Genomic DNA, 68,430 nt, shown 5'->3' on the forward strand with positions numbered 1-68,430 from the left:
ATCCAAAACAAACAGAAACAAGAACTTATGGGTGTGTTTTACTCTCCGTGTACGCCTCTGCGTGCGATTGCCCAACGACGACAGGAAAGAGAGGCGACTGCAAAGAAATATGAGTGCACGCGCGTCAATAATTGAAAAAAGGACGCGCTTGTCTGTTCCAATCAAATAAGGGCACCTCTTCACGAAAAAAAAGATTTCTCCGTCCTGTTCCGTTCTTCTTCGCCCTTGGAGAGCGCGCGGAGCTCTTCGTTCAACACGCACACGCTGTCGCTGCCGCCCACTTCTAAAATAGAAAAAATGCGGCCGTAAAAAAAGACGAGCAAGAGCAGCGCGATGACCTTTCTGTGCCTGTCAGTCTGTCGTTTGGCGTGCGCCGACCGTGCGACTCAAGGCAAGCAGTTTGGTGCGCTTCTCTAAAGCAACGGCCCTCTGCAATGAGAAACGAGCAAGACAAAAGTGTCAAGGAGAAAGATACGATACCTGTCTGCTCAGTCAGTCAAGCTCCCGCCCAGGCTCGTTGTCATGCGCTCGCAGGCTGAATGGGGCACTCGACGGAGATGGAAGAGGCACGCCCTAGAGTTATGCTCGTTTGTACTCGTTGCTGTTCTCTGGTGGACCAAGTCAGCTGCACTTCCTCTTCTCTTTCCATGTACGTGTGTGTGTGTGTGTGTGTGCTTACTTCCCTGCAATGAAACGCACGCACCCATACGTACAGTCACACCGAAACAGAGTACGCACGCGGAAGGGGGCAGGTCGCAAAGATCAAAATAGGAGTGTAGCGTTGGCTTCGTTTTTTTTTTTGATCTCTGCATACGCATTATTTAGGGCTTGTGTCGTCTGTTCGTGGATGGGGAGGCCTGCCTCCACGCTCTTGACTCAGTGATCGACCTCCACGTGTACGCAGAGAGCACAACGGAGGTGGAGGGCAAACTTGTATGCGCGGCTGCGGCGCCGCCTCGGGGAGCGTGGAATGCCGTGCAAGTATCCGTGGGGACTTCAAGGCGCGGAGTCCACAGTTCGGGAGGGGAAGGGAGGAAAAAGAAAGCGTAACGACAGCGGAAGGGGAGAAAGAGAGGCCCGGAAACTTCGCCTGCGCTGTTCCAGCTTTCGTGCGCTCGCTTTAATGCAGCGCGCAGGCGCAGACGCATATGCGCGCACACGCCCTCCACTCTCGGCCTTTCTCCCGCGTCCGCTTCGATTCCTTCTCACGTTCAGACGGTACCCAGGTCCACCTCAACTCCAGCGCAAGTTTGTAAATAGGGAAGGGAGGAAAAAAAACGCGAAGCGATGGCACAGAGAGGGGGGAGGCGATGACCGCTGAGCGGGGCGTTCGCGCAGAGGAGCGAACGTATATACAAATAAATGAATATGTATATATATATGTATGTGTGTGTGTGTGTGTGCGCCAGCAAAATGAGTCGGTGGAGTGGAGTGGAGTAGGGGGGAGTGGGGGTGAATGGCACGTACGAATAGCTGCCCAAAAGCACGACAGGCACAGAGAAGGAAAACCAAAACAAAGCAAACGAATACGACAAGGTGAGTGCGGCAATCAGCACGCTTGGGCCGTTTTTTTTCCTTTATATCGTTACACTGCGCCTCTCTTGCTCGGACTTGATGAGCGGGTTCGGCGAGCGGTGTGTAAGGTGGCAGTGATGGGGGAGGGGCGGACGGGCGGACGGACCCAGCGAGCGGTGTGCGTTCCCCGCAAAAAAAGGCGGCGTGGGAATAGCGGTAGAAGAGGTGAAGGCTCGTATGGACCGGTCGGACGACTCCCGCTTGAGGAAGCCCTGCGGAGGGAAGCGGGCACGTGCCTCGACCTGCCAAATGGCAGCGCTTGCTGACTATGCACTCTTATCGTTCCTTCTCTCCTCCCCTCTCCTGCAGGAGCGGCCACAGCTCTCAGCGTATACGGCTGTGCTCCGGTGTGACTGCCGGCCTACGCTCTCGTCTCTCTCCAGTGCTGCCGCGGTCCCTCCCCCTCTCTCGCTCTCTTTCCCTCTTGTCGTAAGCAGAGGAAGCCGTTCACCCCTCTTGCGTGCCTTGGTCCTCTGTGCTTGTCAGCGGAGGCGGCTACCGCAATGATCAAGAAGCCAAGGCACCAGACGGGAAGAGGGGCGAGGAGTCACTACAGTGAGCCGACCAAGCCTTTCCAAGCCGATGCAGGAAGGGCGAGGCAGAGAGAAGAAGCACTGTGTTTCACGCAAGAAAAAAAGCAGCAACAATACGCTCACGCAAGTAAAACAGACGGCTCCACTGTTGAGCCACTCTCCACAAGAAGGACCGCAGAGATGATGTGCATGTGGGTGCGTCCGTGTGCCCGGAAGTATGCCCCGGTGAGTGCCGTACCAAAAAAAAAAACAAGCGGTATAGATGGGGAAATAAGAGAAAACATTCAGGAGCAGCTGGCTGGGGCCAACGTCTCCCTAGCGACCGCCACAGGCACGCAGAGCCCTGTCTCGAGGAAGTCTGCTCGTGGTCCGAAGAGTAAGAAGAGTGCAGAGATCTGCGAACAAGGATCCCTCCAGCGCTTTGCCTCCCCCTCCTCCCCCCCCCGCGACCAGCAGATCCACGAAGATACGCATATAGCTGTCACTGCTCATCTGCCTCCGCGGGGGCGTGTGTGCGCGCGCGTGTGCGTGTGTGTGTCTTTGTGTGTGTGTGCGTAAATCCTTACCCCCTCTGGACGAGCTGTCCGCCATCGAACCAGGCCATGCCTCGAGCGGGCGCTTCCCCCGCCCCTCCACCTCCTCCATCACACGCGTACATGCAGCGCGAGCTCGGCTAGCCTGCACCCCTCGATCCAAGCGATCCGCGCCCAGAATCCTGCTCGCGGGCGGAGGCAGTGGTATCTCTCTCTTGGAAGTGAAAATGAAAAAGGGGATGCTCGTGCAGTGGCGTAAGTCCGTGACCAAGACCGCGACTCATGCAGTCGGCGTCGGTGCCTCCCACTTTGCCCACGTCGAAAGGGCACCATGCCTGTCGATGCCATTCTGTTCGCCGTGGCCGTAGACAAAGTGAAATGAGCGGTTAGCCCGCGAGGGTCCAGTTGCAGCGGCTTATCGGGCCAAAGAAGTTGTAAGGTGCCCGTCTTCCGCCTTTGGAGGGCCGGCGCTGGGCGCCATAGGGTGGGGCGGGAGGGAAAGCCCGCGACAGCAGACACACATTATTTTCTGCGCCGTATTTCACAGAACTGCCTTTGCGGCAGGCCGGGCCCCCGCCTCGACTGCTTTGGACCCCCCCCTCCGCAGTGAGATCGGCAAGAAAGGGCGCTTCAGCGCCTTGTCCCTTCGCCTGTAAGCATATCCTCATTGAAGAGCATGGTGGCCGCCCCTGATGTGATGCCTCTCTCTACTGAACTGCCTCTTCACAGCAAGTAATGAAGCTGCGCGAAACGGCAAAGGCGCTGCCTTCCTGCCGCGTTTGTTTTTTGTCTTCGCCTGTTGAGGTCGCCCGCGGACTGCCGGGGAGCAATGCATTTCAGCACACTCCGCCGCGGCACACAAGAAGGAAGTGTGCAAGCAGAGCTGCAAAGGAGCCACTGTCAGCATACTCGCAGGAGAGCTGCACAAGCTTTGTGCCCCGACCGTGGCCCGGCGTGTTCTCCTTCCGTGCCAAGAAGCGCAAGGTAGCTTCCTCGCGCGATCGCGTAGGGGCGCACGCAAGTGCAGCGCAGCAGCACTATCGTGTCGAAGGGCTACCGTTCGGTCTCACTCGAGTAAGCCCCCGTTGCCAACGTATCTTGGCATACCCACGACGGCTGCGGTTGCGGTAGCGCGAAAAGCGTTCAGGGGGCTCCTGCAATTTTCGCGCCGGCGCTGCCCCACGACCCGGCGCCATCGTAAAGCCGCACTGGCTCCGTCACTGCCGTCCAGAAAGGGGCAGCGCAGATCCTTTGACGGGCCTCCTGTGTGTGCAGCCTGGGAACAACAGCAAAGAAAAAGAGAGGATGTGCAACAGCAGCAGTAGCGGCTTCCGCCCCACAGCAAAGCTGGCAAGAGCCCTGAGCACCTCTTCTTCTCTGCAGCAGAAAGAAGTCGCAGGCGGACCGGAGCTCTGCCGACGCATTAGGGGCCCTGCCAGCGCCGCAAGCTCTACACTTGTCTTGCAAAAGCCTGGCCCCAATGCCTTTCTTTGTTGTTCCCCCGCTCGGGTTAGGTCCGAGAAAAGGGTCGGGAGCCTAGGCGCAAGGGGGTACACTTTCAGTCTCCCCTCGTCGCTTCCTGATGAGCGGCATTGTCCGAGCCGGCCCTTTCGTGCGGCAGCGTTCCGTGATCGGCAAGATCGCGCACGTACAGGGCAGAAGTGCGAGGAGGGTACTGCGAAAATTTAAAAGAAAGGAAAGAGGGCAATACACAGCCCCTCTTGACGGCTGCACAAGGAGTGTCACGCACGCCTCAAGTGAGACTTCTTTTGAAACGTGGGCGGCTACTCGTTCGACTTGCTGTTCCCTTCCGGCGCTCCTCCTTACTGCGTGATAATCTTCAAGGCGGAACGCACATCTTGGCGGATGCGCAGGTAGCGCAGCTTCTCCTCTGCGGGCATGAGCTTCAGATAGCCGAACTCCTTCACCTCGCGAATGTGATCTAAAGGCATGATGAGCAGACTACTTGTTTCCTTGAGCATCTGGAAGAGTACCTCCACCACGGCACCACCAAGCCCAGGTGTACTCGTTAGTGGGGTCATCGCCTCCTTGTAGGCGGTCACATCCTGCTTGTACACAAGCGCACCACGGTCGTTCGCGATGAAGCTCTTTAGGTGGGCCGCAATGCCGCGATACAGGCAGACACCCAACGTACGCACAAAGGATGACGGCCCGCCATCGCCGTACAAGAGCTGCTGGAGGTTCATTGTGCGTGCGCGCGCCCGCACAGCGCTGATGTTTGACACGGACAAGGCGGCGAGGGTCCCATTCAGGGTGGGTGGCATGACGGCTTCCTGAGTGAAAGCATTGCCGCCGCTGCTCTTGAGTGCCTCTGTGGCCGCTGCTCGGGCAGCTTGCTGCTGCTGCACCGCTGCGCCGAGAGCGCCGCCGGCGGCCAGCTGCGTTGAGGTCTGCCGCTGGTGCACCTGCCCATTGGAAAGTCGGATGAACTCAGAAGCCATATCGAATTGGCGTGTGATGTAATAGCAGAATAGAGTGCACGCGCGCGTGCAAGGCGGCGCTACCGCGTCCGTGTCGGTTCCCCTCGGGTCAGCCTTGGGCAAGTAGTCGCTTTTCAGCTGATAGTGCTGCAGAATCGATAGGGAACGAAGCAGAATGGCCTGCACGCACATGTTCAGCACGCGCTCCGAGCGCTCGTCGACGGCCTCCATCGCAGAGCCGCGTGCCTCCTCGATGTCCTGAATCAGCCGTGGGTGCTGCTGCAGCAGCGGGACACAAATAGCGCGTATCGTGTCACTGAGACTCATAAGGGAGGACTGGGCAAAGAGCAGCAGCCGAATGGCGCAATGCTGCGACTCCAGCTTTGACGGCTGCAGCAGCTCTTCCTCGGACTTCGGCTTCACTCGCCAGTTATCGCGATCGCCCCGCAGCGAGTCCAGCACCTTGCGCAGCTCCGCATCGAGGTAGCTAGCGACATAAACGAGCGTCGTCTTGATGAGGTCGAACACGTATGGTCCCGCCTCTTTGGGAATCGCGTACGTCTTCACGCGGTCAGCCACCTCCATCAGACACGTCATCATCTCCTTCATCTTTGTCATGTGCGCCTCGCGCAGGTCGAAAAACTCGTCCGGGACGGTGTGCAGACTACGCGTGTATCGTTCCTCAATAAGCGTGAAGTACCGTTTCAAGAGTTCCAACTCTGTGCGCTGGCGGCTGTAGGAGCCTCGCTGCACGAAGATGACGTCCACAAAGCGACTAAGGAAATCGACCTGATTGGCGCTGAAGAGGTTCCTGAGCTCCCTCATGTACTCCTGGTAAAAAGAGTAGAGGCGCGCCTCCATCGTGTGATGGTAGGCAACTGCATCCGCAACGCGCAAGCCGCAGCGCCGCTTTGTGCGCGGGGTGAGGCTCCCCTCTGCCTGCGTCATCGACGCCGCCTGGGTCTCCGCCAGCTTGATTTGCTGGCTCAGGAACGGCTTGACCACCCCGTCCGTGACACGCAGCAGCAGCTGCTGGCGAGCCGTGTTCGTAGTACCGAAGATGGTCTCCACCACAACCACGTCACGGCGAATGCGGTCGAGCAGGAAGCGGAAGGTCCGCTGGAGCTCCTTGTCGGTATGCTGTCGGTAGTGGTCCATCGCTCGCACCTCGGACACCTGCGGAAGCGGTGGCAGACCTGGCAGTGGCTGTGGGCTCCATTCGCTGAACAGCACCACGCCCAAGTCGTTGATAGAGCGAGAAAAGAACAGCGACAGCAACTCATCATTCGACGGCGTCAGCGCATTGTACAAGGAAGAGATGCGTCCGAGTGTCTTGAGCAGCGCGCGACCGTACGCTTGATACACGGCCGTCTGCGGGTGCTCGTTGTAAAAGTCGTTGAAGCACGTCACGACGTGGAAAAGGTCGGACACGAGCTCCTTGCGCAGCCAATCCACGTATATGCGAACGTTCTTCACGTTGGTGGCCAAGTCACCAAGTTCGTTCGCCAGCAGCGTGAGCCGCTGGCACCACTCGACCTGTGCCTCCGTGCAGCAGCGGAGGGCGAAGAGTCGATCAAGTCCAGCAGCGACGGCCGCGGCCTCGGCGCGCAGCATGCGCACCTGCGTCAGGTCAGCGACGGCGTCCCCGTCCTCGCCGTCGCCGTTGTCCTCAATGGTCGCCACCGCCTCGTTGTCGTCCTCCACCTCTGCCCTCCGATCGCGGACCTGCTCTGCGACGATGCCGCCGCCAGCGCCACTTGGCAGACGCACGGCATCGTCATCGCCCCTGCCGGTCGCGGACTGTGGGGAATACTGAGATGACCGTTGCGGTGAAAGCGAGCGCGCTTGGGCTCGAGGAGAGACGCTCCTACTCGCAGCAACGCTTCCACGCCGCGAGCCGCTGCGAAAGACGCGAGGTCGGCGCGTGGCGCCGGTCGGCTGAGCGTCGGTGTCTGGAACCTCTGCATCTGCGGAGGCAGACCGCTTGACACTACTGTGGCCGACATCCGCCTCCGCATCCCTATCGGCCCCTGCCAAGCGCGAGGAGGCCAATGCAGAGCGTGTAGTGGCAGAGCTGATGGTGCTGCCGAGCCCAGACCTCTTTGCAGTCGAGGCAGGGGCGGCGGCGTTCACTAATGTCGTGTAGAAGCTAGGACGAAAAGCTGACACGCGGCCGGCTGCCCAGCGCATCGTCACAGCTGCCCGCTGGGTCTTGCGAGCGGCCGAGAGGGACTCGAGCAGCACACGCAGCTCTCCGCTGGCAATGCCGGTCATCATTTTGAAGTAGCGCAGCAGTTGCGACACCGACTTGCCACGCTGCACGCGTGCGTTGGACTGGGCCAGATGCTGCTCAATGCCAGCCATTGCAGCCTGTGCATTGCTGACGCGATTCTCGTACATCTGAAGTCGCGCGGAGGTACCCTCGAGCCCGAGCCTCACTGTCGCCAGCCTCCGCTTCTCCTGGATCTCGACTCGTTTGCACCGCACTTCCTCGCGGTGCAGCAGCAACTCCTCCTCCTCGAGCAGCCGGCGAACCTCCTCCGACGCCTCCTCCAGGGTTGAGGTGAGCTGGCCCGCAAGGCTTACATAGTCAGGATCGGCTGCGCCACCGCCACCGAGGCGGCCGTCAGCGTTGCCACTGCCACGCCTGTCGGGCACCACCCCTATTCGAGCTCGCATGCTCATTGGCATCCGGCTGTTGCCGAAAAGAGACGTGCCGTCGCTGCCCAGAAGCTGGGCCACCTCGCTGTCCGCAAGTCCGCCAGCAGCGGCGCTACCGCCACCCCCGTCAGTGCCACTACCCACTCCCTCCAGCCTGCCAGTGATGAGACGTTTTTGTTCTGTGCGGTGCCTCTGCAGCACTGAGTACAAGAGGCGCTGAGATATGTTGTTCACAAAAAGAGCAGAGGAGAAAGCAATGGTGCTGAAAAGGGTGCGGTCCACCATCATCCGCCGGCCGACTACGGCAGACCCCATTGCCGCCTCCGCAGCTGAAGATGTGCTAACCGGCGCTGGAGTTGGTGACGGCGAGGAAACCGCAGTGGCAGCCCTAGACGCAGCGGAGCTGTTGCTGTCATTGTGAGCCACAGAAGCTGCTGCGCCATCGCCAGAACTAGTACGAGGTGCCACAACAGAGGTGTGCAAGCCTGGCTTGCCTTCTGGAAGAGTACCAGCAGCATCAGCGCCAGCGGTGCGAGGTGAAGAAGCCGGCATGACCGACAGACCCGCCAGCGGTAGTGTTGGTGCGCGTGCGACAGGCGTGGCCTCTGGCGCGGAGGTCACGGAGGAAATCGACCGTATCGAAGGCGCAGCTGTCGTCTTTGCCTCGCTATTGCCCCTGTCGTCCTCCCTCCTCGTGCCGGCGGCAGCGGGGCGAACGACGCGGCGCGGCCTGCGCGGCCGCGCATTCGCGTCTCCGTCCATTGGGGGCAGAGCGTTGGATTTGCTGGTACTCAGGCGACAAGGAAACACTTTCAAACATACATAAGAGAAGTGCAGTCGTGGAGGAGGAAGATGAGCCCAATAGCCGCGTCCTCGTGAAAGGAGGTCAGTGTCGGAATGGTACTGACGCTATCGTGTACTGCATTGTTGATGGGTCGCCGTGCACGTTGTCGATGTGGAGCGTGCGTGTGCAGGTGTGTATGAATGTGTGTGTGTGTGTGTTGGGGGGAGGGGGAATGCGTTACCCAAGTCGAGAGCAGGAGATGGACGTCGACGCGGATGGCGCAATGGACATGCAGAGGTGCAGGAGCGCCGCGTATGACGCAGGAAGCCGCGAGCACTGGGTTGGATTGTCGGGCCGCATTTCATGATTCGCTGCCGGGGGAGGGGGGAGAGAGCGGAGCGGAGGAAGACCAGCAGGCAGCAAGAGGAACGATCCTTAAAAGTGTGTGCACGCGTGTGTGTGTGTCTTTGCGCGTTTACCCCGCATACATCAACTTTTCCTCCCCCGCGCCCATCCCCTTTGCGCCTTTGCGATCGCTAACACACACAGCGACAGGCACACACATAGAGAGATGTATATGTGTATGCCTGGAGAGCGAGAGCGAAGCCAACACACCCACGATCACGGGTAGACACCGCCTTTCTTGCTGATACTACGCTATGTGTGTGCCCGCAGACTCACACAGACACATAGGCAGCCAGGCATGCTCCAGCACTCTGTGAGGCGGCGCAACGGATCCTCACTCCGCTCGTTGCGTCGTGGCTTCAAAGGCCCCCACTAGGATTGCATACGCAAGAAGAAGCGTTCCGTGAGTGGGGAGGGAGAAGCAAGCGAAGCCGAGACAGCCACAGATCAGCAGCTTCCGCAACGTTTGCGCGCACGTTAAGAATCCCCTCTCATCTTTTTTTGTTTTTGAGGTGGGAAGAGGAGCAAATACGGAACAGGTGTGGGCGCTTCTCTGCTCTGGGGCCGCTCCCCTACTCCACCTTCCCCCTTTTTCTCGTACCTTCCCCCAGCTTCGGCGGCGGAGTAGCGCAACCGCTAGCGAGAAACGTTTCACCCGCCCACCCCCACCACACACACACACGCACGCACAGAGAGAGAGAGTGCGGGGGGAAGTCGTCCATGCTGCGAAGCGCCCAAAAAAGCGTGGGCGGGCCCCACCCGTCTGTGAGAGAGGTGAGGAGGAGTAGGTGAGCGTGTACGGGAGGGATGCGGTGGATGGGTAAAAAAAGGCTCAACCGCGCACACGAGAGGGGGGACAGAGATGCATATATTGTGCGCATGCGTCTAATGAATCACTTCAGTAACGAAAAAAAAGAAGAGAGGAAGGCTCCAACAAAGGGGAAAAAGATGCTATAACAAGATCGAAGTTTTTTGCGTCGTTGCCCATAGACAGCGAACAGCCCGCGGTACGACCGAAACAGGAAAGAAGCATTTGGGAGGAGTGCGCCGAAAACGAACGAGTGAGCGGCGATAGTCGTTCGAGTACGAGGGAGACAGAGAAAATTAACGGCATTCGTGCACGCGGGTCAGAGAGAGGGGGGAAGAGAGCACAACTCAAGGTGGCAGGGACGGAGGAAACACATTGACACCGCCTCTCCCCCCTCTCACACCATCCCCCAAACGAGCATGTAAACGCAATGTGCTATTCACCCAACACACACACACATACACACACACAGCACACACACACAAACATATTACGAAGAAAAGCATCAAGCAAGCGGCTTCCTCCATAAAAAAAACAGCGAAGGAGATAGAGGGGGGAGGAGAAGGAGGGGATAACACATCACACACAGCGCACACACACACACATATATGCGCGCGAGGAAATAGGAAAAAAAGTCATCATCATCGTCGGCCTTCTGTTCTCCTTACTCTTCTCCGCTTGACGGTGTTTGTGAGAGTGTGTATTCGTTCGTTTCACCTTGTTGCGGTCGTCGCCTCCGCGACCCCATTCCCAGCACATACACCAAGACACACCGTTCAAGCGGAGAAGGGCGCTGCAGTCCACATCTGCCGGCTCCCCTCGGGTGATGCTGGTGCGCGCACGCACCTTCGCGCAGGAAGGAGAGGCGTGGAAAAATGACGACGAATAGAAAAAAGAAAGCAATGACCATACAAACGCTGAGAGAAACAGATGGGGGAGGGGGGAAGGAAAGACAACAGCGAAGACGGACGAGATGGTGATGGAGGCAGTGAAGGGCGGGCAGGACGAGGAGTGCTTCGTCTGCCAGCTCCCGTTCCTACACACAAGGGAAGCGAACGAAGCAGGCGCCGGAAATACCCACATCACAGAAGTGCGAAGCAGCAGATAGGGAAGATGATGATGAGGGAGCGAGACAGAGAGAGAGACTATCTGGCACTCTACGGGCATGCAGGTTCGAGTGCGCAAGAGCGGAAGGCCGGGACCACGTGCCGCTCGCGTTTCGTCGAATACTTCCGCTTCAGAGGTGTGTGCTATGCGATGCAGCCTTTCCTTCAGGAGGCCAATGGCGCGGCCCACCGTTTCGAGGGGCCGACAACGTGTCAGCTTTTCTTCTTGGCCGCCGTGGTGGCCGCAGCAGCTGTGGCGGCGGCCTTCTTCTTGCTGCCGTTGCTGCTGCCGCTGGCGCTGCGCGGGGCCGATTTCAGCGGGCTCGCTTTCCTCCTGCCGCGCATACCAGGAATGCAGAGGCAGCACCAGACGCAGATGAACAACGCACACATCGCCACAATGACAACAAGCAGGAAAAGGCCAACGATGGCATTGTAGAATACAGTGTCCGCGTCGACAAGGAGATCTGAGAGAGCCTCCAGTGCACTGCTGCTGATGTACGCCCAATCGCCCCGTTGTGCTGCGGCCACGGCAGCTTTGATAGCAGAGATTATGCCGTTCGGTACTTGCATGCCGAAGATGTAATACGCAAAGAAGAGCTCTATCCAGACCTTGTACACACACTCGTAGATCATCACTGCCGCCACCATTGGGGGCAGCACGAAGACAGCGACGATGCCAGCGGCGGCGCAAAGGCCGATCGGAACGGCAGCGTAGCCCACCATGGAGAGCGCCTTCTTCGCCAGATCCATCACCGGCACATCCCGCCATTCGCCAAACGCCGGTAGCAGCTCAGCGTACTGGGCTTTCGCCCTCGCATAGTAATGCTGCGCAGCCTTCGTGTACGACAACACCGCAGGGGTGTACGAGTGGAGGATGTAGTTCATCACACCCAGCGCCGTCTGGCCGAGCAACCTGACGTGCGCGGCGATGAGACGATAGAAAATGATGTACTTCTGCACGTACTCGCTTGAAGAGAACGGCTGGGGCTGGGCATCAAGCCATGCCTGCGACTCAGCGATGCACGTTTTAGGGACGCTTCCGCCATAAAAGCGAAGCGTCTCCATGTCGTAGACGAGCAGGTCGTCAAGCCTCCTGGCCAGCTGCTCTTCAAGCTTGGAGGCCTTGTTCGGGGCGTGCACGCGAGCCTCATTCAACTCCGATCGGGCATCTCGAACGGCAGCCGCCGTCTTCTTGCGCTTCTCGTGCACACGGAAAAGGTACTCCTCGACGCTCGCCGCGCATCCCTGCGGCAGCTCCGTGGCCGTGAAGCGGATCTTGTCAACCGAGTCGATCTTCCGCTTCAATTCTTCTCTGCGTTGACGGCCCTCGGCGGCCCTGCGATAGCGCTCCTCCCCCTCCGCCACGCGGCGCCGCTCCTGCCTCTCCTGACGAGCCCTCTCTCTGGCCTCGTTGCGATGGTGCTCTTTCTCGCGACGCGCCTGCTCCACGGCCTCGCGCTCTCTTACGGCAGCTGCCTCAGCGCCAGCCTCAGTCGCACGTGCCGCAGCAACCTTTTGTGCAGCCGTGACTTGCGCCTCATCGCCGGCAGGTGCAGCTGCTGTTGCAGCAGTGGTTTTTTTCGTCGTTGAGGCACCGTCGGCAGCGGGCATGTGGGTAGCGGTGGCAGAGGGGGCCACATCTTCCTGGGCACGCACACAGGCCAGCGTAACACTCAAGAAAAGAAGCACGACGGCGACGCACCACAGCGTGCACCGACGCGACACCACACGAAAGTGTTTCATTTATGTGCGTCTGCTTCGCGTTGCCTGTGTTTCCGTCTCCCTGCCCGTAATGTGCACCTTCGAATGCCTGCGTCTCGGATTCGCCTCTACTGTCCCCTCGGCACTTCCTCGTTGGTAGTAGGGCACGCTTCAGAGAAAGAGGGTGGGAGGTGGGGGTGCGCTTGGAGACGCAGCGCCAGCTTTCTGTGGCAATGTTGCTATGACGAATCCAGACGGTGTGCCAGCGGGGCACGTGTGCGGATGGGTCTGTGTCGCTGCGGTGGGTGAGAGAGAGAACAGAAGAGGAGAAACACGCGAAACGAAGAAACAGCCGAGATGGCACGCTGAGCAACCAGATGAACGTCCGCGACAGCAATCACGAACAAAACTCACGAGTCGCCTAACCAGCCGCGTTGGCGGAGATGAACACGCACGGCAAGCTGGCCCTTACGGGGTTTTTTTGGAGCGGAGCTGTGGCAATACCAGGGTGAGTGCGCAGCACGCACAACGTAATAGCTGAAGAAAACGTAGAGTAGTCGGTAGAAAGTACCCGATCACGTAACAATCGACGAGAAGGCACTCCGCGTACAGCTGCGGTACTTGTGATGGTGATGCAGTAGCCGGAGGGTGCGTGGAGGTGAGCACAACGATATAGAAGAGTTGGAGCAGCAATAGAAATTTCAATAGACAGAGCGAGAAGAGATAGCTCAAATACACAATGAAAATAAACGGCGATGACGCTCAGACCTCCGGTCCTCCTCTCTCTCTCTCCGTGTGTGTGTGTGTGTGCGCGCGGTGGCACTGCCCCTCTTTGTCCCTGAGGCAAGGGGCTGGCTTCAATACTTTGCCGCTATGCCATCGAAATGTTGGCTTTCACTTTTTTCTTGTTGTACGTCCGTGCGCTTTCCTTCCTCTTTTTTCCTTTCTCTGCATCACGATGTGTGTGTGTGTGTGTTTCCGCAGCCGTGACATCACCAAGAGCGCCCCCCCTCCCCATGTGCAGGCGCGTTCCAGTGATTGAGCCACATACGCATCCAGCACGCAGAGGGGACGGTCGTGGGATCACCATGTGCGGAGTGGGTGCGCGTATGACCACACACACACACACAACAAAAAAAAAGAGTGAACGAAGAAGAGCGGAAGCGACGTCGAGTTTATGTGGGTCATGGGGCGCCATGTGCCCGCCGGCAATCCGGCCAAGAAAGCAAATGCCGCATGCAGGCAAAAGAAAAATTATATATATATATATATAATATATATATACGGAGGAAGAAGCGCAGGAGGTCGATGGCAGCCGGTGATTGCTGTGCTCGAGGAAAAGCCGTTGCACTTGACCGGCTCAGCTGCTCCCCTTCCCACCCACCCCCGCTGCACCCTTTCCACCTTTTCTTCCATGTCTGTTCAGCACTTCCTCACAACAGCGCCTGCAGTGTGCGTCACTCGAAAAGGGGGGAGTCCGTCCCGTAAGCAGCGTTAGAGACGCTGTGCGTGTGCTTACGTGATGAGTGCCTGCACGATACGTGCTCCGCTCTACCCCATCTCTCCCCTCCCCCTTCTTTGTTTTTCACGCTGCATTAGCGGCGTAGTGCCACGGTCGAGAACTTTCGATCACAGCTGGTGATGCTCCGGCCCTGCCGACCCGCCTTGTAGGCGGCATCGATGATGGGCAAAAAATCGTACAAGTCTTCGAAGGCGAAGAAATTTATTTTATTGTTGTTGCCCGTTCCCACGTCGACGCGGATGTGACGATTTCGGTAGAAGAAGAGAACAGCGAACGGGTCACGGTCGTGGCCCAGCTCGTAGAGGTCATTGAAGGCCGTCACTTCACGCGTGTCGACAAAGTACATGATGCAGTACTTGCGCACCTTGGGTGCCAGCTCGCTGAGCAAGGCGTCCATCTGACGCGTGCGCAGGTAGTGTTCGTCGGCGTTGGCCGACAAGAGGGCGGCTGTCGTCGCCGACGGTGCCGCACAGGGCTCGTTTCCAGCCGCATCAGTACGCTGGCGCTTGCGACTGGATAGCGTTGCCGAAGAGGACCTCAATAACCCTTCCACCGCCGTCGAGCTCGACGCTGCGGCGGCACGCCCAGCATGCCGACTGAACTCCTCCGCTTCGTCTTCGGTGGACGTGTAGCTGCTAAATCGAATCAGCACCAGCTTGTCTGCGGAGTCCAACACGATATGACGGTCAACGTCCCATGCACTATGCAGGGTGACGATATTGGCCATTCCTTCCAAAACCTCAGGATGCGCTGCGCAGACACTGGCACGACCGCTTCTTTGGCGCGAAGGAGCTTGGGGACGGCAGCGGATGCGTGCCGTTGAGTTGCGCTCGCCGGAGGGTCAGGGATATCATCCCCAAGGGAGGCGGCATAAGTGTACGTGCAGCAGAAAGAGGGAGAAGCGGAGGGGGGAGGAAAAGGTGGTGATGCTCAGCCATTCTCCATCGCCGCGAAGGCAGCCAGGACAAACGCTCGACAAGTAGGGAAGGATGTGCAGGCGTGCTCGCCATGTGAGCGCCGGGGGCCAGTAAAGCAAAGAGAGAGATCGGGAAAAAAGTGATAAAAAGGGAGACGAGGAATAGTGCGCCAGGAACAGCGCACGAGCAGCCGCATGTCCGGAAATAGCCATGCTCTTTCTGTCGAGCTGGAGGTCGAGCGCAGACGTGCGCGCCAGCATAGCTTCGAATGTGGGCCATTTGTGTTTCCCTTCATGTGCGCGTCATGAGACGCACAAGTTAACGCGAAGCGTTGCGGAAGAAAGAGGAGCGGCATCAGCAGCAATCGGCGTCCTCGTTCAAGAGAGCTTGCGCGGCGTGAGAGAGAGCGCACACACAAATGAACGCCGGCGAGGAGCGCTATGCATGCGTGTGTGCCGTCGCTCCAATGCGTTTCCCTGCAAAGTCACTCTGCGGCAGCATAAGAAGCGACACGGGATCGGTGGCGCTCATCATTCGCTGCGGTAGGACAGAGAACGGGTGCGCCAGGCTTCCAACAACTGCTAACCGTCCCCTCGGCTAGGCATGTGGAAAGGCCTGTGGCAGGATTCATGGTGTACGGCAAAGGGGATGTGGCCGAAGGCAGGGCAGCTTGGCGTTGAGCTGTGCCCCGATGGAACAGAGTGGGAAGGGGAGAGGAAAGGAGCGACGCGAATCTATTCAGCCCGTTGATCAAATACAGAGAGAGTAACAGAAAAAAAAACGCTACGCTGCAGGCCCCAGCCCCGCACCCTCTCGTAACGGAGAGGCGTCGCTCGCGCGCCTTTGGGAAGGGGGAAGGGGCAGGGGACATCCCTCTCCCACTTCGCGACCAGGCCGAGCAGGCCACGGAGGCATGGGGTGAAGCCGGGGACGCACGCCGCGCTATCTCCTTTCACGGAGCGAGTGTCATGCCGTTCTCTCAGCTTCACCATGTCACGGTACACCAGGAGGTGATCGACTGCCTCGATGCACGGAGCCTTCTGTAAGCCAAAGAGGCATCTACAGAGGAGAGAGGTTGCAACGGGCTTCGGCATCGTGCCCATAAAGCGCTCCCTCGCCGATGAACAAATGTGCGGCAGGTGAGGCACTGGAGATGCTTGACGAGGGGAGAGAGCATCCGCAAAGAGCGCCCTGTTCCCCCAGGCGCCCACCGCATGCTTGCGTGCCTAGAGGAGGGCATCACTGCGCTTGTTCAGCTCACCTGATTCGAGGGTAGTGCCGTCTTGGGTGTGCCTCACGCGCATGAAGCCACTGCACCTGGACTCTTCTTCAAGGAGAGAGACGACAAGTATCTGTGCCGCTTTGCAGTTGGCATGCGGGCATTTTTTTTTCGGAGAGAGGGGGAGGGGACGAATCTGAGGCGCAGCAAGTGTGGACACTGCTGATCGACGAGCGCTTTATTTTTTTTCGCATTCTGGCGGTGAGGGCAAGGATGCAGACCACAGCACCGCAAAAGCTCCCTCCTGCCAGTAGGAGGAGCTTGCATGTGCTGTGCCAGCCACACCCACGCCCAGTGATAGAGAGCGCAACACATAAAAACAGAGGGACATCTTTTGAATGCGTCACGTGCCACCCTGGCGCGTTTGTTGCGCCCGCCAGGGCACGCACGACCGTCTGTGAGGGAGGGTAGATGGGGGTATCGACTGACCACGGTCCAGACGTCCGTCTTGCATGCGTGGCATTCCGGGCCGGTCACCATCACCCTAGGCGCGGAAGCCGCATCGCGCGCGACGCCTTGCGCTGATGCCGTCGAGAATCAAGATCTTCGCAGCCCACATACCCTTCGACTGTAAGAGAGCCGCAGGGCGATGGGGGGCGCGCCCTCTCCGAAAAAAAAAATAAGAAAAAAACGCGGGAGGATTATAGAGTGAGACGGCTACAGCGGCAGAGGCCCCTAACAGAGTGAGAGCGCTCGGCATCCCAAAGCAAGCGGCATGGCTGCTCTTTAGCGCGGGGAGGAAGGGGGAAGGGCAAACCTCGATGTTTCGAGGATCACGAAATGTGAGGGTAACGCTCGCGGCTACGTCGATAGCGCGTCCTGACCCGCACCGGCTCACGGTAGCCACCACGAGGACGCCGTCCACTCCTGTCAGAGAAGGCGAGAATGTTTCCTGCCGAGGGCCTCGGAAGTGGTTCGTACTGGTATCGGGAGGTGGGGCGCCCTCCGGTGCACATGGCATGTACAATGAGCCAGCTGCACTGCCTACTCGGGTGAAAGCGCGGTCGAGGACGGGGTAAATAAGGACGAGGCCCCGCGGGAGCGCCAATGCGCAGCTTCTGACTCCGTGAAGGAGGGGGGGTCGGGATCGGGGTCGCAGTAGACGCGCGTGCACAGCGCGCCCCGCCGACCGGAAAGACAGAACTGAGCGAGCAGGCGCTCTACCAATGAGAGCACCAGTTGGGAAGGGCGCTGGTGATGGCACTCGATGACTTTGGGGGGGGGGGGGTCGTCAGCAGCCAAGAAGAATTCTGAGATCAGTCCCGCGGGGAAATGTAATGAGAAGGGATGAGGCTCTGAGGTGAGGGGGGATCGCGCCGGAGATGGAAACAATAGAGGCACGACCATATGTCAGCTGACTTGGTCATCCTACATGAGTGACGGCAGTCGAGCACCGGTTGCCACGCCACAGGGCCGGCAGGAGCTGTTCGCCGAATCGGTCGCGCGCCAGTGAACCCGTGTGAAACGCAGGCCCAAGATGTATCGAAAGTGGCCCTGTAGCAATGCATCTTGCCATGAAAGCACGAGCTTGTCCAGCGTCACATTGCTGCAGGTATTTCTCTCCAGCACTCCGGCACGTGAGCAAAGAAAGACCCCACTCGCTTCCTCGCCCTTGACGACTTTCCGCCATGGCCCTCCTCAGGGCGGCTGCTTTGCTGCGGAGGCCAAAATGCTCTCCACAACGATCTGCACGAGCCACGCGCGCTGCACATCCGACGCGGCCGACTCAGCATTCACAACTTCAGCCGTGATTAGCGACCCCGATACCGCGGCAGACGCGGTGCCGACGCCGCCAAGCCCAGCATGGCGTCCACGCCTGCCTGTGCCCCGATCGTAATACCCACCCCCGGTGTCGCGCCGTAGGCTACCACCACGGCTCCCGCTGCGGAGGCTGTACAGCTGATAGTTGCCCAGCCCGGCCCCGCTGCTCGATGACAGAGATGTCGCTGTCAAGTTCAGCTGCGAACGAACACGCTGCCAGATGCGAAACTCAGCGCACGGCTCATCACTGCTGATGATCACCTCCTCTTCGTGACGTTCACGCTGCCCTGAGGTGGGGCAGACGTTCTGCGTGGCCACCCGGTATTTGTGCAATACCTTCGGCGCCACCGGCATCGTGTCAGTCCCCGACGTCGCCGCTGTGGTGACGATCGGAGAGAGAGGAGATGATACCGCAGGCGTTGTGGAGACAGGGAAAAGGGAGCCGCCGCTCCCGGCGGGGCCCGCTGTTGCTGTCGGCGTCGTCGGGGGCGTTGATGACGCCACAGTGGAGCAACATGCACCCGGAAGGAGGGGATCGCAAACGGTGAGAACGGCCTTGGTGCCGATGATGCGCAGTGACTGCTGAAAGATAGACAAATCGCTGTTCTCTTCCCCGGCCCGATCGAAAGCGCCACTGCCGGACGCGGCGATGTGGAGAGAGACGCAGAGGTAAGACGGACGCGCGGTTGCGGCGCTGCCTGCTGAAGATTCTTGCCCCTCGCTGCTTTCCGGCGTGGTCCCCTCAATGCCGTAATACATCTCCGCCTGCACGCAGAGTGGACGATGCGTCTCAGAAGCGCGGCGGAGCACACGGCCAACCACCATATCGGGGCAAGTCCAGTCGAGCAGGTGTAGCAAGACCGCTACAGCATCCCAGCCAAGGCTATCCATGATGCCAAGCGACGCGGCCGCTGCCGAGTCGGCTGAGGAGGGGTTTCCGCGGCCAATCACCACCATACTGATGCGGTGCACCGCGCCAACAACACTCGCCGCTGCATTCACAGCGATAGAAGTGGGGGCAGATGACTTTGGCGCTTGCCTCGCTTCCCCTTTGGGTGTTGGCAAATTCAGTGCGCCTATCGTGGTAGCGGTCGCTGAGCTCTTCTCAGAGGTGGATAACCTCTCCCACCCCATGCCGCCGCGGCTGACCCCCTCTGCATCTTTGAGTGCGCTACCGAGACTCGAACCCATGAAGTCGAACACCGAGAAGCCCCCGTCACTGCTGACTGCCGGCGCCGCCGCTTTGGTGGACACTGTCGTGAAGACGCTCCTACCGCCCCCCGTAGACTTCGAGGGGCTCAAGGTCGAAAACGCCTGTGCAGCCGTCTTGCATGCGGCACGCTGCAAGCCTAGCGACTTACGCAGTTGTGCCACCGCTGCCTCAGACCAACCACGCCGGCAACCCCCGCCGCGGTAGAGGAAGAGTCGCCTCATTTCCGGCCTCCCACGCATCGCGGCAGCGGCAGCGGCAGCACAGGTCGCCACCGTCTCCGCCGACAATGCGCACCCCACAACAATCTGCTTATCACGCTCAAGCAGCCACAGCAGTACCGCTCGAGCACCAGCCTCATCGCAGTCCGCGCCGTAGTCGACGAGATAGATAACCTCCACGTCGTCCACGAGCGAGTTAGCAGCGGTGCCGGCTGCCGCAGCATTCGGGCTGAGGGCCGCCGCACCCGATCGCGTAGGCCAAAAACCCGGGCTCGCCACCGCTGTTGGCGAAAAGAAAGGGGCTCTGCCGTGTTCGGCAGGTCCTTGGTCCGTGCCGTCGCACTGCACACCCAGCAACGGCTTGAAGAAATAGCGCCACGCTGTGGCGATGATGCAGTTCTCCTCTTTTTTGCGTGCAGAGTACGACGAGCCACTCACGCTAGCGAGGGTAGACGAGATGACAGTGGTGCTTGTCACGCTTCTCCTTCTTGATTCATCCCTCGCGCCGCCCTCGGCGGCCGACTCAGCCGCGCCATCCGACACGCACACACGAACGTCAACAAGGGGCGTTTCCCCTCCCGCCGCGGCACACGTCTTGGCCTGTGGGAGACGATAAAACTGCACGCATCGTAACGCAACGGCACAGGCGGTCTCCGCCGACGCCCTCTCCTCCGCGTCGCTGACAGCTTTGGTGACGGTGGTGCTTCGCAAGGAGTTGCTGCTGTGACTCACCTTGGCATCCCCAGTCCCCACGACAACGCTGACACGGAGGCCGCTGGCGTGAATGGCCCACCACTGCTGAAACACACTGAGCTCTGTGCCGATGACGGCAACGCGCGGCGTTGCACAGCCTCCGTCAGCGTCACCGCTCGCCTGATACAGCAGCCCACCACCACTGAGCCCAAAACTGCCGCTGACACTTCTGTCGCCGCCGTAGCCACTGAGACCACCGCCGCCACGAGCATAGCCGGCTGAAAATAGGCCAGAGTCGCGTGTCACGTCGCCAGTACTGGAAGGCAATCTTGTCGAGGCGCCGCGCACGCTACCTCCAATCTCGCGAGCGCTAAATCCTGCCCAGTTCATGGCTGCGGTTGTCAATGAGGTGGTGAAGAAGATTTCGATTCAACAGTGTCCACGTGTGCGTGTGTGTGTGTGAGAGAGAGAGGCAGAGCAGGTGGCACACGGTACACATTGCGCCAAAGGGAAAAAAAGAAGCGTCGAGCGTCATTGGCATGCGTGAAAGGAGAGCACCATGGGAGAAGGTGAGAGAGAGAGAGCAACGCAGTCTCGAGTGCCTGCGAAGGCGGGGAACAAAGAGCCACGCGGGCCAGCAGGCGTACTCCCGTTTCTTTTGTCCCTCTACAAAGCCATCTTAGGCGCCATGATACGGAGCAGCCACTCCAAGTGCTTGTATGATTGCTGAGCGCGCACACGTGCCTGGATCCCAGCCGTAGACGCCCAAGCCCAGAGCGCGAACCGTGCAACGCTGGCATACTCGTACATGGGGGAAGTTGTTTGCCTTCATAGCTTTGCTCTTTCATCCATTCCTCCTCCGTTGTTGCGTGGTGGCAGTGCTGTCACCACCCTTGTTCGGCTGAATATATATGTTTCGCTGCTTTGGCCTTTGCGGCTTTCTTGTGTGAGGCAGGCGGCTTTCCACTTTTCTTTTCTCGTTGATGTTGCCGGGCGTGCATGAGCTAAGGCGTGGGGGGGGGGGGGTTGGATGAAGCCAAGAGCTACGCAAGCTGGCGCCTTCCAGCCCGCCCATCGGCCCCTTCTGTCACCGGCTTTTCGCCCTTCCCCCCCTCCCTCTCGTTTTCCTCCCGCATGAAGACATGCAGCGACACAAAGAAAGGCAGAGAGACGGGGGAGGGGGCCGGTTGGTTAGAGGGGCCTTCAGTTGATGTTGTGAGGAAGTCCGTTGAGCGGTGGAGGGAGGGAAGGGCGGTGAATGGGTTCGCACAACTTCTAAACGGAGCGAAAGGGGGGGTGAGTGAGTCGGGCCGTCTCACCCCGTGAAGAGCACTCGGGAGGGTGTAAAGAGAGGGAGTCGGTAGGGAAGGGGAGGGGGGGGTGAAACCGCCTCACGGGAAGGCTAACCGCAGTAGGGAAGAAAAAATCAACTCAGCAGTGACAGTCAAAGAGCTCCAATGGCGTGGACGATCACGTCCGCTCCCCCCCCCATACACACACACTCACACCAATACGCCTTTTTGAGCGGTCGACGCGCGAGTAGGACGGCAGAGGCAGCGAGACGAGAAAGCGAGTGAGATGAAAGGCGCATCAAAAAAAAGGGGCCGAAAAGGGAAGCAAATATATAAAAAAAAGCAAGCAGAACGCACACGCACACAGCAGTCATGGAAGCGACTATAGCCCTTATCTCTGTTTAGAGACGCGCTTCTTCTTGCTGCAGGCACTGCAATGTGCTGCTAACCCTGTACGCCACGCACATCTTGACCGCTGCGCAGTCACTGACCTTTCACTGTCTCTCTACGCAGGAGGTGCAGAATCGCGACCGATACGGGCAGACTCGAGCATCTTGTCCATCACGGCCTGCGTCTTCCAGGATATCATCGCCCAGTGACGCGCGCTCTCCTCTTCGGCCTTGAGCCGCCGAGCGTCGCCCTCGCCGTCCGCGTAGAGGATCCTCGCTACGTCACCCCACAGCTCTGTGAGCTGGAAGTCGGGTGTGTCGCCCTTCACCGTGTGTTTGACCTCAGAGTGGAGATTTGGCGACCCGCTGACGTTGTCGTCGCTGCTGTTGTGCACCTCACAGTACTCCGTCTCGGGGCGGTTTGTCATGGGCAGGCACATATCGTCCAGTTGCAGCGTTCCCTCCGTCGTCGTGACGTGCAGCGTCTGCTCAAAGGCGGACCCGAAGGAGACGAAGAAAGACGCCAAGGCCACCATCCCCCCCTCCACCTCAAACATCATGTCGCCTGCGAAGGAAATGATGGCGCCCCGGTCATTCTGCTGCAGAATGCGGCCTGTCACTTCGGACGGCATTCGAAAGTCCATGAGGTGCAGTGTGTAGCGGATGCAGTACCACCCAAGATCGCCGAGGGCCCCGTGCGGCTCCAGCGCCGGATCCGTGCGAATATCGTTTCGCAAGAAGGCCTCATCGCCGCTTAGCGTGAAGTTCGCGAAGATGTGCTTCACTGGCCCGCCCATCCGCTTCAGTGCCGCGCACACCTCCTTCACCCGCTTGCCGTGGGAGAGCATGGTGCCATCCATATAAAGCAGATTTCGTTGGTCTAGCGCCTCGATCCACGAGCGCAACATCTCCGCATCGACAGCTGGAGGCTTCTCGCCAACGACGTGCTTATTGTGCTTGATGCACTCTTTTACCCAGTGATCGCGGGCGGTCACCGGAATGGCAATGTACACGACATCCACGTCCGCAGCAGACACGAGCTCCTCGTAGCTGCACACCGTCGGCACGGCGGCATCATCGATGTTGAGCGCATCGCACACACGCCTCACAAAGCTGTGCCCCCTAGCGTCGTCACGGCACCCGACACGAGTAACGAGCATACCGTGCGCGTGAACGCCGGCCCAAGCTCGCCACGCAATGTTGGCCGCCCCAAGAAGGCCTACGCGAATAGCCGGTGAACTCATGCTGCCCCCTCACGGCAAGTCACGATGTGTGTGCCCCAGCTTTTATCCGCGTGTATGTGGGCAGTGGCCCAAGAGTCGCCCCGTCTGCTCATCTAAGAAGTGAGTGACTTCACGGCGCCCGCCCTTTTTCGTCACTCTTCGCCGCTCCTTCTCTTTTTCAGATGTCACTGCGGCTCGTGTGAGACAAGTCGCGCATATGCGAGCAGAGGATGCTGTAAGGGAGGAAGTGGGGGATGCGGTATGTGAGCCACATCGAATTCTACGCGTGCATGAACGCATGGCGTTGATATCGCCCGCACCTCCAGAGGATTATGGAGCACACACACACACACACGCACATTACACAGAGGCAGGAGAAGAAAAAAAAGACAGAGAGAGGGACAGGAGGGAACGTGAGAGACCGAGCAAGTCGATCATAGGCAAAACAAAGCGGAGAAAGACACCGCACCTCTACCACAGCTACCTTTCTCTCGCTGAGTCGCCAGATGGCCTTTCCGTACCGCGCGAATGCCGTGTGTACCAACGGCTGACGTGAGCTCGTACGCAGTCCGTGCATCGACTCTATTGTGCTCGCGGAGAGGGAAGTGGTGTACACGACGATCCCACTCCCATTCCTTCGCTCCACCGTCGCCATTCCTCGCACCTGGGCGCATGTGGATACACGTGAGCATCCCAGCACACGTAGACGCGGACGAGCGCACCAGTGAACGCCGCGGTCGCCGCCAGTCACCGTCACCGCTTCCCCAAGAACGGAACTAACGGATGCTGCTTCGGGTGGGGGAAAGATGAGATGCCAAAGCAAAGACGCACAGCACCGCTTTTTTTCTGAATGCACCAGAGAGGGGGAGAGAGAGGAAGGTGTACAGGTGCACGCACACACACACACACACGCACACTCACCGTTATAATATGGCAACAGCGGCGCCTTTTCGCTGCTCTTTTTCTTTTTGGGCTTTTTTTGTGTTCCACCGAAATGAAGACTGCCCGTGAAGTGCACGCCAAGTGAAAGAGACAAAAAAGGGGGCAGGAAAATGGAAATAAAAACGGTCGCGTGCGCGCCACCGGGATAACTCCCCCACCAATGACTCCCCTCATGAGCGCTTCTCCCACCCACGCATCACCGCCAGCCCCCCCAAAAAAAACCATTTTGCCTTCGCTTTGGCCCGAGGAGAGAGGGCAGCCAGGGAGCCACGAGCATAATACTTTTAAAACGGCAACAACAACGAAAAAAAATTCACCAGGACAGACCTCTAGGTAGCGCAGGCATCCGTACACACAGGCATCGCCATCCATCTGCATCTCCGCTGTCCCCGATACTGCGAAAAATGCTCCCCCCTCTCTCGGCACCAGGCGCTTCCGTTTCGCGCGCGCCGGGCGGCGCTATCGAAAAAATGGGCGAGCGTCATGGAGGGCCGGATGGAGAGACAGGAGAGCACACTCTACTTGAGTGCGCTTCTATGATATGAGTGAGACGTCTACATGCACTTCCACGCTAAGTGTGTCGCATACAGATCGTACATGAATGCTGCATCCCTTGTAAACGGAGCGGGCACTCCTCGTCCTCCTCCTCTCTTCGTGGAGAAAAAAAAGCAGTGAGGACGCGCCCCACAAGGCAACGCCGCACGCACGCATTCACATCAGCGGCACACCATCCATACACACTCCCTCTCCTTTTCCTGCCGTGCCAGCTATGCCTCACACGATCGAAACTGCAAAGAGGGGGCCGCCACCCCACGATCAAGAGGGGGAGGCGAAAACCAAAAGAGGGCGTCGGAGAGGAGGCCACAGACAATGATGGAGAGCAGGCAGGCAGGGTACCTTGAGCTATCCACTGTCAGGAGCCTCTTCGAAAGAACTTTCGCTCTCACACCGAGCAGAGCCCACTGGAAAGTAAAAAAAAGGGGTGGCATGTAACATGCAACATGAACTCGAAAGAGTAAGACTTGGGGAGCAGGGGAAGGAGAGGGGCAACACATCCGCACGTACGTCGGCACACCCTCCTCTATCCCCGACGGAGCGCCCTCTTCTGCAGCCTCACCTTCTGCGACGCCGACGTGACTATTTCGGTGGCAGAAGTAGTGGGAGCTTTAGGCGACTCTGGAGCTGGATGCACTCCAGCTGCCGGGGTAGCCGGAGAGAGCGAGGCATGCCACACCCCAGAGGCGGCCTCCCGCTCCATGGCCTCGCGCATCGGCACCTCTAAGCGACCGAGACGCTTGTACGCGGACCACCAGTCGGAGCGTTGACCAAGCTTCTCGGGGTCGAAAGCGGCCCAGCGCGACTCGCACTCGCCACTGTGAAACTTGAGTGGGCACTTGCGACTCGCCTCCGTCCACGCGTCGAGCATCTCCGCCATGGCCGGTCGAGGCAGATTCTTTGCGTTCCGGAAGTGGTAGCCTACACGGTATGCACACAGCCCCAGTCCGATCCAAGTGCGCCACTCCCCCACCTCTACCTCCGTCGCCTGTCGCAGCCACCGAGACGCGTTTTCGACAGCCTCCTTCTCCGTTAGCGGCAGCAGCACCTGCGGCAGCAGAGCGCCACCTTCGTTGTCGTTGCGCGCTATTTTGCTGCCGCCATAAGCGGGCATGTGAAGCTGCCTTGGCGCATCGAAAGTGAGCACGCGTGAAAATGTGGACGGGTCGCGCACGCAGATGGAGTGCAGCGCCGCCTGCTCGTCACTCACCTTCCCGCTCGGAAAGCCGATATTCCACTTCGGATCGTTGAAGACTGCTATGGCACTCGTGCGGTTCTCCTTCATGCAGCTGAACATGCGCAGCATGCCGTTTGGCCGATAAATCTGTAAGTCAACGTTCGGCAGTCGATCCTGAAAGCGGAAGAGGAACCCGTAGAGGGAGTAGAAGTCAGCGAAGGCGGCATCCTTCAGCCGTGTGTGTATGTGAAAGGACGCTTTCTTCAGGTTTGGCGACTGCAGCACAACCTGCGTCTCGATCTTCTCGCCAATTTTCTCGATCTCCTCCTTCAGTGGGGTCAGCACGTCGTCTAGCACCTTGCGCTGGTAGTGCCCAATCCTGGACATGCTCCAGTATTCTTGCGGTACATGGCAGTCGATATCCATGACGATGTCAATCGGCGTTCCGACGCGGCCAAAGACGGCGTGCACCGTGCGAATAGTGTCTGGCATCGAGACAATGGCGGAGCTTGCGACGGACAGCGGCGTCCCAGGCCACGCAAAGAACTGGCACCCTCCCGAGGGAAGGCGTCGGGCAAACATGGCGTCCGACGCACTGCACAGTGCGCTCACCTCATCGATTCGGTATCCTTTCACCATCGCTGTCTTCCGCGAAGGGGACGAACCGCTGTGGCAAAAGTCGTCATCGGCGCCCTCAATGGCCGTGGCGGCGCCCGACTCCGCCTCCGCCTCCGCTGAGGAAGCCTTGTGCATGCGGCCAGCAGCTTTCCCGCGCACCGCATCGTCCCTGTAGTCGCACTGGTCTGCCTCCTCAACCTCTCGACTCTCGGCAAAGTGGTCCTGAGGGTACCCGTGGTGCGGCTCCTGTGCGGCAGCCGCCTCTTCACCGAGAGCATCCACAGCGGTGTGCGGCTCCTCCTCGATGGCACCCTCCGGCTGCTTTCGAATTTCGTTGAGGATAGCCAATCCACGACGCGGTGGGTGAGCGCCGCTTACAGCGACAGAAGCTGGCCCGCTTGGAGCTGCGGGAGCGGTCCTCTGAGCGGCCGCTTCCGTCGCTGTTTCAGCATTTGCGGCGGCCGCAGTGTGCACGGCCTCACCCGCAGTGGGCCCGGACGCAGTTTTCTTGCGCTTAATGATGCGGCGGATGATCTTCTTCTTGCGAATCGGCTGCTCCCCGGCAGCAGCCACACCCGATGGTGCCGTAGCTGATGGAGGTGTGACGAGGGATGCTGGGCGGGCCATCGAGGCCCGCGATGCTGCGAGGCTTGTCGCAGCCGTCGGCGGCGGTGCGGTGGAAGCCTGGCGAGGCGGAGGCGGTGCTTGAGGCCGCGAGGCGGCCGCGGCGGCCGCCACCGCCATGCCTGCGGGGGCATTCACGGGTCGCTTCTGGCCCACGTTAAATGCCCCCTTGAAGAGCAGGAGGGACGTCGGGCGCTGCATTCTTTTTCGAGCCTGACTTTGGTTTTGTCGCTGAAAGGCGCCGCGTGCGGACTCGCTCACTCACTCACTCTCTATGGGGTGCTGGCAATGGTGCGGATGGAGTCGACTGAAAAGGACTCCCTTTTTTTATCTCGCGCACTCTCCTCTCTGTGATCCTCGGAAAGGCTGTGGCACAGAACAGAAAGGGTGGTGGTGGCAGCTACAGAAAACAGGAGAGAGTCGCGCCGCACACCGGCGATGGGCACGATGTCTGTATAGACGTATACAGAACGAGTATCTATGAGAGGGCGTTAACGCCACGTGCTTCGTTGCTTGCTAAGTGTCTTGGCGAAACCTTTTCGTGCCTATGAATCAATGTTGCTCTCCTTGTAGGCCCACCTCCTTCCTCTCTCTTTCTTGGCGCCTCCTTTTCTGCTCAAAGGGCCTCGCTCCACCGTGATGGACGTGCGTCTGGTGTGGAGGATGCGGACTGCGGACTGCGGACTGCAGACTTCGGACTCCACCGAGTACACAACGCAGTACAGGAAAGGCACCGCGCCCTAGCGACGGTGCTCGCACGGCTTTGGCGGCGTGAAGAGTCCTCACTATCAAAGCGTTGCACAGCCTGTACCTTTTATCAGAACGGCTCCTTCGATATTTATTGCAACGCACGTCCAGCGCTACACGTGCGGAAAGCCCTCCCCTTAGAGACGCAATCACACGGCTCTCGTCCGCCCCGCAGCTTCCTGTCTCTCCAGCAGATAACGCGAAGCCCCCGTTTTGCGGCGGCACAGTCCTCTCTGACAACGTGCTAGAGGACGAGAGGAAGAGCAGTGCGTGTGCCACTCCTTAGAGCGCGAAAAGACAACACGATAGTAAAAAAAAAGTGGACGCGAATGAGGAGTAGTGAGGAAGCGAAACAGCAGATACTGAGGAAGTGCGCGCGTGTATGTCTCGCCTTTCCAGCGCCGCCCAACAGAGTGAGCGTGACTGGTAGAGGCTACTGCAGCAACCTTCGAGAATAAGACACATGCGACGAATGAAGACAACACGCGACGGCACAAGCGGATCCGCTAACAGTCATCAGAGACGAAACGCGCACTCGAATGTGTCGAGCACTGTCTCCCGCCGGCAAAGCAAAACGCGTCGGCCATTCTCCTCCTTCCTGGGCGTCAACGATATTCGCGAACGGTACGCGGGATATGCTGCCCTTCACGCAGAGCAGAGAAAGTTGTGTGGCCCTGCGCATGCGCTGCCGCCTCCCAAGAACCACTTCGCACTCCGTCAGGCTTTCCCGTACACCAACTTGAGCTTTTTGGTGGCCCCATCGAGTGGCGCCCCCACAGACGACCACTCGCTGATGTGCAGCTCACACTTCCTTTGCAACCCACGAACAACTAAGCGAACACGGTATACATTAAGAGAGTGGCCGCTTTTCTCAGCATGCATATCTTCCTGCGAGGATCCTATCAGCGACGATGCGCGCAGACACACACGCGCGCACACAGCCAACGCCCCCTACAACACACACACACGCACGTCATGCCTCTGCTGCATCACAGCCCACCCCCGCTCCGCGAGAGCCAGCCGTCTGCCGTGCCATCGAGCCGCGCGCCTAGCGGGCTCTTCTCCCACCGCCCCGCCCCTTCCTCGCAGATGCGCGCGGCGCCTTCCCCCTCCCCCTCCCCCCTATTGCAGTCGCGGTGACTCGATGGCGCTGCTGCCTCGTCGCTGCATGTCTGCACCTACCACGTCCGTCGCCGCCGCTGCAGGGATCGTGTCTAGGTGGCGTGCCCGCATGCGCCGCGACAGGCGGTGCGTCGCCATGAGCCTGTGGCAGCAGAGGGGCACGCCACCTCCCCTCCACGACCCGCACGCCTCTGCCAGGTCGGGGCGCGTCGGGCGGAAGGGTGCCCGTGCACAGACGTGCGCTGGCAAGCACAGGCGGCTCGCGGCTCGCCCCCATGGGTGGGGACCACACGGGGCTGGGCAGGGGGGCAGAGGCAGGCACCCAGCAGGAAGTCCGTGCCCCCCGTGCCCCCTGCGGCGCGGGTGAGATGTCCGCTAGCAGACCGCGGTGTGCTGGGTCGTTGCGCCAGCCGAACCATGCTTGGAGCCTCGAGCGGTCCGCGAATCGGGCGGGGCACATCCAGCACAACGCCGCGTCGGGTGCCCGTACGGCAAGCACAGGCGGGGGTGGCGCAGGCGCAGGTGGGGTAGGGATGGGTACCCCCCACAAGCCCGGAGGTGCAGAAGGCAGGGCACGATCTGTTCGTTCGTTGCCATCCACCCGCCCCTGTGGCAGTCTAACGCGCATGCAGGTGCACGTGCAGAGATCCGCGAGAGATGCCAAAGGATCAAATAGATAAAAAAAGAAAAAATAAAGGCATGAAAATGCGGTCGGCAATTTTTTTTCCATTCCTTATTTGCGGCAACGGCGCTCAATCTTTTGTTTGAGACTGTCGCCCTCCTCCGATATCCGAACCCAAAAATTGTTGCTCTCCTTAACGGGCGTCGTGCGCGCCTTCGCACGCCGGAGTCTCCGTGCCTGCGTGCAGGCACCTGCAGGGTCGACGAAGCAGGAGGGTAGAGGAAAGGAGTTGAGGGAGAGGGGAAAAAAGATGCACGATGAAAAGTAACAGGAGAGGAGGATCACACGGAGACACATTCAAGTACCGCCACATGCATATATATAGATATATAACTTTAGATATATATATATAACTATAGAAATGAGCGAGGTGCTATAAGGGAAAAAAGGAGAAAACAATAAGCCTGAGAATGAGCAATGATAAGGGAGGAGTCTTTGACCGCGGGGAAGCAAAGAAAAAAAATGGGCGTGGCAAACGAAGAGACATGTGTTGGCATACAAAAAATGAAATCCACTGCGAAATAGGAGAAGAAATGGAAGGAAAGAGAGTCAATGCCCTCAGGTGCGTTGAATTGTTCAGCATGAACGCTGAAGCACAAAGAAAATGGGAAAGCGAGCGGCACAGCGGAGGTCCGTCTCCACCTTCTACCGCCTCCATCCCTTTGTTCCTCCGTCCCGTGCATTCCTCACCGTCACGACAGCGTTCGCACACCAGCGGACCAGTAGAGAAAAGCACCAGAAGCAGAGGCACACGTCTTGCCAGCACCCCGGTGCTCGTGCCCGTTCGACCTCTCGACGACTGTGTCTCTCCCTAGAAATGTCCCTCGCCCCCACGCATGCACGGCAAAGGTGGTGAAATGCCCTTCGCGCCCTTTCCTCGCCAAGTCCATGGGAGGAGCGCGCCAATGAGAACGTGACAGATTCGCTGGCGATCGCGAGAATCAGCGATCACTACGGAGTTCCATCTGCATCAGCTTTGCGTGGGCCTCAGATTCTCAGGTGTCTTGATGGCTTGCACTAGACCGAGTCTCTTCATTTGGAAGAAGAGGAAGTGGGGAGGGGAGGTAAAGGGGGAAGAACAAGGGCTAACCTCATATGTTCTCCAGCACTGTCGACACGGCCGTCTTGTCATCACCGCCCATGTTCAGTGTCGCGCCGAGAGCTGGGATCTTCTTCATCTGGTACGCCCCGCATTGCCCCTTCATCTGCCGGTACACCTCCATGATCTGCTTCACACCTGTGGCACCGACCGGGTGGCCAAAAGCGAGAAGGCCACCGCCAGTGTTGACAGGGATGCGGCCCTCGAGCGTCGTCTCACCGTTGCGGATGAGGTCCTTCGCATGGCCGTACTCGGCGATCCCGAGCGCCTCGTACATGAGCAATTCGGCAATTGTAAAGCAATCGTGCACCTCAGCGACGTTGAGGTCTGATGGCTTCACGTTCGCCATCGACAGCGCCTTCTGCGCTGCCTGCCGAGAGGTCGACATGCAGCAAGCGTCTTCGGGGTCCTCATAGAGGTTGCTCGCAGCGCAGCAGAGGGACCTGATCTTGACGAGGCGGCTGTCGTTCGGGCTTAGGCCCATCTTCTTGAGTCCTTCCTCATTGGCCAGCACGAGGCCAGCACCGCCGTCACTCACCTGCGAGCAGTCCGTCATGCGCAGGTACTCTCTGTATGTTTCATTGCCAAGGAACTTCACGTTGCTAGGGTCCTCACCGTTGCATTGCTCAAAGGACAGCTTTCGGGTGTGCATATGGGCGAGTGGGTTCTTGTTGCCGTTGGCGTACGCCTTGGCCGCCACGCGGGCCGTGTCCTCCATCGTGAAATGATTGTGCTCGGTGATATACTTCATGCGTTTGGCAAAGAGGCATGGGAACGTGAAGTCGTCCAGCTTGCGCTGGCGCTTGTAGTCCGCGGCGCGGGCGAGGTAGTCGCCGCCAACCCGCGCGGAGGCCGTCGTTTGCACCTCGGCGCCAACGACGAGGGAAATGTCGGCTGAGCCCGCCTTAAGGGCGTTCACCGCCGACAGGACGGCGAGACCGCCTGACGCGCACGCTCCCTCGACACGAAAGGCTGACCGGTACATCAGTGGGTTCTTCACGCCGCTCTGACCGTAAGTTAGGCTGCCGATCGCAGCTGGGCCGAGGTGACCCTGATTGGAGAAGAGCTCGCCCAGGAAGTTACCCACAACCACCTGGTTCACCATCTCTTCTTTTCCCTTAAGACCAGTATTTTCCACTGCGCGCTGCATCGTCGTCGCGATGATCTCCTCAAGTGTCATGTTCTGCTTCTTGCCGAAGTCGGGGTGCTTCTTGTCGATAAAGAGCTTGCTTCCCTTGCCGACAAAGGGGGTGAGGGAGCCGCCCACGACGTACACGGCAGACGCCGCCTGCAGCTGTGCAACGCTCATGCGGAACATTTTGCACTGTTTCCTTCCAATTTTTTTCCGTTGGAGATCCGTTTGTCTGTGTCTTTTTCGGGGGTTTTCTTCTCTCGAAACTATCTGCCCGTTTGTGTCTCTGCGTGTGTGTGTGTGTGTGTGGTACGAGAGGAGCAGAAATATGCATATATCTTTTTTTTCTTTTGGGGAGAGGGGGTAAGTGGGGGGGATATGAAAGCTTTTTGGAGGAAGGGTGAGAGAGAGACAGAGAGAGGCAGAGAGAGACAGCGATACAGATGGAGGCCGGCAGAAAAGAGTGGGTGAGCAAACGAAGGAGAGGGGAAGGGTGTCAGACACACACACACAGACACATACACAGAGAAAGAGGAGGGGCAAAGAAGTCCCCTTCGAGAAGGCGCGAAAGAAGAGAGGAGCGCGATAGCCTTGCAGCGTCCTCTCCCTCTCCCCCACTCACGCCTTCCCTTGGCCCGAAGGGGGCGGAGGAGAGGGAGAGGACACACTGGAATGAAAGAGGTGCCCTATGGAAGGAGGGCGCAAGCTGCCCCACACATCTGGCGTGTGCCTCACTCGTCAGTCGCTTGCGTCCGCAAGCGAAGGTGTCACTTGCTCTCGACGTCCATTCGATGAAACGATTCGAAACGGAAAAAGAAAACGGGCGAGAAGCGGGAACGCAAAGCACTACAAAAGTCACCACACTCGTCCTCCCCAACCTCCATCCGCACTCGCCACGGGTTGAGTGAGGTGACATGTGGAGGGGGAGAGAAGATCCGTCGAAGAGAAGGCGGGTAACATAGATAGAAAGCATCGGGGGAGGGCAGGCCGTCGGGCACCGGGGTCCATGTCGTGTGGCTTGTAGATCTCGTGCACTGTGTGTTTGTGACGGCCTCCTGCCTAGCGGGTTCCCTCCCAGCTGTTCTTGGACATCCACGGCGCGCCGATGTAATAGTGACGGTACCGGATGTAGGTGTCGGAGGTTGGGTAGTCGAGGGTGCTGGGCTTGAAGATCTTGCGCAGTGTGTCCACTTTTTCCTTTGGGTAGTGCTGCTCAAGGCAGTCGAAGTGGGCCTCAATTTTGTACTCGCAGCTGCCACCCTGCGCAAGGCAGAAGTCGCGTGCCCAGCGTGTCTCGGGGCATGGCAGGCGCGGGTGCTGATCAGAGCACGGCAGCGGCACCCCGTGTTTCGGGTACTCCGACAGGATCTTGGGAAACGTCTTCCACGTATCGATGCCCATGGTCACTGCAAATTGCTAAGTGGGAGGCAACGCTATCTTTGGGAGGCGGGTTGAAAAAATCGGGAGGGGTGGCGGAGGAGAATCCTCGAAGGGGCCCTGCTCATAGAAGCAGGACTTCGCTCTGTGTGCCTGATACTGCTGGTTTTCTTCGTTGTGTGTGTGTAGTGCCGATCAAGGACAGCACTCACGACTACACATATCAAAGATATAGATATGTATATGCCAACACAAGAATCGATGCGCCTCTGACGGCGCTCTTCTCTCTCTTTTTTTGCTTAGCAGTGTCCGAGCAGTCACGCACCCACTTGTGTCACTGCAAAAGATTTTTGTATGGCTCGAGATGAATGCGTAGCGGCGGCCCTATCGAAAGGTCTGCATATCAGTATTTGAGCCGGCTTGCGAGCTTTGACGACGGTGAAAGGCTGTTTTCTTCTTACTTTCTCCCCCCCCCCCACGGCAGCGACGACGGAGAGAGATGGCGTAATGGCGTGCAAACTAAAAGAGCGCCCAGAGACAAGCGGAGGGTGAAACAGAGCAAGACGCATCTCAAGCAGGCACGCGGGCATCGCCTGCGCATGGAAGAAGGCGAAGTGAGGTCAGAATGCTTTGCTCCCCCGGCTCTCGCTCTCCAGCGCCTCTGCGCCATTGCCGACACTGGCGAGCTGGAGGATAATGAGGCGGGGAAATTCGAGACTGCCTAAGGCCAGCGAAACAGTACAGCAGAGGCCGCAGGACCAAGTTAGCGCTCAACAAGGATTACATCGGCAGAGGCGGGCCTACTCACAATGCTTCGCCCCCCCTTTTCGCACCCACGCCGCTCCAATACCGAGTGCGCACCTGGAGCGGATGGCTCTGTCGCTCTTTATCTTTATTTTTTGTGCCGCTGTTGTCAACACTTTTATTTCTCAGTCACTGCGCAGGAGTGAGGGAGGAAGAGGGCGAGTGAATGATCGAGTCCAGCTTCATCTCTCAACCCCACGCAGAGGAAGAGGGAAAGGAACGGAACGGTAAAAAAAGAGAGAAACATGAGCACAAAAGAGGGCACAAAGACGAGCATGCCGCCCTCGTGGGATGGATGCCACTAAGCGCAACACACACACACAAACTTCCCCTCCCTCCTTCCACACACACACACACACGCACACACACACACAAACCTTACACGCTCAGGTACACCCGCCTAACTTGCACGCAGACCTCGTCACACATGCGCATACTGTCTCTGCGCAGGAGTGGTTCGGTGACCATTCATACAGACAAAAGAAAATGCGATGTGCGGAAGAACGCAAAGCAAGACAGACGCCCCCCCTCATACGATGACCTCCTTTCTGTGCAGGGCATTTCGCTTCTCCTCACGTGACTCTGTGGGCCTCCTCAAAGAGAGGGGAGAGGGGAGAGGAGGGGGAGACAAGGGATGAGGGGGGAGGAGGGTTGAGGGAATCCATCAGCGGGGCTGCTTCTCTGGTAACCAATATGCCAGGCAACCCTGTGTCCGGTGGGGCAGGGGAGGACTTACGGAATCCGAGCAGCGTGGCATGCACGCGTGTCGTAGACATGCGACGCCGTCAGCACGCATGCGTGCACCCCTGTGCTGGAAAAGGAAGTGGTAGTAGAGTCATGGGAGAGGGCAGCGGAGGGAGACGGGGGAATAATAGTAATAATAAAACGAGGGTGTATTTTAACGTACACTAGCAAAGGCGGGTGTGTGGCGAAGTGCAGTAGAGAGAGAGAAGGGGGAGCTAAAAGAAAGGCATCACTAAAAGGGAAAAAAAGAGGAAGACGGCTACAAGTAAAACAACGATAGCACCTGTGAAGGAGCAAAGGATTCGAAATGTATGTAAATATATGAATATACACATGTATCCAAAGACCATGGTGCGGTTATGAGAAGAAGCACCCCAGCCCTCTGTCGATCCGTAGCATCTATCAGGAGCCGCCCCTCAAAGTTAGCAGCAGTAGAAGACGCCGACAGCACTGACCAAAAAAGAAAAAGGAAGAAAAAAGGAAAAAAATAGACGCAGATACAGTAGGCAGAGTGGGGGGTGGTGATTCGTGGAGATGACGGGAGGGTGGCTGAGGAGATGAAAAAAGGGGGAGAGAGAGGAACGCAGAGGCGCACGAGCCTCGTTTTCCTTTCTTTCTGTTCCAGTGGATATATAAGAGGGGGGGAAGAAAGTGAAAAAAAAAAGAAACGGAGCATTCGATAAGCAAACGAGAGAAAAGGAAGAGGAGAGGGGCGGGGCGGCGTGCATAAGTAAAGAAAGCGGTAACTTGAATATGGAGAAGAGCGCAACCACAAAAAAAAAGAGAGGGAGAAGAATGCAAGATAAAATAAAAAGAACCGATACAGAGATGCGCGAAGGGGCACGGAGTGGGGTGAAAGGGAGGAGGGCGACGAAAGTGAAAACTGTGAAGGAGCGCCGTGGACAGGCCTCCACACCCGCACGATACAAAAGCACCAATGTGGTCAGGCACTCACGCAAAGAGAGAGAGTGCGCGCGCGATATGGCTGCCACCAAGATACTCTCGAGACAGAAAAGAGCGAGGAAAACAAAAGTGAAACCTCCTCGATAGGCTGTAAAAGGGAGCACCGCGATACTTACAGTTTTGCCTTTCAGTTTCGCTTACGTGATCCTCTCCTCACCGCATTGGTCATGCACGCTGCATGTTGCGCGAAGCGCACGTTACGGTTACTTTTCTCGCTGCCGCTCTGAGAAATTCCACCCAGCTCCTCCTCTCTCCTTCCCACAAGCGAGACTCGTTGCCGCGCTCCCGCCCTCTTCCTTGCGAAAGGGCTCCTCATTCCTTCCCCTTTTCAGGGACTTCCTCTCCCCCACGGAGGGGCCCATTGTGTCGTGGCGAGGCAGCAGGGTGCCTCCGGGCACACTCGCCCGCTTGCACCTCGTCCCCCGCTTTGGCACCACGCTCTGTTCTGCCAGGACCCTATCAGCGAAGATGCGCGCACACACACACGCACGCCATGCCTCTGCCGCACCACGGTCCACCCCTGCTCCTCGAGAGCCAGCCATCTGCCGTGCCGTCGGGCCGCGCGCCTAGCGGGCTCTTCGCCCATCGCCCCGCCTCCTCCTCGCAGATGCGCGCGGCGCACACCGCACCAGGCAGACCCCCAGACGGACGGCGCGCCACGACCCTTAGTGGGCCGCACACACGGTTCAGCTCGAGGGCGGAGGCCGCGGCGTCTGGCGTTCCCGCAGGGCGCAAAAGGCGCCCACATACCACTCCGAGGTGGCCGGGGGTACAGCGCTGCCTTCAACGAGGGAATAAGAAGAAAATAGAGGCCCCACTGGCTGGGCAGCAGCAGCGACGCAAACCTCCCTCTTCATCTTGGATGCCTCTCTTCCTCTCTTGCAAAAAAACACGAAAAAAAACAGGAAGCACTGCCCTATGCTGGCGGCACAAGCATACACGCTGACAGCCTGAACCACAAGCGCCACCAAAGCGCATTTCTGTACACATGGCTCGGCCGCCAGCACCTTTCCCCACCGTTTGCGGCCCTCCGTCCCGCTCTCCTTTTCCAGCGACGGGCCCGTCCTTGCCCTTACCCTCCCCCCCCACACACACACAATCATTCACCCTCCCCCCGCACCCGCGCACACAACCGCTGAGTGTAGTGTGATCAACCCCTTCATATGCAGAGGAGGGCGGGGGGAAGGGGGAAGGGCTCGTTCTTTTTTCTTCTTTGTTTTTCAGAGGCTGCCGTAGGAAGTTCAGGGGAGGGGTCGAGTAGCGCATGCCCGGCTTCGCTTGATCCTCACGTATGCCCCTTTGTTTTCCTTGCGCCCCGCGTGCGAGCAGCTCTGCCGCTCTTTTTCTCTGGCCTCTGCACTTCGTCCACTCTTTTCTTCTGTCTTTTATTTTCGTGTGATTCCCTTCATGGATCACCTCCCCTTTTTTCCTACATGGCATCCACCCACTTCTCCCGCGAGCGCCTCAGCGCCTCCACAACACTTGGGTCGGCCAGCGTGGAGATGTCGCCAAGGTCATCGTCGCTGTGCGTGGCGATCTTCCGCAGCACACGACGCACAATCTTGCCGGATCGCGTCTTGGGAAGACCCTCCTGCGCGGGATGCAACACGTCAGGGGTGGCCAGCGGGCCAATCACCTTGCGCACCGTCGCCTTCACCGCCGCCAGCAACTCGACCGTCACCTCCGTCCCCTGCTGAAAGGTCAGGAAGACGTAGATGCCCTCGCCCTTGATGTTTTGGGGGAAGCCGACCACAGCGCTCTCGACGACAGCCGGGTGGGCGTTGACCGCATCTTCGATCTCGCTGGTGCCGATGCGGTGTCCGCTCACGTTAAGTACGTCATCAACGCGGCCAGTGATCCAGTAGTAGCCGTCCGAGTCCCGGCGAGCACCGTCGCCTGTCATGTAGTACCCGTCCACAGCAAAGTAGACTTGCTCAAAGCGGGCATGGTCACCAAAGATGGTGCGGGCCATACCGGGCCACGGCGCGCGAATCGCCAGCAGGCCCTCCGCCGGGCCGCAGATCTCGTTCAGCTTTTTGGAGTCGAGAATGACCGGCTCGACGCCGAAGAACGGCAGCGTTGCACTACCGGGCTTCATTGGCGTGCAACCCGGCATCGGTGTAATCATGTGACCGCCCGTCTCGGTCTGCCACCACGTGTCGGACACATCGCAATGACCGTCGCCCACCACCGTTTGGAACCACCTCCACGCCTCCACATTGATCGGCTCGCCCACGGAGCCGAGTACACGCAAGGTGCTGCGGTCGCACGCCTTGGCGTACTCGTCGCCGGCCTGCATGAGAGAGCGGATCGCGGTCGGTGCGGTGTAGAAGATGGAGACCTTGTACTTCTCCACAAGCTGCCACCAGCGCGAATAGTCAGGGTAGTTCGGCAGGCCCTCGAACAGAACTGACGTGGCGCAGTGGATCATGGGACCATAGACGACGTAGCTGTGGCCCGTGATCCAGCCAATATCTGCCGTGCAGAAGAATACGTCGTCCATGTGGTAGTCGAAGCTGTACTTGAAAGTGGTGGCGGCGTACACCATGTACCCCGCCGTTGTGTGCACGATGGCCTTGGGCTTCCCAGTGCTGCCCGAGGTGTACAGCAGGAAGAGTATATCCTCCGCCTCCATCCACTCCACCGGGCACTCCTTGTGCTGCTCTGGCGTCAACTGCGCAAGGGCATCGCTGTACCAGGTGTCGCGGCCTTCCTTCATCTTGCAGCTCTGACGGCTCACGTTTTCGATGACGAGGCATGTGATGGGCATGCCTGCCTCCTCGCACTCCTTCAGCGCCTCGTCTGCCACCTCCTTAAGAAGAATCGGCTTTGTGCCGCGCGAGGACGCGTCGGCTGTGATGAGCAGCTTCGTCTGAGCGTCTTGCAGACGCGAGCTGAGCGCCTGGGCGGAGAAGCCGCCGAAGACCACGGTAATGATTGCGCCGATGCGGGCACAGGCCAGCATGGCGACCGCAGCGAAGGGGATCATGGGCAGGTACAGGGCAACACGGTCACCCCTCTTAATACCGTACTGGTACTTCAGCACGTTTGCCAGCTCCACTACCTTGACGTACATGTCACCATACGTAATGGTCTCCGTCACGCTCGGGTCGTTGCCTTCAAAGTAAAAGCACACGCGGTCCTTCTGCGCCGGCAGGTGGCGGTCCAACGCGTTGTAGCAGACGTTCGTCACGGCGCCCTCGAACCACTTCACGAAGATCGGGCCTTTAGATTTGTCGAAGTTGTAAGATTTGACGTGCTGGTCATCGGCCCAGGTTTGGCTCCAGTAGAAGTCACGCCGCGCAATCTCAGCCCAGAAGGCATCATTGTGCTGGATGGAGTACTCGTAAATGTGATTTCGAGAGCCGAGGTGGGGGCCGACGTGCGACCTCTTCTTGTTCTCCTCCGTCGACTCGACAACGTTCGAGTCCAGCACACTCTGGAAGTCGCGCACATACTGCGAGTCAGAAAGAGGGCTGTTCGGCATCACCGAGTTCGAGACAATGTCAGCGCTCATCTTCGAGGCGTATGTGCTTTTACCTTCTTTGTTTTTTTCTCTTTTTCCTGCAGCTGTTTGCGTTCAGCTACTGCGCTCCGTTTCTCTTTTTCACCCTTACGTTTACCACCCGCTGTGGCGCACTCCTCGCGAGAGACGAAATGGCCGACTTATATGAGTCAGTGTTGTGTATATCGTGAGCACGGGCAAAGAGGGCGCAAACGCAGCAGAGCGAGCGAGCAATGGGGGGCGAGCGCCAAGTACGAGACAAAGAAAGGTGACAGTCGATGACGGGAGGAAGGAGGGAGCAAAGGAAAGGGGGTAGGCAGGCAGAGAGCGAGATGACACACGAAAATGTCTGTCTCTGTATCTAGTAAAAAAAAAGGTGCCGATAAACCTATACGTGTAGGAAACGGCCAAATGTCTCACGGTCAATTATGAAACAGGACAAAAAACGTAACCATATAAAAGCGGAAAGGTATTGAAGAAATACAACGCACAAACGCCCTTCAGTCACTACTTGTGGAGGGGAGGGGCGAGGGTGGTGGAGGACGAAAAGGGAGATCGGGGCGAAGGAAAACGCACAGGAGGAGACGAAGAGAAAGACAAAGCTGGGGAGGGCCGAGGGAGAATAAAGTGGCCTCTGCTCTTTGATGTATATCTTCTTCGAGCGTACTTGGGCAGAAAAAGTTGTGTCGAGTGTCTGTGGGTGTGCGTGTACGAGCCTGTGCTTATGTATTTGGGGAGCTGGGTGGGGGGGCGATTGTGGTAGAAAAAATATCGCTGAAGGAATGTGAGCAAGGAAATGTGGGCAGGGGGTGAGCGAGTCGGTCATTCATAGCGGCAATGGAGAGGGGAGTCGGAGAAGTGTACACAGTACCTCTCTGAAGCCGCCAACACTACAGTGAGAGGGGAAGGGGTTCGCAGGGCTACGGAAATGGAATGCCATCGGGAGGGAGGGGGGAATACGATGCCCGAGGGCGTCAACGCAGAGACACAAACGCGCGCCCTGCTTGTCAGCGTAGCAGTGAGCGACCTCATTTTTGCTTTTTCCAAATTTTTTTCAGCATGTCCATGAGTCCTTAGAGCAATACTGAACCTCCGCAGTGCTCCACCCGGCGTTCTCGCGCAGGCCCCATCGCGCGGCGCCATGCAGTCTTAGACCGGTGCTACAGCAATGCGCACACTCGACCAGCTGAGTGCAGCCCCTGTCCCAAATCCTACGAAGCCCTCGCGTCGCAGGTCGCGAGCCGCCACACCAGCCCCTACGGGCCGCCCCTCCCCCGTTCCCCTTGCCGTGGCAGAGGCACTCCCCTCCCCTCCCCCCCACACACACACATCCGTGCGCAAAGCAAGGGCCGAGTGAGACGCGCTCAAGTCATGCTGTCGCTTTGCCGATTGCGTGCACGGCACGAGCCTCTTTCCGGTCGCGGGCCGCCAGCATGCGACGCCGAGGAGGACCTTGCCGCCCACATCCGCAGCGAAGCATCGCTCTCGCCCCCCCGCACGTCGTGGGTGCCTGCGATCGCTACCACTAGCAGCGGCTCGGCGTTAGCAAGAAGAGGAGCTGCTCGGCTCCTCCTCCCCACCACCACCACACACACACAGAGAGAGTGATCCATTGAGCCTTGATGCCCCTCGTCCCGAGCTGACCCCTCATTATCAGAGAATAGATCACAAAGCATAGCGAAAAGAAAAGAGGGGGAAGACAAAGCACATTTTGCTCTCATGAAGCCCACATGCACACACACACACGCGCAGAGACGCACACGAGCACCAACGCGTACAGCAAAGCCCAAGGCACCGATCAAGAAAGTGAGGGAAGAGAGGGAAGGAGACAGAATGAGTCATGGCGCGTCGTCATCGAAATCGAGCGCCTCTTGGGATCCTTTCCGCTTTTCTCTCTGGGCGGATCCGCTTAGCGTACCGATATGTGTGATGCGTTGCGAAGATGCTCTGGTGGGGCAGCGAAGAGTGGGGGGACTGGGAGTCGGCAGAGAGGAGGGGAGGGAGACTGGAAAGGAAAAGCAAAGGAGCAGAGGAGGAAGAGGGGAGGGACAAGAAAAAAGAGAGAGAAAGTTTAGGCAACCTGAGAAACGGTTGGGCGTGAAGAACGATATCAAGCGCGTATTGCCGTTACCTTAGGAATGATGATGTCGATGCGCATCTTTGCTTCACAAAGAAAAAAAGACACATCACAGGTCAGCACAGCACCTACGCGTAGCCGCACAGGCATATGCATAGAGCGTGAGAGAGAGCGTTGCGAGTACATCAACACAACCATATATGCACACGATACGGAAGCATCGACGGAAGACCAGCAACCTTTTCCTTGCCTAAAAGGGCCCAAAAAGAGAGGGGGACGAGGGGGAAGGGGGGCAGATGCGCACCAAGAGGAAAAAGACGAGAAGAACGTATGAGCTTGTTGGGAGTGAAAGAGGTGTAGTGGAGGAGGGGAGGAAGGGGGAGTGGGGGGGAGAAACGAGCCGTATCCCAACGCAGGCATAGACGCACACCAAAACGAGAAGGGGTTCACAGAGGAAAGAGAGCGCGCGATAATGAGAAGTCAACCAAAAAAAAACTCTATGTGTTTTTTTTATTTTGGAAAGGGAGAGGGGGAAGAAGTGCTTTAGCGATGAAGAAGAATGGCGAAGGCGAAGGCACGCACACATACACACACGCGCGCGCGCGGAAGGAAGACAAAGAAGGAAAAAAAGGAAAAAAAGGAGAGGGAGAGGATAGGCCGAGACCATGTGCTACGTGTTACTTGATGCGCGCGCCAACGCCACAACAAACGCCAGATCACAACAAAGAGAGAAGACAAACGTCAGGGGAGGAGACCAAAATAAAAAAAAAATAGAAGAAATACTCAACGACAGCGAAAAAAAAGTTCAGGAAAAGAAACGCAGTTACACACACACGCACACAAACACACACACTTACATACGCTTATGTACACAATCACGAGCAAAAATAAATGAAGGAATAGAGAAAATAAAGAGGAGGCAAAACAGGTCGAACAACGTCAACGACAGCACGAAAAAAATGAACAGCCACGCTAGTATATCATTGTATACGTATAGAGAGTGAGTGAGAGAAGAGAAAGATAGGTATGTCAGCCATGGAAAAAAAATGCACACGCACACACACACAAATAAAAGAAAGGGCAATAAAGCGCTGAATAGAACAGTCAGAGAAACGGAAGGGTGCATGAAGAGACAGACAGACAGACGGGCAGACAGACAGAGACAGAGCGAGGGAGAGGGGGAGAAGAGGCACAGGAAACGACTATAAAATGTGGTGACACACAGGCCGAGGGCGAAGAAGAAGAACGGAAGGGGTGCGGGGGGGGAGGGTGAACGACGAGGCGAAAGAAAGGATACGCGAGGGGGGAGAAGGAGAGAGAGAGGTATGGATAGGGCGGCAGCGTGAAAACCTGTACGAAGGTGTCGCAGAACGACACAGGTAACACAGCAGATGCACAGCACCCATACAGCGCCTCAGAAGGGGGAGATGTGCAGGCGGTGGTCGCGTGAGGGAGAAATCGTTGTACGGGGAAGAGGGAAGGGAGACCTGAACACGCATCACTCTACCTGGCACTGCCCTCGCTCCCCCTCTCCCCGCTCACCTCCACTTATCCCCAGCATACACGGAAAAAGAGGAAAAAAATGGACAGGAGCGAAAAGAGCGCAAAGACGATACACACACACACACACGCACACACGTCGCCACGTGCAGATACACTCACAGACACGTGTGTAACTCAGAGAGAGAGGGTGGGTGGGTGGGTCACTGGAGGCACAATCGCTCTCTCGGAGCATGTGTCTTTTGGAGTGAAGTGAGGGAAAGAAACGAAAATGGGAAGCAACAGGGAGGGGAGGGTTTTAAAAAAGGGGAGAGGGGAAACAGCGACGAGGAAACAAAAAAAAGGAAACTACAAAAGCGGTGGGATACGCACAACAGTGATAGAGATGGGGGGGCAGAGAAGCGCACAGAAAACACGTCTTTGCGGCATCGCTGCCCCTCCTCTCTTCTTCTATTGTGCGAATGGTGTGCGTGTGTGTGTTAGTGTGTGTGTGTGTGGTGTAAGAGAAGAGAAAGAGAGGTGCCGTGAGTGAGACCTCTCAGAAAATTGCGTTCGCTCTTTCCCGCACGATTGCGTGAAATGGAAAAACGAAGGGAGAAAGGGAAACAAAAAGAATAAGAAAGACAAAAGGGGAAGAAAACGGCACTGACGCATGTTTGCGTGTGTGGTGTGGTGTGTGTGTGTGTGTGCGTGTGTGCTTCTTCTCTGTTTGTTTGCTTCTCTGCTTCTCTCTCTCCCTCTCGTCTCCGATTTTCTCTTTCTCTTTTTCTCGACCTCTTCTACTGTTCGCTGTTGAGCGCCGCAAGACGAACGCAATACAGTGCTCCTACCCGTTTGCCTCGGTTTGTCTCTTTTCACCGTCAAACGCACCGCAGCACGCTGCTTCTGCGTGCAGCGTAGGCCCTGCTGTGTGTGCGTGTGTTTTGGGTAGGTGGGCGGCCTTCGATGCCGATGTGAGGGGATGAAAAAGGAAGAGTGGGGGGAGATAGAAGAGAAATGGGAGGGGGGCGGAGGAGCTGAACTGAGAAAGGGAAAAAATAGAATCAAGGCCAAGACCAAACAGAAAAAAACGGCAGCAACGTCAAAAGAGTTGTGAAACACACACACACACATATGCACACGCGAAGTGCACATGCATGCGCAAAAAATAGATTTGGTCGATCTCCACTTCTATTGATATGTTCCTTTCTGTTTTTCTTTTTGTCGATGCTGTGCGCTCTGCTGTGCACCCACTACCACATCTTCTGCGTGCGTGCATGTCTGTGTGGGTGTTCCTGATCATCTACTTTCTCGCGTATGCACACTCTCTTACATGTCTCTCTCTCTCTTTTGTGCTGTTCTCTTTGCTTCGATTTGTCGGAGAAGGCGGTTTGTATTTAAAAGCAAAGAGAAAAGACGAAAAAAAAAGAGGGCGAAACTTCTTGCGAGGAAAGGGCGAAGTGAAGGGGCAGGAGAAGTCCAGCGAGTATAGAACAGAGCGAAAAGCAGCAGTGTCCAGCACACCAGCTCCACCGACAACCTCTCTCCACGAAAAAAACAAAAAAACCGATAGAAGAAAGCAAAGCGAATGCGTACACTTTTCTCCATCTGGGTATATGTGCGTGTGCGTGACTGTGCTGCTGGCGCCGGATACGCTATACCGGGGACTGCTGCTTCGCTGGGCTCATCACCGAATCGCTACTTCGGGAAGGAGGGCAGGAGAGAGAGAGGGGGGGAGGAGGAGGAAGAGGAAGGGCCAGTGATGTACTTCACAGCGTCGTATAGGTGCAGCGTACTTGGGCGCTCCTTTTAATATTATTTGGGGGGAGGAGCGAGCATTCGTGCACTAGCGAACCGGCTCGACTATGCAAATAGTGTGAGGGAGGGGAGGGAGGGAGGGGAGCACAAGATGGGCACCGAGTGGGGCAGGCAGGACGCATGTCTGCCGACAGCACAAGAGCCCATCTTTTATATGAGTGAGCGGATTTTATTCGACTCTATTTGCTTTGCGCGCCGTCACTCTTACTGTTACTTTTGATAGAGAGAGGAACGGAGCCTTCTTCCGCAAATGTGTGTACCGTCTGATGCCGACTTGACGTTGTCAGCGCGACGTCAGCGCATTGCTTTACCTTCCACGGTTAAGTGATTTTTTTGCTTGATTGCTTCTCCGAAGCAGGCGGGGAAAGGGGAGGAGAAAAGTAGGAACAGCGAACGAAAATGAACCACAAAAAAAAAACGCACCGAGGCCGGAGCATTGTGAGAGAGTGACCGTCCTTGAAAGGATGGGAGGGGGGCACGCCAACATGCCCTTCACGGGCACACACACACACACAAGGTCGACGAACTGAGCGGCTCTCTTTTTTCTCTACGCTGCTATGAGCACGCGCTTTGTGTGTGTGTGTGTGTGTGTTCACGTGCCCTTCCCCCTCCCGCCCCCAAGATTCGTTATCAGAAGGACGGCCAGCAGACATCCGCATACAAGCAAAGCTCTTCGGCCTTCGTTGCACTATGGCCAACGGGCACACTGAAGAGGACCCAGAAGAAAAGAGAGAAAACATGTATGGGGGCAGAAGAAAGACACGGATGCGGTGCGTCACTGGCACAAAATAAAAAGGGAACAACACATATACACGAACGCAAGCTCGCAGGCACGCATATACACGCATATAGACTCAGATAAGAGAGTCCGACGCAGAGAAGGCACATGCGCACGGACACGGCACACACACACAGAGAGAGAGACATATATGTCCCAAACCCGCGAAGAGAAAAAGAGAACCGACATGTATACGTATACATATAGGCATGTGTGTATGTATATGTAGGTGTAGGTGTATGTGTATACGCAGAGGCATACATGCACATAAATCGATTGGCGACAGGGACAAAGAGAGAGGGAAAGAGCGAGAGAGACAAACACACTAGGCTGCCTCTCATCACCACACAGAGAAGCACAGCATCGAATAATACATATACATATATGTAGCGGAGCAAGGAAAGCACGCCACGCACGGGCAAACGCTGAAGAGGCGAACGGTTTAAAGGCCGCCACCCACCTGCATATATGCCAAGCAAGCAAACAAGCGAGAAGTAACAAGAGCGACAGTATCGCGTATCCGTGTTGCGCGCATTGGTCATGTGGAGGGAGGGTCGGGGGAGTGAGCGGAGACAGAGGCAGGTCACTCTCTGAAGGCCTTACAGAAACGAAAGCGATAGAAAAGACAACACTTTCCCAGAAGGAAATCACATCAAAGAGAGACGAAAATGAAGAGACGACACGACAGAAATGCCCATCGGCGCCTTTTTTCGCGTACGTGCGTGCGCCTTCAGAGGAAAAGAGGACCCTCAAGCAGTTCTTTCCCTCCCCCGACCTCCCGCCTCGGCGCCGCTGCGATCGCTCGCGCGACAGTGGCAATCCTGCACCGGTGCTCTGCAGCATCAGGGCGGCCTAATGAGGAGAAAACAGAGAGGGAGATAGTCGTGCTGGCCACGCCAACAAGGCGGCAGGTCAAGAGGGGCGGGAGCCCCCTTCAAGAAGAGATGCGACGGTTCACTATGAGTGTAAGAGGAACGAAGCCACCATGGCAGCGTGATCCAGCAATAATAGGGAGAGGAGCTCACGCCATCATAGCCATCGAGGGCCCTTGCACCACACACGACCAAAACTACCATTGTGAGGGGGGGAATAGTCAGCAGCAGCAGACACACTCGCGAGCGGAAAGCATGAACGGGAACTTCAAGAACAAAGAAAAAGAGGGAGACGACAGCAACAAGTGCGACACATGGCAACAGCAGCGAAGCAACGCAACTCTCTCCTGTGCAGCGAATCTGGAGATCAAACGCGACGGAAGCGCCGTTCATGCGTCAATTCCTCTTCATCAGGCTCGTCCGCAGTGAATCAGAGGGCGAACGAGTCGAGCTGCGCTGTGCCCCACCCGGCGTTCTCGCGCAGGCCCCATCGCGCGGCGCCATGCAGTCTTAGACCGGTGCTACAGCAATGCGCACACTCGACCAGCTGAGTGCAGCCCCTGTCCCAAATCCTACGAAGCCCTCGCGTCGCAGGTCGCGAGCCGCCACACCAGCCCCTACGGGCCGCCCCTCCCCCGTTCCCCTTGCCGTGGCAGAGGCACTCCCCTCCCCTCCCCCCCACACACACACATCCGTGCGCAAAGCAAGGGCCGAGTGAGACGCGCTCAAGTCATGCTGTCGCTTTGCCGATTGCGTGCACGGCACGAGCCTCTTTCCGGTCGCGGGCCGCCAGCATGCGACGCCGAGGAGGACCTTGCCGCCCACATCCGCAGCGAAGCATCGCTCTCGCCCCCCCGCACGTCGTGGGTGCCTGCGATCGCTACCACTAGCAGCGGCTCGGCGTTAGCAAGAAGAGGAGCTGCTCGGCTCTCTCACAAACAGCCTTGCCCGCGAAGTTCCCTTCCTCGCCGTCGGGGGGTGAGTGAATGTGGCGCGAGGATGCAGCGCACTGTGCAGAAGGGGATGCTGGCTCACGGATCTCTTTACTCCCCTGCTACTGTTTGTGTGTTCGCTGTTTCACCCTATTGTTGCTGGTGCAGCGCTGCACTTTCTTCTGCATGTGCCGGCTCAGCCACCCTCTTTCCCTCCCTTCTTGCCCACGTGTGCGCGAAGGGGTCCCTCCTCTGGTGCTCGTCCTTCTGCTTCAAGCGACTACTGCTGAGGAATAAAATAGAAGACGTTGGAGGAGGAGGCGGTCGGGTCACCACCCGTCAGGTACTCCTGCATGGCGCTGCCGCTCGCGCTGTAGGCGTTCGCTAGCGCGCTGCTATTAGTGTTTGTGTTGAGGCTGAGATTTCCCACACTCGAAGCAGATTCTCGGGTGCCATAGAAGCCCACGTTCGTGCAAGCGCTTAACGGTCGCTGTCGCTGCGCGGGCGGTTGCACTGGAGGTTGCGGCTTGAAGTACATAGCGTGCTGCGGCGGCGGCGGTGGCGGCGCCTGGAAGTGAATAAGGTGCTGAGAGGAGGGAAAGCCGATCGGTGCACTGGAGCTGGCCACACTTGACGAGGTTTCGGTGTGGGGCGTGGCACCGTCGCGGCTGCTGAACGACGTGTGCGACATCACCGAGGGCGGCTGCGGCACTATCGCCGGTGTGCTATGCGGTGGCACGGCCGCGAAGAGCTGCATCACCGGTACACCCCCACGCATGGTGGACAGCATTGTACTGTTCGACGCGTACACAACGGTCGGTGTCGAGGAGGCGCCAAGTGAGCTAGACGCCGACGTGTTGGCGCCAAGCGGAAAAGAGGCTGTGGTCGACACCGACTTGTGTACTGCGGATCCGGGCAGGGAAGTGACACCAGTTGGTGTCGCGAACGTGAAGGGCACCGACGACAGAACCATCGGTTTGGTGCTGGGCTGTGCCACAGCCGGCGGGTGCGGACTGCAAAGAGTAAACGCGGCCGTCGCCGGTGTGAGAGGCATCTCAGCTGGTGCCATCTGAGGCCCCAGCGTCGGCGGAGTGACCAGTCCCGAGCCGGTGCGGTTGCGCTGCGTCACTGGATGCAGTGGCTGCGGTGCAGCGGAGAGGTCGGCACGGCGCACCTGCAGCGTGCGGCCCTGCATCACCTTGCCGTTGAGAGACGAGATGCATGAGTTGGCGCTTTCGACATCGTAGAAGAGCACAAAGCCAAATCCGCGACAGCGACTGGAGTCATCCGCCTCCATGCAGAGCTTCGAGGACTCAATGCGGCCGAAGACCCCACACATCGCGCGGAAGGCGGAGGGGCGGAAGTTGACCGGCAAACCTGACATATAGACGTTGCGCTGTTGCAGGACAAACTTCTGCTGCTGCTGCTCAGCAGCCATGAGCGCCAGCACATCCTTCTGAACCCCACCCTGCGGAGGCGTGCTGTTTGTGAACGGCGGCAAGCTACCGTTTATCGACGGCGGTGGCGCCGTGCAGCGCTCACTCGCGTGGTGATCGCTAGTGCTGCTGCAGTTGCTCGCTGCGCTGGAGCCGGCGTAGACGGCGCGGTTCGGTGCGCTCGGGGTGGGGATTCCGTAGAAGTACTCGAGGTTCACCGCTGCCAGCTGTGTTGCGTTCCCCATCGTCGCACCTAATGTGGTAAGACTCCCAGCTTGGCTAGTGGGGGTGGCGTTGCTTGCACTGAAGGTTGGGGTGGTGACTGTGTTTGCGTATGTGGTGCTCAGGTTGGCGTCAGCGGCGTCACCAACCATGAGGCCGTCTGCGCCGCAGAACGAGAAGTAGAAGGAGCCGGTGCCGTCAAGGGGTACGACACTCGGCGGCTGACCGGGGGCACCATTCAATGAGGCACTCATGCTGCCGGTAGTCGCAGCAGTGTCGGTAGAAGGGGCCATGGTCGATGACGTCGTGCCTCCGCTAAGGTATTTGCAGAAGGAGTCGGTGCCGACGACTTGGCCGGGCATCATCCTGTACAACGGCCAGGTAGGTGAGGTGGGGCCATCCGTAGAGCTGTCCGCCATTCTGGCGCGGAAGTGCACCAAGCGTGAGGAGGAAGGAAAGCTGTGTGACGTCGAAAGGACGGCGGTGAGCCAATAAGACCTGAAGGCGCAGCGAACGATGCGCCACGCGGTGAACGGGACACACACAGAGAGAGAGGAGAGCGGGGGGAGGGGGATGGTCCGAATGGATAAGCTCAACACGATGATGTGCAAGAGAGACAAGGTGACCAAACACGGAGAAAACGGCACACGGAGAGAGTGCACGGATGTCTAATGGGGGAGGGGGAAGGGGGGAGGCAGCCGAACCGGAAAAGATACAGAGCACGAGGAGCCCGGGAAAGGGTGGCGACAACGAAAAAAAGGGACGCTTCAAAGCACACACGCACAGAGAAAGAGAGAGAATGAGGGCGGCCAGCAGAAGCACACCAACACCAACGATAAGAAGAGGCACACAAAAATCAGTGCGATGGCGATTCAGGTGAGGACAGAGGCCACGAGAAGGTTAAAGAGAAGGGGGAGCGGGGCAGCGTTGACAGACGAGAAAGCAACGAGAGCGGCAAAGGCAGGGCAGAGCGCAAGACGAGTGGAGGGAGGGGGAGCCACCAATGTAGAGGAGCGTAAGAGGCGAAAGGAGAAGGCGAAAGGGGGGGCACGAAGTGTAATGGCCAACTGCACACACACACACACATACACGCAGCACATTAACGTAAAGCAGTAAAGCAGAATGCGAACACAAACAGATGCGGGTGAGGGGGGTAGAGAGAGAGAGCACAACGCAAAGAATCACAGAGGGAAGAAAGAGGAGAAATGGGTAGAGTGAGGCGCCAACCGAACAGACGTAAAAAAAATTCAAAGAAGGTGTAAAATGCTCTGGGGAGAGAGAGAGGGGGGAGGAGGAGGAGGGGGGAGGCCACTCAGTCAAGGGGAGGAGAGGAAAGGGATGGGGATGAATCTGGTGCCTATGGGGCGTGGACGAGGCGCGGCACAGAAGGGATAATACAGAAGGCGTGAAACCCGACGAGATGAAGAGAGAGAGAGACAGATGGTGCGCTAAGTACACGCGCACACACACAGGCACACACGCGGAGACAGCTGCTTGGACGGGGCCTGCCAATGTCGGTTGACGAGGAGCGCGTTATTCCTGGGTTTGCCAGAGGCGTAACACACTCCCACGGGGCATAAAAAAAAGAGAGAAAGGGAGACGCGGTCAATCTTTGGGGCGATGAAAGAAAGACAGTGATGCGAAGATGGAAGGATGGAAAGACAGAAAGAGCGAAAAGGATTTGAGAGAGAGAGAGAGAGAGGAACTTCCGCAAAACGAAACTAAAATTGAAGATGGGGAAAGGGGGAGAGGAAAAAGTTTAAGTTTATGCTTTAAATAAGGGAGAGGGGGTGGGAGAGGGAGGCAAGGAGTACAAAGTGCGTTAGCGCCTTCCTTTCGTCTGCTCGTTTGTGTGCTTGCGCAGTACAGCCGCCGCAACGTTCTTTTTCCCCTTTTTTTTCGAAAGATGTGGCTTAAAGATGCGTAACAAAACACACGCGCACACACAAAGAAAAAGGAAACAACGTCACGGGACACTACCTGCACGGGCAGCAACGACAACCGCAGTGGAGTGAAGATATCCGGTAAGGATAAGGGTTGGTGGCGAAGAGTGGGGAGAAGGCCTACTCCGATCTGCGAGAAGTGGAGCTGAAGTGGACCAGAACAAAACACACGCACAAGAAACGACGAAGAGAAAAAAGAGAGAGAAAAGAGAGGTAACGTCCTCTAAAGTTGAAGACGACCAAAGAGAGAAATCGGAGAGCGCTACGGCAGAGAGGAGGGGGAAAGCGAACGAAATGATGCGGATGTTTGCCTGCGCAACCTAGCACAGAGGTGGCAGTTAATAATGCGAAGAAAGGGGAAAGAGCCGACGCGAAGGGAGCGGAAAGCGGCAGCGCGCCAAGAACCTCAACGAAACACCAAAATGTAAATCGTGCGCTCGTCTTGCCCTCGTCTCTCTTTTTTTGCTGTTGTTTTTTGCCCCTTCAGTGTGCGTCCTCGTCCGCTGGTGCCCTTGAGCGGCTGAGAAGGCAGGGCGTTCGGTACGTGGAGCACGTTGTCTTGAGCAGCCGCACCCTGTGCTTTGCTTCTGGTGTGCGTGTCTCGCAGTTGTTTCTCTTCGGTTTGATATACACCGACTGCGAAAGCTTTTCGTTCTTTTTCTGTATCGCTGATGTTTCACCAACTTTTCTGCGAAAAGTCGGGGGACAGAGGCGCGACAAGGTAATGAGCAAATATTAATAAATATATATATATATGTGTGTGTATAAAAAGAGGGTACCAGAGGAAGAAAGAGGGGGAGGGGGTATTGCTTTTGTTGTCGTAGTCAACCTCAAAGCCAGCGTCTCAGCGCGGCGGGTCGATGAAAGCGCACCTGTACACGCACTAAAATAAATTTAGCACAGCGCCAGCGAGGAGAGAACTCTGGGGAGAGAAGAGAAGTACAAAAAAACGATACAAAAAAAAAGACACGCAGAACGGAGAAGGGAGAACGAAAGCTTAGAGCCAATAATAACAAACACATATATAATGATATATACATATATATAATTATATACGTGGAAAGAGAGAGACGTGCACAAGCGAGAGACCACCGAGCGTGAGAGGGGACAGCAGCAGACTTTCGGCCCCTCTGATCTTGGAGCGTTGGTCACTGGCTTTGGTAGGGAGAGAAATGTTTGCTTTTTCTTTTTCTCGTTGCTTCTTTTTGCTTCGCTTTTTTCTTCTCGTTCTTGTCTTTGTGGTTCACAGAGGCTGGTGCACTGAAGTTTGCTCGTTTCGTATGTGTGTGTCTGTGTATTTTTATGCGTGTATTTGTGTGTTGCGCTGAACGGGAGGGAAAGAAAAAGGCTCCCCTTCCTGGTGTTGATGCTGCTGTGACAGAGGTTTGGGGAGGAAGGGAGAGAGGGCTTAGGTACACTACGTAGAGTGTCCAGAAGGGTGGGTTGCATGCGCAGACGTGTGCGACAACGATGTGCAACGGCAAAAAAAAATGGACAGAATAGAGCCAATGAAGTGTAAGAGAAAAGGACAGTCAAATAAAAAAAATAAAGCAGTAGATAGGGTCGGCACAGCGCAGCTTATGGGACAGGGGGGAGGGAGTATGCTGGGCTGTGCTGCACTTCAGCACACGCACTGTCCGCGACTGTTCCATCCACGGGTCAGCGGGTGGCCTACAGTGGTGCTGTTCCACAGCAAGCAAGGGACAGCCACCGGGTTGAGCGAGTGGAAGCAAGAGCACTTACTGACTGCCCACGCAGCCTTTCCCGTGCACCCTAGCTTCAAAGGGTCCGCGGTCCGTCACCGCCGGCGGGCGATAGTGTCAGCTGTTCCTTCAGCGAAGACGGTGGCGGCGGCCCTTGACTAATAAGCTGCACATAGGGAGTGAAGTGCTCTTCGAACGCACCCGCCTGCCCTCCCACCACAGCTGGGACTCGACCGGTGCCCTCCATCCTCCGCTCAGACGTCTCCGTGTTGGTGCTGTGGTTTTCCGTCTCTCTTTCTCTCTTTTTTGTTTGTTGTCGGTCACACTCAACATGAGAAGGGAAGAAAAAAGGGGGGTGGAGGAGGAGAGAACAAACAGAGAACCAAAATAAAGGCGAAAGAGATATATGGCGAAGAAACGAAGAAGAAAAAAATGTCAACGGACACGAACGCACCTTTTCCAACCGCACCTTGGGAGAAGGGGTTAGAAAGAGGAGGGTGGCGTTGGTTTTTTCGTCAGAGCGAGGCTGGTGAGGAGAGCGAGCGAGACGAAAAAAGGATCCATAGGGGTGAGGGGTGAGAGGGGCAACAGCAATCACTCTATCATGCACCCTTCACAGAGGCACATCTGCACCAACGCTTTCCTGCTCGCCAAGGCGGTCACTAGGCCCAGTCAGATCGCGTGCATCGATTCGGGGGTGCCTTACGCAGAAGGCAGGCACCAGGTTCCGTTCCTCTTCCCCTTTGCCTTTGCCTACTCAATACAAGGGCGAGCGCGGGGAAGAGACGAGGTGCGGGGGGAGGGGGGAGGAGGGAGGAGCCGAACAGAAGCAGAAAACGGCACCATCACTTCCTCCTCCCTCCGCTCTTTCACGCCAAACTCAAAGAAAGCGAAACAGCGAACTGATAGAGAGAGAGGACAGCATTGGTCTCCCACCACAGAGGGAGAGGGAGGGGGAGAGAGAGCTCTGAAGCTGACGGGGAAGTTCGGGGAGGCAACCGTACAACGACCCCATGACGGCATCCTCCGTGGGGGCGATAGAGCGGATGATGGGTATATGTGCGCCCAGCGCGGTGCAGAGCTGCTTGGCCATTTTTTCTTCCTCTTCCTCTTCCAAGATGTCACTATCGCTCCATCCTCATGCTTCCTTGTTACGGCTGCTGTTCTTTTTCTCGCGCGTGTGTATGCCTCTGCTCTCCTCCTCCTTCCCTCACCCCCTCACCCCATCCTCCTCCAGCTGGGGGAGGGGGGAAGCCTGCAAAAAAGAAAAAGGAGGAGCACAAGAGCAAGCAGAGGCAGAAAGCGGCACAGTACATGTCGACTCGAAGAGAAGGGGGGGGGCAAAGAAAAAAAGAACGGTGAGCCTCTTTCTTTTCTGCTGTCGTCGTCGTCGTTCTCTCTCCCTCACCCTACTGTCCTGCCCTCTGGAAAGGCAATCTGACAGCAGTTGCTGCCTCCTTGTTATGAACTCGCACACGCACATACACACACACACCCTGTATCACTCTCTTTCTGACAACCTGCACCCTTACGGTGGCAGATCCTTTTTTCTGCGCGCAACGTTCTGCTGCGCGCCCGTGCACGCGTGCGCAGGCCTGTGTATGTGCAAAGTCTCGAGACGAGACCCGCGCTCCTCCTCTACAGAGGGCGGAGTGCGTGTCAGTATCGCATTGGCCATTCACTCACTCGATCTCTTGCCTAGGACCCTCTCTCACGGGCGCCAACGCGGTCAAGAGGAAATGCAGTCGATAACAGCGTGTAACTTTGCACGGGTTAACAAAGAAGAACGCGCACCCAAGCAGAAGAGCCGGTCCACGGCTCGCGCTTATTCTTCTTTTTTTCTTTTTCTTCGCTTCTCATGTGTGCGTTATTACAAACAAATATAAAAATATAAATATGTATCCTACTCAATGCGGAATGGAAAAGGTCAGAGTCAACGCTTCATCTTCTCTGTTCTTGTGGAGCGTCACCCCGTTTTTCCCTCGTTCTCTGCTGCTGCTCTCTCTCTGCCTGTCTAGATGCGCGCAAAGTACAGACGCAGGAGCGCGTGATGCACCGCCTCATCATATATGCCTACGCGGGAAGCACCGGCGCAGGCTCACACACACACGCACACATTGATGGAAAACATGTATGCGAGTGTGCTACGTGCTCGCTTCCTGGCGGAGCCTTCGGCCCAAAGCTATAGCTGATCTCGTCCTCTCCACCTCCTCCATGGATTCGAACGCAGCGGGTTGCAGTGGAAAGCGGCGAGACCCACCAAGAGAGAAAGGAAAGGGACCTCCTCCTCTCTGCTTTTTGTTCTCGCTTCACCACAAGCCGAGCCCGCGCCGACTGGGGTAGTGCAGAAAGAGGGAAGGGGTTCACCGACACAGAAGGAGAGGTGCGCAAAGATGTGGGAGGGGGGAGGTGAGGGACTCCAAGCGATCAAGAATAACCACGTGCACCTCTCTCATCGAATGCCCACGGAGACACTTTCGTTTTTCCTTTTTTCCATTTGCGCGCAACTGCCTCTCATTCCGCAAGAATGTGCCGTTTCTCTCCCAAGAAAAAAAAGACCTCTAAGAACGGAATAGAAGAGAGGAGCAGAGAGAAGTGCGTGAGCAAGTGAAGCACGGCAACCCGGAGGGAGGAGGGGGGAGGAGTAGCCCTTACCGCTCCCCTCTGCCCTCCCCCCCAAACACCCACCCACCCTCAGAAGCTGTCTTTCTGCCTGCAGCGAGGCAGTCAACAGCTTGCGGGCCCATCCCGGTAACGTGTATGGAAAGGCCATGGGAACAAAAGGGATGACGACGTGTGCGACTGAAGAAAGAGGCCGTGGGCGGAGAAAAAAACTTTAGATCACCCCCTCCCGCACACACACACGCACAGAGAGAGAGAGAAGCACAGCCAAACAAGTCCGAAAGACAGTGACGCTGCAGAGTGAGACATGAAAACAAATCAAAAAAAAAGAAGTGAGAAGAGTAATGGTAACGCGACGAGTCAAGCGAGTGAACGCGAAGGAAACGGACGAAGAAGAAGAAAAAGAAAAAAGGCGCGCTGCTTTTCAGACGGTAAAGAGTATCATCATCCACAACGAAAGAGCAAAGGCAGAAAAAAAATACTCATCCTCATCAAACGGAAACACACGTGTGAAGCAGACACAAAGACGTGAAACGAAATCAGGGCGAAAACAAAAAAAAAGAGGGGGAGAGGGGGGCGAGAAGAGGGAGCGGTGATGAGCACCACTTTCAAAAGATGATGATTGAGCGCGCGAGGCACACAGGGAGAGAGGGGGGCGAGGGAGCTACTCCCCTCTTTTTTTCTGCTCTTCCTCCTCGGAAGAGCAGCGAACACAACGGTGAGCTTTCAAAAAAAAAAAGCGAAACGTAAATCAAAGAAGAGAGGGAGAGAAGAGTACACCACGCGCGTATGCGCCGGGTGTACGATCACGTCCATGATGGCTTACCATACACGTGAGCCCGAGCTCCGCCAAAGAAAGTGAACACCACAAAGGAGGAGTAGCGAGAGGAGGACGATAATCAGCACATCACGCACGCGTACAGAGAACAAGACCAGAGAGAGTCGAACAGAAAAGGGGGGAGCAAGCAAAAAAAAAAACACCGGCAGCCACACCTCCGAAAAAGGCAGACGAGAGAGAGAAACAGCCACCCAAAGACACCTGCCCGGCAAGTCCAGCAGCAACGAAGCCAATATAGGAAAGTGTGTGTGTGTGTGTGGGAGGGGAGGAGGAGGGTGTGCAACACGCTAAGAAGCAGAAGAAAGTGAAAGACATCTGGCCAGCTGATATCGCCGAAGAGAAAAAGAGAAAAGGAAGAAAGAAAGAATCGGGAGGGAGCACAATGTGAGGGAGAAGGGAAAAGGGAAAACGCCTTAGAAGGAAACCAAACGTTTAAGAAAGCGGGACCAGTCAATGGAGGGCCTCAAGCCGCGCTGCCGGCAGGGGGGAGGAGGGGGGCGGATGTGGTGGGAGAGACGAGTCAAGGAGAGGATGCGCCGAGGGCTATGCTGCAGGTATGCTTGTGTATTCGTTCCTGCGGAAGAGGAGTGCCTTCATACCCATACACACGCCCCAAACTAAGGTCCCCCTCCTCCTCCAGCTTCGTTCACGAAGCGCTGCGACTGGAATACTCAGCCGATTCCACCCCCCCCCATGCAGAATGTCCACTGCTCCCTCGTGTCATCGACGGTCACTTTCCAGTTTGCTTATGCACGGGGAGAATACGCGAGAAAGGGGGGCGAACTCACAACACAAACAGCTACGCTCGGCGTGTAAGCCAATAATAATACAAAGGAGTAAGAGGAGGAGAGAGTAGCAGTTATACGGCATTCTCCTCGTGCCCGAAGGAGAGCGCGTGCACGATGCGCACGCTTCTGAACATTTACACACGTGCGTGCGTGGGAAGGAGATCAAAAAAAAATAAAGAAAAAATATAAAGGATGTAAAGAGAGAGAGCAGCACGTGGAGGGAGGGGGAACGTAGGATGGCTAAAAGAGCGTCCAAGACGAGGCGAAGAGAAGACGCCATCATATACAAAACAACCATACGCTAAGGTGCGGGCACAAACACACCGATAAACTATATAAATATTTAAAAAGTTCAAAGCAACCCACCACAGGTCAAGACACCGAAGAAGAAAGACAGCCAGCGGTCACTGGTATACGCCAAGACACAAGCACGAGGAGGTGAGAACGCGAAGAAACAAGCGAACGCAAAGAAACAAGCGAACGCAAGAGCGAAGAGAAACGTACGTCGAAACAGTCAGTCAGCCAGATCAGGACATGAGAGATATACGCGAGGAAGATGAGTCGGAGCCGCCCAGCACACACACAAAAAAGAATGAGGGGGAGGCACTGAATACAAACCGTTTGCCATGAGGAAGAAGCGGTGACAAAGACAAGAACAGGAGGGAGGAAGAGAAGAAGAGGGGAAAGAGAAAGAAAACATTTCCTCTTCCCTTTTTTTCAGCGCTCTCACACTGCACAGCACTGAAAATGCGCAGCGCTGCTGTCGAGAGAGAGATAAAGAGAGAGGAGTGGTGAGGCGCATGTTTTGACGTCCTTCAGGGTGGGAAAGCGAAAGGGAAAGCACGAGCGACAGGCAGAGAAAAATATATAAACGAAGAGAAGCAACAGAAGTGGAGGCGGGGACGGAAACGGAAGGGGAGATGAAGCGGTAGACGCTGAGGTCAGTATGAGAAAGAGAGAGGGAAAGCGGGGGGAGAAGGGCTCAGGCAAAAATCGAGAGAGTACACACTTCATATGTACAGACAACATCAAGAAAAGCCTGACGTGTCGAGCACGAAAGCCCACACACACACACACCACATCCATGACACGAGCTCCGCCATTCAGAGGACTCCGCCGACACGGAGAGAAAGATGTGATCGGAGAGAGAATAGACGTTTCGGAACGGCAGTAAGCGATGGAGGCGACAGCGAAATGAGCCCAGACAAAAATACGCTCGAGGGTCACGTGGGAATGGGGGAGTGAGATGATGAGGTGCAGATATGGTCAAGATGAACTCGAACAACAACAAAAAAAAGAATGAAGTGTATCTCCTCGAAATCTAACCTCCTCCCTCCCGTCGCCCTTTTTTTGGGGGGAAGGAAGAGGTGGGGTACTTCTTCGTGGACGTGTGTGAAACACTGGTCGCTTATATATATATATTGCTTTTTTGAGGAGGGCGAATGGAGGGCGGAGACAGAAGCGAAGGTAGAAGAAAATGAAAGAAAAAAGAGAGACGCAGATCTTGGCTCAGAGGCACATGAACAACTACTGAGGTTTGCGCTACATGAGCGCAGCGCGCGCGTGAGTGTCTCCGGTAGGTGATGCACACGTACAAAGGTCAAAGAGGGTGGAAGAGCGAAGGTATGAACGGGAAAAAAAAGAAGCACTGAAACGATAAACAAATACGTAAAGTTACACCGCGATTGGGAATGAGGCCGAAGAAGGGAAAAAAGAGGAGGTGATGGAGAGGAGGGGGGGTGAGGCCTTTATCGGCGTGACCAACGTGCGATGTGTGAGGGAAGGGGAACAGCAGGGAAAAAATATATATAATCATAAATTATAAACAAAAAGGGGGCTGGTGAAGTGGCGATAATCCAAGGAACTAGGGAAGGGGCCTCCTCACTGGAGCGCCCACCAGCCTACACCCACACCTGCCCCATTGCTACCTTCCTAACCCTTTGTCTGTTCCTTTGCTCTTCACTGAGCCGCCAGATTCGCTTTCATTCCCACTCCCCTACCCGCCTTCCCCATCCTTCACCTTTTGTGTGTGTGCGTGTGTTTCGCCACCGCATGATACGAGAGAAGGAAGTCAAGAATAACAAAGTAAACAACGCGCATAAGACGTCATAAGGAGGAGCAGCGGCGACAAAAGAAAGAGTGTACATCAGGGGTCACATGGATGATCGTGCAGCCGGTAGAGGGTAGCACACACACACACACGAGGAAAAGATAACAATAAAAAAAAACGCCAGCGATGGACGCGAGCGACAAAGGCATAGAGTGGCCGAGCAATCAATATAAACGCACAAAAACGCAAGCAGTCAATAAAAAGGGAGGAGAGAGGGGGGTGGGTGGGCAGGGAGACACGACGACGAGGAGAGAAAAGAGGGAAAGGGAAAGGGAAAAATGAGGAGGCCGTATTGCCTCATTCACCCTTTACCACAGCTGAAAGGGACACACACGCACACATACACACACAAAGGAAAAAGAGAGACGCATGGAACGCGACTGGATGTGAATCCCTACGCCAAGCGAAAAGGCCGAAAAAAAGGTCGAGATCGAGCCCCCACCCCCACCCCCTTCATACATGTATCCACGTGGTATTGTGCGGAAGGGATGGGGGAAGGGGAGTGGGGCGGTATCTATTGTCATAATGGTGGGTCTCGCCAGCGCACGCATCACAAATGGTGTTGCTCCTGATGCAGTTCTTGATGATCGTCTCCCTCCGCTTCCCTACGCCTGCACGCACACACAAACACACTCTCTCTCCAGCATTTGTGTACTCCCGACGCTATCACTGGCAGTCTTCCGCTTGCTGTTGTCTTCTATTTTCGAGTGCGAGAAGACGCTGTCAGCCTCTCTCCTTCTTGCTCACGGCGCTTCCTGCGCATCGCCCTTCAGCGCCAGCGGCGTGAGCCTGCAGGAAAAGAATAGGAATCCAAACGCTCCATTTCAGTCCATGCAGTGCGCAGAAGAAAGCGTGGGTAACGCGCAGGAGTGGCCGACAAAGAAGAAAAAGCAGCGATGCGTGGGAGAGGAGGAAGAGAAGTACGGTAAGAGGGTAAAGGAGAGAGGAGGGTGCGGGCTCAAGTCTGCCGAAGCGTACAAAGACAAGAAAAAAGAGTCGAAAAACAAAAAAAACAATGCGTGTGTGTGCGTAAAGTTTTTTGTTTGTTTTTCTTGTCTGTGTGTATGTGTGTGTGTGTGTGTGTTTTCCTTCGCTGTGTTTTTCCTCCCTTCCACCTCTTTTTTGTGTGTGTGGAGTACTTCCGCATCACAACAGACCACATCCTCGATGCATGTGTGTGAGTACCGCCTGTGAGCAGTGATGGCACGCCGGCGTTGTTCTATTCCGAGAGTGCATCGCAGTGAACAGAAGGAGAGCGGGACGGACGAAAGCTGAAAACAAAAGGGGGAAACAAAAAAAAATGGAGGAAAACGAATAAAAGACAAAAGCGCATCAAATAACTCTCCAACAACGCCGAAAAGTAAAGAAAAGGGAAAAACGTTTTGATGTCGATGGAGGAGAGGAGACGGACGGGGATGCGAAGTCACAGCGATGGTGGCGCAGAACGGCGAAGCCTTCAGATGAACAGCAGACGACGCACGCACAGACACACGCACATGTGTGTGTGTGTGTGTATGTGTGTCGCAAATAGACAGAAGCGCACATATGCGCACGTACGAGACAAATAATAAAGGGCGAAAAAAAAACATAAACAGCTAAACGTGCGCACGGAAGTTCAGTGTGTGCCTGCACAGGACGGCGAGGCGCGCAGTCAGAAAATAACGAAGAAATGAGGGCAGAACAAGAGAATACATCGGATAATGCGGCGCATACATACAAACAGGCCCACAGTACCATACGCTTATATGTGCGCAGCAGGACAGGTAGGAGAAAAGAACGAGCGGCTGGGTTGGGGTAGAGAAAAGGGAGCACGGGAGCGGCAAGACTGATTGGCTCCTCTTATTCGTACCGCAGTGCCCGTGTACAAATAAGAGAGGCAAAAAAATGAAAAAGCACCAGAAAAGAAGGCAGGCGAGAAGAAAAGAGAAGCACGCGCACACAAGCACCACGCCATGGGTCCTAGCAGCTCTGCGTAGTGCTCGCTGCAACTGTGCCGCCGATCGCTTATTTTCATTAGATACAGATAAATAGAGAGAGATATTTAACTTCGTTCGGCTCCCACCCTTCACAACTGTGTGTTGATTCTTCTTCTGCGTCTCCTTTCAGTGCAGCATCTGCAGCTGCACACCCATCCCATTGTCGACCATGACCACATTCGGTGGCACTGAAGTGAAGCCCTCGGCACCACCGTTGCCGACGTTCATGGGGGGGGGGGGCAAGTAGGGTGGGAGCGTCGGCATCCCTGTCGCAGTGCTGCTCATGGGCACAGCACCCATGGGCAGGTATGTAAACGGAACCGCTCCATTAGAGACCGGGTTGGCAGTCGCAGTCGCTCCCGCCAGCGCCGGCGCCGACGGCGATCCAGAGAACGCGCTCAGGCCGTTCGCAGCCGTCGCGGCGGTGGCGAAGGCGCCATACCCGCCAGTGGGGAGTGGATAGTACACAAGGGTGGCTGGCGGTGCCGTCCACTCCGCCGCGCTTGAGCCGTTGGGGCCGTTCATCGCCGTCGGCGCGACCATCATCTGCGAGGGCCCCGCCGGCATCATGGACGCCATGTTCGGAAACGGGAATGTGAAAGGGGACACGACAGCTTGATGATTGGCGCCGTTGCCCACCCCATCGCGTGCGCCGCCGCTGGGCTTCGCCAGCGTTGTCGCTTTCGCCGACGCCAGCGATGAGCAGCTGTCGGATGAGTGAAGAGAGTCCAGTGGGGGACTGAGCGCCATGGACGCCGGCGACAGCGTCGACATGGCAGCGGTTGCGGCCCCACGTTGGGCTCCATTGATGGCACTACCGCTAGGAGTCAGAGGACCAGGTAAAGGTGTGCCGGCAGCGCCGAGGCCGCGATCCGTGCGCGGGCTGCAGCTGGCCGGGGTGACCGTGAAGAAGGCCGTCGACGGCGATGTGTTGGCGGTCATGTGGGCATCCGCAGGAGAGGTTGTCGCTGTAGTAGCGGCAGTGGTGCTCGGAAGAGCGCCGCCAGCAGCAGCCATGAAGGGGAAGTACTGCGCCATTGGCACCGGCATCGCGACGCCGCTCGGCATGGCAGCAGCCATCCCAATAGGGTTGAACGGCATTTGGATTGGCATGCCATTGTTGCCGAGAGCCGCAGTGGGGATGGTGCTGCTGTTCACCGCACGGCGGCCCTGCGAGCCCCGACGAGAGCCGCCACTGCGGCGCCTGCGATTGTTGTCACGGCGGTCGCGCTGCAACGAGGGCGGCGGCAGCGTCGTGTTGATGGCGGCACCCGCATCCCCAAGCGGCTGTGGGGTGGCATGAGAGTCGGCGAGTCGGGCCTGCACGCAGCGGCCTTGCAAGAAGCTGCCGTTGAGCCCGCGAATACAGCTCGCCGCACTCTCCTCGCTGTAGTACAGCGCGAATCCATAGGCCTTCGTAGGGGCGTTTCGGTTATCTACGCACAGCTTGGCCGCCTCCACACGACCGAACTGCTGGCACAGCTGCCGGAAATCCTCCGAGCGGTATGTTGGCGGTACACCAGAGATGTAAACATTGCGGCGTACATTTTGGTTCTTCACCTTTGCCGGCTCTGCCGGCGGCGTCGCCGTCTCGCCCATCGCCGGCGAGTCTGCGACGGTCGAAGGTGCGCCACGGCCGGCATTCTTGCCACCCTTCTTGGAGGGCGCCTGCGGCGTTTCCTTCATCGCAACCGAGGGGGAGAGCATGGTCCCCGGAAGCTGCGACTTCGGGTCAGTCATCATTCCAGTCGTCGGCGGCGACTCAAATGAAAGGAGCGACGATGTCGTAAAGTTGTGTGTGCCGTCTAGCCGCTGCGAGATGCCCGATTCGCTCTGTGAGCCGCTGGCGTGCGACCCAAACGAAAGCGAGAACTCTTTCGCTGAGTTGTTGTGGCACGTATCAGATAAGTGCGAGGCACTCATGGTGAAGCTCCGAGAGGAGTGCGTGGGGGGAGGGAGAAGAAAAAAAAAGTAGAGAAGCGCAGACGAAACTTTGAAGCAAGACAAGCCGCGCGTAAAGCGGCGATTGTGAAAGGGCTCCGGAGAGAATAATACTTCACAGAAAAAAGAGTACCGATGAAAACGTCGGTGAGGAACAGACCAACGAAAAAGAAACGACCAGAAACGCAATATATAAATATATATATATATGCTCTGTCACCGCACACACACACACACGCACCCACGCACTGTAGAGTTGTATGCAGTTGCCTACTGGCTGAAGGGAGGAGGAGGGGGGAGTGAATGGTGGCGAGGCTTTCTTTTGATATCAACCAGCAACAGCGACCACACTCACACCAGACAAAGCACGCACTAAAAAATGCTATCAGAGAGGGAGGGGGGAGGGGGAGGGCTAAGAATAGTTGAAGCACCTGTCGTATGTAAAGGTTGTTGTTTGTTTTTTTGTGTGTGGGTGTGGGTGGGGGATCCGAGGAAAGAGCGAAGGGGGAGGGGGACAGGTCGAGATGACGTGCGACCTTTCCTTTTCCTCTTATCTTCTTGTGCGTGTGCGCGTGTATGCTAGAAAGCTTTCCGTCGGTCAGATTTATTGCAGAAACAGCAGCCGGAGTACAGGCAGACGAGAAGAGGATGAAGGATGGGGGAGGAGGAGGGGGGCAGGAGCGGCAGCGGGAGCGGGTCGAGAGGAGAAAAGGGGGGAGATAGAGAATACAAAAAGCAGCGGGAGATGAAATGCTGTCAAAGGCGATTACAAGCGCGAGTAGCGAAAGGGGCCGCACAGAGACACACTCCTGAGAAAGACGCCAGAGAATAGGTCAATGGCAGAGAGGAAAAGAGCACAAACGGGCACGTGGGAAATTCGAAAAAAAAAACAGATAGAGAGAGAGTCAAACAGATTGACGTGTCGCTCAAGTGAGAGAAGCGTTGAGCTTCAGATAATGACCGTAAAAATAAGCAGTAATGCACTCTCTTTTTTTTCCTTCTTTTTCACAGCCTCTAAATCGCACAGGAAGACACCAAGAAGCTACTATTTAAAAGAAGGAACAGGAGGAAATAACGACGAGGAATAGAATCCAAGACACAACGCACTGATATATATATATATATGACGAAGAGGCAAAGGGGAAGGAAAACAACTCCGGCAAACGCTGACACGAGGAAACGAAAGTTTTGAAGAAGGAAAGAGAGAGCGCGCGCAAGATGTACAGCGACAGTCCCCTCCAACGGAGAAATCGGCAGATAGGGAGAGGGGAGGGAAGGGGAGGCGTCAGAGAGAGAGAAGCAGCAGTTTTGTGTATACGTGAGCTCCTTTCTCCCTCTCTCTGGGGCGTTTTTCTTTCGCTGTTATTTTATGTTGTACTCTGTTGTTGTTGCTTGTGTGTGTGTGTGTGTTTATTTCCTCGAGGAGAGGTAAGAGGAGAGGAGTGGAGGAATGGGGCAGCAGTACGGCGCCTTTGTGTGTGTGTGTGTACTATCCAAAGGAGGGCAGAAGATCAAGTGAGGTGGGGCGAGGGGAGGGGAGGGAAAGACTCTCGATCGGCTTCCACACCCAGTTGCCTGAACGTTTGTGTCACCCCAGCGGATCTTCCTCTTCTTTGCTGTGGTGAGTGTGTTCTTCTTCCGCGCAACTTCTTGTCGTCGTATCCTCCGCAGTGTACGCGATCGTAACCTTATTATGTGGGACAGGTGCGTGCAAAACGCTGCTGAGTGCGTGAGTGTTCTATGTAAGGACACCACTGCTAGACGTTGTTCGTGCGGGTGATGCTACTCTATGGAGAGGAGGCGGCTGCGTCCTCGCCGCCACGACAAACGCTTGCGCGCACACGAAATTTCAGAAAAAAACAAAAAAAACAAAAAGAGGAGACAAAGTGACGGTGGTCGTGGAACAGAAGAGCACACTGATGGAGCAAAAAGAGAGGGCACGAGAGCCTTCCTCAAACGAAGCAGAGGAAGACTGATGGACACACACAAAAAAAAAATAGAGAGAGAGAACGTACAACGCACGCCTAAGAAAGAGAGAGAGAGAGACCGACCAAACACAGTCACACATACACACACGCACACACTCAATCACTCGCACACACGCACAGAGAGAGGAAGAGAGGGAGAGAGTAAACGCAAGCAGAAGCACAAGCACAGGAAAGGAAGAAGAAAGATGGAATGATGCTGATGCTGACAACGGCGAGATGAGCGAAGGGGAAGGGGATGAGAGAGAGGGGGGACCTTTGAAGCCTGGGAGAGAGGGAGGGAGAGGGGGGAAAGAAGCAGCCAATAAAGGAGGCAAGGAGGGAGGCCGGTTGGGTATGAGATATACGCGTCGCAAAGAGAAACGTGCGGAGTCGGGGGGAAGGGGAGAGAGGGAGAGAGGGAGGGAGGGAGGGAGAGCGAGAGAAAGCGACCTCGCCTCGATGTACGCTCTTTTCCTTTCTTTTTTCGTATGCGAATGCGGGTGTATGAACGCCTCTTCTGCTTGCTACTGCTGCTATGATGGTGATGGCTCCTCGTTTTTGTTGCTGTTGCTGTTGTTGTAGGTTTGTTTCGTCGTGGTGATGGTGTTGTTTCTCTGACGGGTACAGTCCTGTTTCGTTCGATGGCAGAGAGGAGGGAGGGAGGGCAGGCGGCTGGCAGTGAAAGATCTGTTTATACACGCACAGCCCCGTGGTGGTTGATTGAGGAGACAAGACAGAGAAGGGGGGGAGGGGGTGGGGAAGAGGGAAAAGAGGGGAGAGAAAGAAAGGAAACAGATTTACCAGCGTATCTGAGCCCGTGTGCGCCGACGACGACAATAGGTATGGTAGTGCGTGTGTGTGGAAGGGGGAGGGGAGGATGGAGGGCGCGGTATGTACGGTCGACAAAGAGAGAGAGAGGAGGGAAGGGCATGCGAAGGTGTCCAGTCACGTCAGATTTGGAGAGAGACGGACAAAAATTACAAAAAAGCGCTTGGCGAAGCCGTAGAGGCCGCGAGGAGCGCGGGGGGACGCTGTGCGCAGTCGGCATAGCACACCTGACACACATGTCGGAGCGCAGAGGCACACAAACATGCAGTCGCCTCTCTTGTTAGATCCAGCAGCTGGGCCTCACCTCACAGCGGCGGCGTCTGTAAGCGACGGAGCGCTGATGTGAAGACCAAGGAGTGAAACCGGAGATGCGCGCCAACTCGACCGCTGACATACATGAAATGACCCTCCAGCGACCATGTCATCACGAAATCGCTGCGCGTCCTTTCCAGTTTCGATCGTGTAGGTCAGTGGATGTCGTTCAGTGTTACTGTATTAGTTCCATCACAGCATCCGTAACCCCTCTCGTATGTGTCTGAGACTACATTATGGCGGAGGTATTCTAGCGCACAAGTCCGCCACAGGCGGACTGAGACGGAGCTCTTCGTCATTATGGACAATTGCTGCCCCGCAGCGCCCCTACTCCGCTCCGACCCGATTCACCTCACAGGCCCAATCGCAGAACGCGAAGCAGCGGGGTAGGCATGTGCTACAGCAATGCACTGCACCCCCATCATCCGAGCGCGACCTTGCCCTTTCACTCTACATGTTCGCCCCACGCTTCTACTCACACCACCCCCTCCCCAACAACACCGGCCGTCACGTTGCGCATTCCGTTCGGGGCGGCCTCAGAATCCCCCATTTCATTAGTCGTCAAAGTGAGCGCTGGGTGACGTGCACCCGAGTCGCCCCACACCTTGCCTGATGCATGGAGCGCACAGACGTGCCCACTGCTGCAGGTAGCTCCGACAGCACGCCATGTTGGGCCTCGCCGCCGAGATAAAGAAGCGATACATTGCTGCAGCTTCCTCGACCACGGCGGCGCTTGATCCTGTTACCGGCATAGATGGCTCGGCAGTGATCGGGGATAGGGGCTGCCGGGCTCCCCCATACGAAGTGGGGCGCGGAGCTCCTGCGATGCAACGCACCCGAAGATACCTCCACACCATATGGGCTCAGGGGTAGCGTCAGAAAACGCAGGGGAGAAAGGTTTACCCACGCCGTACAGGCACAAGGGGTAGGGGGGCAAGACGGGACAGGAGAGGTAAGCGCACGGCCTCTCCTCCCCCTCCCGGCTGCCTCTTCCTCTCTTCATTTTTCACGATGCGTGGCATGGCGTGTGTCTGGGAGGGGAAGGGAAGGGGAGCAAGGAGAGGGACAATGCAGGACGACAAGTGAAAAGGTATGTGGCAGCCAACCAGCAAGGATAGGCCCTACGAAGCGAGAGGAGACGCCGGTAATGGTGCCTGTACGCCCAGACAAAGTGAAAAAAAAAGGGCGGGAGGGAGGTCAAGAGAAGACGCCCGGCGTAGCCCTGCAGGAAGAAAACCGTTACCCTTCTCAGCTGCGCGAGACTATCGGCCCATCCGCCAAACGTTTATCTCCTACGGGCGTCGTCCCTGTGCCTGGGCAAGACACGAGGCCCCTTTGGCGCCCCGCAGCAGCCCTGGCCCGCCCCTTTCGCCAAGCCCCACCAAGCAGCCTAGCACCTCGACAGACGCCTGCGTCAATCCTGTAGGGGTGATCGGCCTATTTGTGCGGAGTATGCGATGCCGCACTACAACCAATGTACGCGGTGCCAGAGGAGTGGAAGGAAAGAAGAGACACCCAACGACTCTCGACCAGCGGACGCACCCGTCCCGAGCAATCAAAAAAAAAAGCGGGTAGGAACAGCACAGACGAAGTGTGAAGTGTGGCCGAATCGAGCGCCCTGGCGCGCAGCCCCTGCCGAGGCGCAGAAGGAGAGGATGTTGGCAGCGAAGGGCCCCGTGGAACTCGTCATGGCCAACGACGAAGAAATGCTTGACTCAAGTAGTGCGATGGTGTTGACCGCCATCGAGGTGGGTAAACGTGAGGGGAACCATCACACGAAAAAAAAGGTGAGGAGCCGCGATAGCTGCACTGAACGACAGCGTCACTAAATCCCACTCACTCCCCAACTCTTTCCCCACCCATCCACCCACGCAGCTCGCGCCACTCTCTCCATCGTCACTCTTAGTCATACGCTAAGTTCACTTCATTCCTCCCACTACCACCGCCTAGCCGTTTAGACAATGGAGCTGAAGTCTGTCGTCGCGCCGTGCAGCGGATTCTCTGCAGCGGCAAAGCTCCCTAGCAGCTCCTGTACCTTGTCGATACCAGCAATGCGCAGTGAGCTCGTCAGCAGAATCTCACTACACTGCGTGTAGCGCACGAGCCGGCTGCGCGTGTAGTCCGTGAGTCGAGCGAGGAAGCGGATGGGGGCCGCGTCCGTCTTGGTCAGCACAATAGCAAAAGGTATTTGATAGGCCTCGAGCAGGTCGCAGTAGGCGTAGTCCAGGTGCTGCAAGCCCTGCGCAGATGCACAGAGGAACACGCGCTTGATGTTGCGCGGCTGGTACAGCAGAGGCCGCCTGGTGCCGCTGCCTTCGTGATCACCGTCAAGCTCACACCCAGCCTTCTCTGCCGTGTCGGCACCCACCTCTAGCGACTTGCTGCTCATGTCACCAAGTGGCTGATGGGGGGCCGCGATTGACTTGCCATGAAGACGATGCCGCTGCATCTTCTGCGCGGCACCAGGTGCTGCACACGCCCTGAGGTAGGCCCGCATCGCCCGCACGGCGTTCTCAGCATCGATGGCGGGAGTGCATATCGGATCATAATGGCCATATCCGGGGCAGTCAACGAGCACCAAACGGCTTGCGACGCTGTAAAAGCGCAGCGAGCTCGTCGTGCCGCGCAGGTGGCCGTACG

General features: G+C 57.0%; 12 protein-coding genes across 12 annotated transcripts in view; all 12 read right to left on the reverse strand.

Moving 5' to 3' along the window:
- Positions 1-4,464: 4,464 nt before the first annotated feature.
- Positions 4,465-8,505, reverse strand: LSCM1_06074 (uncharacterized protein; the record flags this gene model as incomplete). Its single annotated transcript, XM_067323506.1, has 1 exon — positions 4,465-8,505. The coding sequence occupies one exon, from the start codon at positions 8,503-8,505 to the stop codon at positions 4,465-4,467; it is 4,041 nt and encodes a 1,346-aa protein (XP_067178611.1).
- Positions 8,506-11,059: 2,554 nt separating this feature from the next.
- Positions 11,060-12,592, reverse strand: LSCM1_06075 (uncharacterized protein; the record flags this gene model as incomplete). The annotated part of the gene is made up of 1 exon (XM_067323507.1): positions 11,060-12,592. One exon carries the CDS (start codon positions 12,590-12,592, stop codon positions 11,060-11,062), a length of 1,533 nt encoding a protein of 510 aa, XP_067178612.1.
- Positions 12,593-14,145: 1,553 nt separating this feature from the next.
- On the reverse strand, positions 14,146-14,799 carry LSCM1_06076 (uncharacterized protein; the record flags this gene model as incomplete). The annotated part of the gene is made up of 1 exon (XM_067323508.1): positions 14,146-14,799. One exon carries the CDS (start codon positions 14,797-14,799, stop codon positions 14,146-14,148), a length of 654 nt encoding a protein of 217 aa, XP_067178613.1.
- Positions 14,800-17,906: 3,107 nt separating this feature from the next.
- Positions 17,907-20,543, reverse strand: LSCM1_06077 (uncharacterized protein; the record flags this gene model as incomplete). The annotated part of the gene is made up of 1 exon (XM_067323509.1): positions 17,907-20,543. One exon carries the CDS (start codon positions 20,541-20,543, stop codon positions 17,907-17,909), a length of 2,637 nt encoding a protein of 878 aa, XP_067178614.1.
- Positions 20,544-21,950: 1,407 nt separating this feature from the next.
- LSCM1_06078 (uncharacterized protein) lies at positions 21,951-23,078 on the reverse strand (the record flags this gene model as incomplete). Its single annotated transcript, XM_067323510.1, has 1 exon — positions 21,951-23,078. The coding sequence occupies one exon, from the start codon at positions 23,076-23,078 to the stop codon at positions 21,951-21,953; it is 1,128 nt and encodes a 375-aa protein (XP_067178615.1).
- A 2,002-nt stretch (positions 23,079-25,080) lies between these two features.
- Positions 25,081-27,174, reverse strand: LSCM1_06079 (uncharacterized protein; the record flags this gene model as incomplete). Its single annotated transcript, XM_067323511.1, has 1 exon — positions 25,081-27,174. One exon carries the CDS (start codon positions 27,172-27,174, stop codon positions 25,081-25,083), a length of 2,094 nt encoding a protein of 697 aa, XP_067178616.1.
- A 3,441-nt stretch (positions 27,175-30,615) lies between these two features.
- Positions 30,616-31,941, reverse strand: LSCM1_06080 (uncharacterized protein; the record flags this gene model as incomplete). The annotated part of the gene is made up of 1 exon (XM_067323512.1): positions 30,616-31,941. The coding sequence occupies one exon, from the start codon at positions 31,939-31,941 to the stop codon at positions 30,616-30,618; it is 1,326 nt and encodes a 441-aa protein (XP_067178617.1).
- Positions 31,942-32,814: 873 nt separating this feature from the next.
- Positions 32,815-33,156, reverse strand: LSCM1_06081 (uncharacterized protein; the record flags this gene model as incomplete). The annotated part of the gene is made up of 1 exon (XM_067323513.1): positions 32,815-33,156. The coding sequence occupies one exon, from the start codon at positions 33,154-33,156 to the stop codon at positions 32,815-32,817; it is 342 nt and encodes a 113-aa protein (XP_067178618.1).
- Positions 33,157-37,072: 3,916 nt separating this feature from the next.
- On the reverse strand, positions 37,073-39,160 carry LSCM1_06082 (uncharacterized protein; the record flags this gene model as incomplete). The annotated part of the gene is made up of 1 exon (XM_067323514.1): positions 37,073-39,160. The coding sequence occupies one exon, from the start codon at positions 39,158-39,160 to the stop codon at positions 37,073-37,075; it is 2,088 nt and encodes a 695-aa protein (XP_067178619.1).
- Positions 39,161-47,384: 8,224 nt separating this feature from the next.
- On the reverse strand, positions 47,385-49,181 carry LSCM1_06083 (uncharacterized protein; the record flags this gene model as incomplete). Its single annotated transcript, XM_067323515.1, has 1 exon — positions 47,385-49,181. One exon carries the CDS (start codon positions 49,179-49,181, stop codon positions 47,385-47,387), a length of 1,797 nt encoding a protein of 598 aa, XP_067178620.1.
- An 11,687-nt stretch (positions 49,182-60,868) lies between these two features.
- LSCM1_06084 (uncharacterized protein) lies at positions 60,869-62,665 on the reverse strand (the record flags this gene model as incomplete). Its single annotated transcript, XM_067323516.1, has 1 exon — positions 60,869-62,665. The coding sequence occupies one exon, from the start codon at positions 62,663-62,665 to the stop codon at positions 60,869-60,871; it is 1,797 nt and encodes a 598-aa protein (XP_067178621.1).
- A 5,079-nt stretch (positions 62,666-67,744) lies between these two features.
- LSCM1_06085 (uncharacterized protein) overlaps positions 67,745-68,430 on the reverse strand; it is a gene marked incomplete at both ends in the record, with an annotated part of 1,578 nt that continues 892 nt past the window's right edge. The window contains one exon of the mRNA XM_067323517.1: positions 67,745-68,430. This exon is cut by the window's right edge and continues 892 nt beyond it. Coding sequence (XP_067178622.1) covers positions 67,745-68,430 — 686 coding nt within the window.

This window comes from Leishmania martiniquensis, chromosome 23 (assembly GCF_017916325.1).
Source record: "Leishmania martiniquensis isolate LSCM1 chromosome 23, whole genome shotgun sequence".
In the NCBI taxonomy this organism is placed as follows: domain Eukaryota; phylum Euglenozoa; class Kinetoplastea; order Trypanosomatida; family Trypanosomatidae; genus Leishmania; species Leishmania martiniquensis.